Source organism: Tiliqua scincoides, chromosome 11, assembly GCF_035046505.1.
Source record: "Tiliqua scincoides isolate rTilSci1 chromosome 11, rTilSci1.hap2, whole genome shotgun sequence".
In the NCBI taxonomy this organism is placed as follows: domain Eukaryota; kingdom Metazoa; phylum Chordata; class Lepidosauria; order Squamata; family Scincidae; genus Tiliqua; species Tiliqua scincoides.
In genome coordinates, this window is record NC_089831.1 from 1,194,346 (window position 1) to 1,264,419 (window position 70,074).

Genomic DNA, 70,074 nt, shown 5'->3' on the forward strand with positions numbered 1-70,074 from the left:
AATTTGTCATGCACTTGAGGGCAGCAGCCAAATAGTTGGCAGGGAGCCACCTATGGAGGCAAGCCTGCCTCCCGCCCTCACCTCTGCACCTCCTGTCCACAGCCTTGCCTGGTCATTCTGACTGCAGAATCTTCTGGATGCTCCCGGGAGCTGTGAGTCCTGCTTCCCAAGGCACAGGCTCTCTGTGCAATTTCCTGTGAGGAAAGTTGGATGGCACGTTTGTCCAAGTGTTGGCAGCTGAACGGAATGGCTGCCTGATCCCTGACGAGGGTAGTCATTGTGGTGGGTTCTGGGAAAGTGAGAGGGCATTTTCCACTCAAGTTAAGATGGTGTTGACATATGCGAGGCACATCAAAAGGACCATTTCTTCTTCCATAAACTGTGGCCAGCTGAAAGGCCTTTTTCACATACCCTGCACATGCCTGATCCTGTCTGATCTCAGAAGCTAAGCAGGGTCAGGCCTGGTTAGTACTTGGATGGGAGACCGCCTGGGAATACCATGTGCTGTAGGCTTATACCATGATCTTGGAAGCTAAGCAGGGTCAGGCCTGGCCAGTACTTGGATGGGAGACAGCCTGGGAATACCGGGTGCTGTAGGCTTAGACCATGATCTTGGAAGCTAAGCAGGGTCAGGCCTGGTCAGTACTTGGATGGGAGACAGCCTGGGAATACCGGGTGCTGTAGGCTTAGACCATGATCTTGGAAGCTAAGCAGGGTCAGGCCTGGTTAGTACTTGGATGGGAGACCGCCTGGGAATACCATGTGCTGTAGGCTTATACCATAGTCTTTCGAGACTGAAGGTTGCCAACCACCACCATCTGATGCGAGTCAGAGGAGACAGGATGAGAAGAGTCTTTCTCTAGTCTTGCACTTAGTTTGCGGAACTCCCTGCCCCAGGAGATCTCTCTGCTTGCCTCCCCAATGATGTTTTGCCATCAGTTCATTCTGGCAGGGTTTGGCCTGATCAACACCTGCACTTATCAGACGGGCTCTTCTCATGCAGTTCTGTATTTTTTTTTGACATTAAAAAAGGATTGTCCTTCATTTGTGATGTCAGCTTGGTGGCCACTAAGTGATTCGATGTAAAGCAATAGCTTTAATCAAAATATCAGTAAGGTGATCACAAGGGGGAGCGCCCCTGTAAAGCTCAGGAAGTGAGATGCAGGGGGAGGGCAAATGGGAGCAGGGGAGGGGCAGGGAATGAGGGCTCTCAGGTGATGCAGGAGCAGCAGCCCAATTAAGGCTGAGTCAAAATATCACCTGTCCAATATTTGACTTGGCAGACCAGTCAGACCACATTCTGCCTTGCAACTAGTATTGGGATAGGAAAAGTAAGTAAACTCTGGGTTCTGCCATGATCCTGCCTCTCTCACCCATTCACCCTACTAGGAGGGCAGGTAGTTTTGGAAGCCAGAGCTGGTGCTCAGTGAAATATTAGGAAGTAGGACTGCAGGTGTGCTGGGGGAAGGGGTCTACTTGGAGACATCCACAAGGCCATAGAGCATCAGCATCTGGGATGGGAGAGGCCTGGAGACGGACCCCTGAGCAGCCAGGAAGGAGGTGCAGAGTATGGCTCTGTTCCAGCCTTTGGGGTATCCCTGGAGAAGAGGGAGGGCAGATCAGTCTCAAGGACTTTCACAGCATGGAGGCAACATGGCCTTCTCACACACCTGGCACCCATTCAGCAGGCAGGTATAAGAGCTCGGACTCACCTGTGCTTCATTTCCTGCCCTGGAGTTGTGAGGAAAACCTGATCCCCATTTGGACCACCTCTGCTCCCTGATTGTGAAATATGATAGTAACACCCTGCAAAGTGGCCATAAACCGACATCATCACAGCTGTGCAACTGACTTCCGGAGCACCTTTCGCCAGAAGGCTTCAAAACACCTGGCTGATTCAAAGCAGCTGCTGACTTCTTCCTCATCTGTGCCCGGAAAAAGCGACTGAACCTTTCAACTTGAGACGGAACTTCTCTTTTTTTCTCTTTGTGCCTGTGTGTCCTATTAGTGATGCATCAGAATGAACTAGGGCCTTTTCCTTATTCTTGTCATTTTACTGGAGTATAGAGTGCCTCTGAACATGGACAAAGAGCCTGTCTTCTCATTACTCAGGAATAACAGAGAGATAGAGAATAAGAGAAACAGAATGAGATAACAAGGTTACCAAGATGGCTGATGCTGGCTTACTTGCTAGGAAGAGTGGCGGTCGGTGGCAAACTTCCTGTTCTGCAAATCAAACATTTGTCCCAAGAAAGACTGCACACAGATTGAGAACAAGAAGGGTTGTCCAGTCACAGTCAGGGCTTTGTGACTTCTGTAGAAGCCCAGCAAAAATACAGAACGGGGTCTTGGCTGGTACAAAATCCAGATTCCTGAGAGTCTCAACTTGATTTGTTTTATGTTTACAGTTCTCATGATCACAGAAATGTGCTTGAAAGTGTATAGGAATGTATCTCAAGATGCATATTGATGCTTCTCGTCATACATACACCAAATACAAATACACCAAATACTGGTTAGACACCCCAGTGTTGATGTGCAGGCTGGCTGTGCAGACCAGGGGTTATGTATTCTGTGTCTGTGTGAAAGGTGTCCCGTGTGCATAAAGCTGTACAAATACATGGAGGGCTCCTCCGTGCCATCTGGAATCAGTGGAGAAGTCCGTTGTGTGTTTAGCTGAAGGTGCATTGAGCCCCATAAATGTGACTGCTGGGGTAGGTGTGCAGCCTGTGGGCTTGCTAGTGTTCAGCATGGAGCTAGCAGTTGCAGACTCACTTTTCCACAAAGCTTCAGAGTCCAAGGGACTCCCCCCCCACCTAGTAAGGAGTCACAACAAATCCTGACATAGTTGTGTGCATACCACTGTGGCTCACATGTCCTCATTTATGGCTCCTAAGTGAGGCTGCTGCATGCCCCTCTGAGCCTGTGGAGGAAGATGTGATGTCAACTATGGAGAAAGATGCTGGAACGATTCCAAAGGCTGGCCAAGGGATGCAGAAAACGTGGGTCTGAGATTAGGAAGCGAGGCACAGCCTGGAAGAATCTGACAAGAGCACAACCATTGCATTCAGCAAAGGAAGACGGAACGAAGGCAGAATCCAGTGGGTTGTAGGAGAAGGTTTTGTGGTGGGGGTGATGGAAGGATCAAGTGTAGGGAGGCTCTTGAGAACCCAACATGGGCTGCCTGCCAAGACCTGGTTTCAGTGATAAGGCCAGTAAAATACTGGTTGGTTGGCAACTGGAAGTCACGTAGACCTGATGTGGGTCTGGCCATGGGCCCAGCTCTGTCATAGCTCTGGACTGACAGCTGTGGCAGGAGATGGACAAGGCAGCACCTGCAGGATGGGCCAGTGCTCTGCACTCCAGAGAAGGTCACTTCATTGTTCCTGTTGCCGCTCACAGCAAGGAGAACTGAAAGGGAAAATGATTTATTGACTCATTAGCCTGAATATGAGGGAGGGAGGGAGAGAGGGGAGCTGTTGAACAGAAAGCAAGGGTGGAGAACCTTGTGATTGCCACACACGTGCAGAGCGAAAGACGGCTAACAATGTGCTCTCCCACCTTCAGGGCTTTCCTTTTGCAGTGTGCATTGTCCCCAAACATTTGGGGCTTTCTTTCATTTAAGGGGACCCCCTCCCCCTGACCAGATGTTGAGGGTCAGAGACACGTCACCCAAAGGCTGCAGACCTCAGCTCTAGCCATTGAGCACAGTACGTCTACTTCAATGCCAACCATCTTCCGGTGGATGTCTCTACAACGAAGGTCGAGCCCCTGGCAGAAGCGTCCAAATTCCGGCCGCTCCACAAATGACAGAGGGAGGGCACACTTGATGACAAGTTCGTGGACAGCAGACCTCAGGATTATCTTCTGCTTTGGGCAGTCTGATTCTGGCTGTCAGCACCCTCCGCTGCCCTATTTTGCCTCCTGTTTTGCCTGCCCCCATTGCCCTCTGTCCCCTTTGGGAAGGGGTCCTAAAGAAACTTTGTACCCCCTGATAAAATTCCTCTCAGAGGCCCTGGCTGGAAGACTATGACTGTGCAAGTCCAGAACATCTAAACTCCTCCCTGTCACGCCTCCCCCGCCCTCTTTCTGCCCCTGCCAGCCTCCCCCCTCCCTGGGTACGCCTCCTCCCTGCCCCCTCCCTGCCCCCGCTTACCATGGGGCAGACTGCGGGGCGGTGGAGGCTGGGAGCCCGCTGTGTGCTAGCCTGGCACTAGCCTAGCACCGGCCAGCGCTGGGCTAGCATGGGCGGTGGTCCGGCGGTGAGGCTCGCAAACGTGCTACGTTTGCAACAGTGCACAGTGGCACGAAGCTGCAGCACTGAGCCCAGGATTGGGCTCTTAGTTACTGGGTTATGATCTGAAAAAGTTTTTGCTAGAATTTCTGTTTTAGAGGTTTTAGCTGCTACATCCTTTGTCACCCAAAACATCAATTCTTGAGAATGATCTTTGTCTCTCTGAGCAATAAATGAAATCCTTTGCATTCCCATTCATCTGTCACCTGAAGTCCACCACACCTAAAACCTCTACCAAGCCAAAAAATGTTTTTGGCAATCTCCCTTGATTAGTCTTTATCTCTTTCTCAGATTTTTTTTATCCCTTTGTGCAGAGACCACTGCATTCCAATCCCCCATCAAACAGTAACTTACATATGAGTAATTTAAAAGTATGACCAGTAATTGCCTAAAGAACACTCCCCTCTCTTGATTTGGAGCATACAGACCCAAAAATAAAGTTCTTACTCCTGATTTTGTAACTTTCACAGCCAACCACCTTCTAAAAACACTAATTTTGGTTTTAAATGATCTTTAACATACATAACCACCCCATCTTTCTTCTTTGAGTTCGCTGAAAAAAAAAAAAAATTCTTGCCCTAAATTTTTCTGAATTAAATATTTTGTCTTGCTGGTTTTTATATGTCTCTTGTAGGAAGATCATATCTTTTTTTTTTTTAACTTCTTCAAATAATGAAATAGTTTTTGTCTCTTATTTGGAGCATTTGCTCTATTAATATTCCAAGATAAAAACCTCATACTCCAAAACTAATGTTTTGAACTGATGTTTGCAATGTTCATATGAACTTGTTGCATATTCTCTTGTTTCTCCACTTTTCTTCCTCCTTCCTCAAATCTCTTCATGAATTCTTTTACTTTCTGGACCGTATTCAATCTGTAGGTTTTTTGATGAAATTTGAAAATACCACCTTGTAGTTGGCCCCATCTGAAAGTCATCTTCTGTTTTAAGGTATCCAACAAAAAGCCATAATCCTTCCATAGGATTCTAAGTGGGACCTCTTTCAGCATGATGATCTGTACTCCTTCTACTGTAAGCCATGTTTTCGCATGTTGCTGTAAAACCATATCTCTTTTTTCCCCCCCTACAAAATGCACTAGTACGTCCCTGGAGAGGACACTCTGTTCCAGAACCACCATTCAGAGCGTGACACCATAGTCTTCGGAGACTGAAGGATGCCCACAACAATCCTCATATTTACTTGATAAATCAGCGATTTTCAACCTTATTCGTGGCACACTGACAAGGTACTAAAATTGTCAATGTACACCATCAGGCTTTTGACAATTGACAAGGCACACCATGCTGCCAGTGGGGGGCTCACATCCCATTGGCCCTGCCAATAAATGATCTTCCCCCAAATTCCTGTGGCACACCTGTGGACCACTCGCAGCACACTAGTGTGCCATGGCACAGTGGTTGAAAATGGCTTCGATAAACACTATCAAGATCAAAATCGAGATAATCAGAATCTATTTGAGGAAAATTTGCTAGAAGCTTGCACCCTGGTTCTTATCTCTTCTCCCTTCTGCTCTGGTATTGCTCTAAATCTTAAAATATTTTCCTTTTGCGCCTGTTCCATCAGTGCAAGAATGTCTTGATTCTTGTTCTCCCTGGCTTCCATATCCTTGAATTTTGTCTCATGAACTTTCATTCTGTTTATCCCTTTTATCTCTGTTTCTTTCCATGTTGCATCCAAACGTGACATGTCTATTTACATCTATGATTTCATCCCTTGAAGTTCTTGATAAAATGTTTCAAATTTCCCTTCTCCAATCTATTCTCTATCTTCTCCAATAATTCTTGAATACTTTTCAAATTCAGTTTTCTCCCTGGAGATTTAGGGGGAGATTTCAGCCACAAATACATTTGCTTTGGTATAACTTTTATCGACCACAGCTGCGATACAAGGACATCTGCAAGAGGGATCTGAAGGCCTTAGGAGTGGACCTCAACAGGTGGGAAACCCTGGCCTCTGAGCGGCCCGCTTGGAGGCAGGCTGTGCAGCATGGCCTTTCCCAGTTTGAAGAGACACTTTGCCAGCAGTCTGAGGCAAAGAGGCAAAGAAGGAAGGCCCATAGCCAGGGAGACAGACCAGGGACAGACTGCACTTGCTCCTGGCGTGGAAGGGATTGTCACTCCCAAATTGGCCTTTTCAGCCACACTAGTCGCTGTTCCAGAACCACCATCCAGAGTGCGATACCAGAGTCTTTCGAGACTGAAGGTTGCCAACAATAACTTTTATCACATCTGGAACTTGATCTATGTCATTTTTTACATAGATACCAGTACCGTATGTAACTGCAACCAGAGAATACCTGGGAGCTTACATCTATTCTCAAGCTGAATTTCATCAGCGCAATGGGTTTCTTGTAATAGGACAACATCCACTGAATAATCTTTCCTTAGCCAGAGTAAATAGTCAGCTTTAGACCTGCTCATATCTTCCACAGTAAGCTGTACAATTTTCAGGACCTCTCCTGTGTCCTTTGTTAGTTGGCTCTGAGAAGAGCCATTGTTTTTATTTCTGGTGTTCATGCTGCTGCTTCTTGCTGGGAGGTCCTTATAGGTCCAGCAGCCAATGTGTGTAGACCAGTGATTCTCAGACATTTAGCACTGGGACCCACTTTTTAGAATGAGAGTCTGTCAAGACCCACCAGAAGTGATGTCATGACCAGAAGTGACATCATCAAGCAGGAACATTTTTAACAATCCTGGGCTGCTATCTTATCCACATTGACCCAGGAGTAAATCCCATTTACTCTCATTGTTAAAAGCACATACAGGTGCAACCTATTTATCCATGGATTTTTTATCTGCAGATTTGTCTCAACTCCAGTGGGGTGGGGGAACTGAAAGTCACACACACCTTTGCCTCCTTTGCCCTGCACTGGCTTCTAGCCCAAAACACTGCAAAAAGGCTCCACCTCGACCAGGCAGGGAAATAGCCCTGGAGCCCTGGAAGAGGTTCCCTTTGCGAAGGAACAGTAACACTCTTGGAGCCCCTGAGCCTGCAAAGAGGCTGAGGAGGGGAAGGGGGGTGGAAAACCTCTTTGGCCAGAGCACGTGCAGCAAGGTGGAGCTCTCTCTCTCACACACACTCACACACACACACACAGGGGTAGGTGTGGTAGCAACAGAGGGGATTGCTTTAAAAAACCCAGGGAGTGTTTGCCCAATTCCCCCCCCCCATGGTGCAGGCTCTCCAGCCTATGGAAACAAAACAGTCCAGCAAGCAAGCCTTCCCAGCAAGCCAAAGCAGAAGATTTAGGCTACAATCCTCTCCACACTTTCCTGGGAGTAAGCCCCATTGACTAGAATGGGACTTACTTCTGAGTAGAAATGCATAGGACTGGACTCTTAAAAGCTCAGCATCCCACCTATGAAAGGGGGAGGCGAAGGAGCAGAGGGAAAGGGATTGATAACAGCTGCCTTAGTTTCCTTCCATCCGGAAGTGTCAGGCTGCAGTGTATTTGCATAACTCTATAGAATTTTTGTTAATTGCACCTGGTCACGGACAGGAACTAACACAGATAAATAGGCTCCACCTGTACATAGGAGCCTGATAATTGTAACATTTCCCCAAATGCAGTCACATGCCATGGTAGCATCAAGTCTAATATATAAAAAATAAAATATTGAAATGAATGGGGACCCACCTAAAATTGGCTCGTGACCCACATAGTGCATCCCAACCCACAGTTTGAGAAACATCGAGCTAAGCTATTATGTTTAATCTAAGCAATTGTATTTTATTGTATCGCTAAGCTATTGTATGGTATAGTATGGTATTGTATAGTAGGCTATTGTATTGTGCTGTATTGCATTGTATATCTAAGCTATTGAATTGTATTGTATGGGCATTTAATGTATAGCTAAGCTATTGTATTACTTTGTACTGTATTGTATAGCAAATCTATTGTACTTGGCTAAGCTACTGTGGGTGCAATCCTTACCCACTTTCCATCACTGACATAAGGGCAATGCAGCTCCAAGGTAAGGGAACAAACATTCTCTTACTTTGAGGAGGCCTCTATGAGTACCACCCAACTACAGGATGCAGCACACATCTGTTTGGCACAGCTATGTCACTGCTGGAAAGTTGGGCCTGTATTGTATTTAAGCTAAGCTTCTATACTGTATTGTATTGTATGCCTAAACTATTGTATTGCACTGTATACTTAAGCTATCACATTGTATTGTATGGGTATTTTATTGTATATTTAAGCCAGCATTTCTCAAACTGTGGGTTGGGACCCACTAGGTGGGTCACAAGCCAATTTCAGATGGGTCCCCATGCATTTCAATGCTTTATTTTGTATATGCTCCCATGGTATGTGACTGCATTTGGGGAAATGTTACAGACCTGTGCTTTGTACAAGCTACTCTGTATATTCTTTTAACAATGATAGTAAATGGGACTTACTCCTGGGTAAGTGTATAGGATTGCAGCCGAGGATTGTTAAAAATGTTCCTGCTTGATGATGTCACTTCCAGTCATGACATCACTTCTGGTGGGTCCTGCTCAGCTTTGCTCTGTTAAGCTTAACTATGCTCGGTGAAGCTTTGATTGGTACTGCTAAGCTCTGCTCTGCCTGGATCTGGCAAGCTATTTTAGGCCTGGCTCTGCGGTGCTCTGCTAAGCTTTACTGGAGCGCAGTGCAGCTCAGCTAAGCCGGAGCAGGGCTGGGAGTGAAAACCGAGTTGTGGAAGGAGCGCATTGTGAGTTGCAGGGGCTGTGGGGCCTTGGGGTGTGCCCCTGGATGTGCAGCTAACCTGGAGCAGGGCTGGGGACAAGAGCTGGGGCATGGAAGGGGCGCATCGTGGGTTGCGTGTGGCTAGATGCGCAGAGAAATTGGAATTGAGAGCCATAGGGCCTGACAAAATATGGTTGAGCTGAGATGAATTGACAGAGTGCCTTTGTAACATTTTGGCAGAAGTCACACATAAGAAGCAATCAACTTTATTTCCATCAAGACACCTTTCGGTAGTGTTAGGGCTTTTAGAGTAGTTAAGGAGAATGGAAACAGCAAGGTCTCCAGGAATAGAGGGAGGGTCCAAATCGTGGAAGATGGATGTAGCTCGAGGAAGTTAGATAAGTTTATGGAAGGCTCCATACTTCCAAAAAATGTGTATTGTTGTTTATTGTCTGCTGTAAATGAGTGTCTGTGAAAGTTTAAGTGAAATCAGCAAATTGCATCCATTCCAATATTGCATTCCCTGAATTGTTATTCTAACAATGTCTAAGGCTGCAATCCTAACCACACTTTCCTGAGAGTAAGCCCCATTGAACAAGATAGGACTTACTTCTGAGTAGACCTGGTTAGGATTTTGCCCGTAAGCTTCCTGTTTGGTGGATTGTTACCTCTCATATTTGTTCAAAACTAAAGCAGCTAAAAAAGCCAGAAGTATTAGGTAGTATCTGAACACCTGATGGCAACATCTTGAGAAATGGGCTGCTCTGTGCCTTGTCAAGTCAGTTACGCTCTAAGCAAGGCTGTTTCCTCCACAGTTTAGATTGCCAAGTTTGGTTAAGACAAAGGAGGGTGAGAAAATGAGGAAAGGACCTGAACATCTAAGATCATAAGTTGACTGAGAAGTTTTGGTAGCAAGCATTAAAGATAACTTTAACCTTTGATTTATTCCAGGTGATAACAGCTGTGCTGTTTGTGTTTAGCTCTTTGAATATAGGATCACAGCCTAACGAAATAAGCCTCTGTCACCAATCTGTTGTGTTCAGACAGACTAACATTATGCAGCAGGCCTACTTAAGGTCAAAAAAGAAGGCAAATGAATTAACAAAAATCATATCTTTGCAGCTGTGCAGTTTGTGTTTCCAAACTACAGGATGAGTGTACACATCAGTTCCAAAGTAATGAGTGAGCTAAAAAACAAATTGCTCAACAATGCCTGCTAAGAGAGGATCCTCCTGAGCAACCCTGCAAAGATGTTGATCTATAAAGGATCAAGAGATGTGGCTGATTGTGAGGAAACAGCCCAGGCAATAGAAAGTCATTCAGACAACAACAGCAATTTCTGTGCCAGTGAAACCACCAGTACCAGACATGACCTGAAGGGCTATGATCATAACAAAGGAGAACTATCAGCAGGAAAATTCCACAGGAAGGGGCTGTAACTGCATGACACACTTTCCTTGTGCAGCTTGGCTCCATGGAGTTGTCAATGCCGAAAGCCCTCGATTCAGACCTGCACTCCTGATTGTACCTGCCTGAAGTGAAGTGCTGTGTGCTGATGCAACTAGTGCTGACACCTCTTTCCAAAAACAATGGCTATTGCTGGACTTTGGAATTGGTCTGCTCAAAAATGAAGTGACTTGTGGCCCATGCCAATTTAGCACTGAAATGTGCTTGCTTTTAAGTGCTCACTAAAACCAATAAACAAGCAAAACTAAGACTGACTGACCTCCCCTCCCCAGGAGAGCTCAATGGAAAGTAGTTGTTCAGGGAGTGGTTGGCCCAGCTTTTCCCAATTCTCTGACCAGGAGAGTCATCCAATAGGCCAACATGCAAGGGACTTCCCTGTTTCTACTTTGACTGCACCCCTGCAACCACCCTGATACTCACTGTGTATCTCACTATGTATCTCACTATCTCACTGGCTACATCCTGTTATGGAAAAGGTTTCAGGAGTCAACCTTGAGGCAAAATCTGGAGCTGGAGTCCCTAAGGCAGTTCATAGTTGAACACAGTCACGTTCTGGCAACTCCTGCGATGCCGCTGGAACCAATCGTATTGGCCTCTGGTTTCCATTGGACCATTTTAGCAACGTGGAGAGGGGGGATTTGCTGCATGGGAAACAGTCTATTCTCCATATCTACTTTACCCAGGCTTCACGCACTGGAGAGGACACTCCTTTCCAGAACCACTATTCAAAGCACGATACCATAGTCTTCCAAGACTGAAGGATGCCAACAAAAAAATCTCACTGTGTATCTGTCATACTTCAACTACTCTGCTGTGGGTACCTATTTCGTTTATGTAATAAAAATTGGTTTTCTGTATAACAACAGTGGTCAAGTAAGGAAGACCTAAAGAAAAAGATGCTGTGGTGGTCTTCCATAAGGTCACTGAGGACCACATCAATTGGTGAATTGATGACCTGGGTTAAGAGTATGCTAGGTATGCTAATTGATTGTTGCTGCTTTTATCTGTGTGTACCTTTAGGCCAAAACTGCATACTGTACCTTGCCTGTCCCAGAGAATGATGACCCTCACAGAAAATTACCAACTTGCAGACCTGAACCATGAGTTAGCCAAATAGTATGAGAAAACTTAATAGAGATACTTTGAGTATTCTCAAAGGAGGGAGTTGATGCTATGAGCCAAGAGCTCTCACTAAGCTCTAGCCAAAGGAACACCATTTTAACATAAGAACAGCCCTGCTGGAACTGGCCACAGACCCACAGACTGGATCTAGTCCAGCTTCCTGTATCTCACAGCGGCCCACCAAATGCCTCAGGGAGCACACAAGACATCAAGAGACCTGCATCCTGGTGCCCTCCCTTGTATCTGGCATTCTGACGTAGCCTAAAATCAGGAGGTTGCACATACCCATTATGGCTTGTAACCCGTAATGAATTTTTCCTCCAGAAACTTGTCCAATCCCCTTTGTCCAATCTAGGCCAGATACCATCACTTTTTAAGGGCTTGGACAAATCCATGGAGGAAACATCCATCAATGGTTACAAGAACTAAATACACCTTCTGAGTGCTTGGGACGAAGAGAGATGATTCATACGTTGGCACACATAGTCCCCTTCTAGGGCCACCAGTCCTGGATGGCAGCAGCTCTATAGTCATACACTGCAAGAGTTGGAAGGTGTTTTAGAGGTCAACTAGTCCAACCCCCTGCTCAGTGCAGGCAACTACAGCATCCACTGTACAAGCCCTCCACTGTACAAGGAGTTATAGTGATGGGTAGCTGGTACAGCTGGTACATAGTTGGTACATCTCCTTCCCTGCAGTTTCAATTCAATGGGTCTAGCCAGGAGTCGCAGAGAGCAAGTCCTTCCCTTCTTCCGCAGGACAGCCCTTCAGATACTTGAAGATGGCTATTGCATCTCCAAGTCTTCTCCAGGCTAAACATACTGAGCTCTTTCTAACCAATTCGCATAGGACTTGGTTTTTTTAAAAAAAATTATTTCTTTTTTATTTCTGTTTTTCTGAATTTCTATTTGCTAATTTTTGTTTTAAACTAAACTAAAGAAAGGTCTTGGTTTCCAGACCCCCACTGTCATTGCTGCCCTCCTCTGAACCCCTGCTCCAGCTCCGCAAGATCATGATACCCCAAACTGGATACGGTTTTCCGCGTAGTGCAGAGTCAAGTGGAACTAGTGGCATAGCTAGAGATGCAAAGCACTAAGTTTTGCAGGGAGCCTCACTGCAGCATGCTAGTGGTCCCTTCCCCTTCCCTTCAGAGCATACGCTTCCATTGTGCACTACCTCCCAGAATGGCTCCAAAGGGGAGGGGCCACTTGGTGAGGCTCCCTGTGATTTACACCCCCTCTAGCTATGCCACTGAGTGGAACTCTTACGGCTCATGATCTGGTCTCTGTGCCACAGCCAGGCATTGGCTTGTTTTTGCAGTCACATCACTCACCAGCGCGTTTTGTCAGAGGCATAGCTATCCTCTGTTAGTCTGTGTAAGTATAAATGGATAAATACACATACATGCACACACATTTATTCATGGGTCAGGGGAGAAGTTTGTAACCAGTCGGGTTAGAAGACCAGGTAATGTAGCCCTGGGAATTTCGGCACAATTCTCATGGGATTGTTGATGCACAAAAGCATGGTGGGCTGGACTGCATCACACAATAACAGCAGCCAACAGCTGGTTGGATTGGAGCCTGCTGCAATTCTCACCCTGTTTCCTACTATGGCCCTGCTAATCATTTTGAAGGGAACATACAATTTGGGGAGAGATTTGGCCAGCGGCTACTGTTCAAGCAGTGAGTTCCCCCCTCACCTTGCTGCCCCTGGTGATAGAGGTGTCTTCCCCCCCCCCCCACACACACACCCTGGTTGTGGTGGCTTTCGGGGAGGACAATCCACAGATGGGATGGAGGCCCTGGGCCTGAGTCACCCCCTGCAAGGCCTGTTTGTGTGTCTTGAGCAATGAGGCATGACACTCGCCTTCAGAGATCCTCTCTTCGGTGTCGTATATACTGAGATGAGCAAGCCCCTGACATTCCTCATTGTCTAGCCTGGAATCCTGCTGGGTGATGGCTTAGGTTCCTATGAGGGCAAAGGCACTGGAGGCGGAGGCTGTCTGTGAAAGAAACCAGGAACCCCAAGCTGAGGCCTCAGCTGGCCAGTCCAGCCACAATTCCCAGGCAATTATTGGATACTGTTTTGTATGGAGAGCAGAGACACCCAGTTCCTGGAGCCAGGAATCCCTTTGTGTTTATTTGGTTTCTTTTGGGATTGATACCCTGCTTTTCGAGACATTAAAAGCAGTTTATTAAAAAGGTGCCAAAGAGCATAGCTATGGGGGTGCCAGCGCGCCAAGTGTAAGCGGTTCCTCCCACTCGCTTTTGGAGTCAATAACTATAAGCCCTGTGAAAATGAGGATCAGAAAAGCTTTTTCCCCAAAATTTACGGTGCTTTTATATGAATTTGGGGCATTGATCCCAAAAATGGCATCAGTTTTGTGCGATATCACGGCTAGTTTCAGCGATATGGCATAGCTTGGTTAGTGAATGGTTCAAGCAGCTTCCTCGTGAGGAAGCCATGGCATTGCCATATGCCAAATATCCAAAACTAGGTGTTCCATTTTTGGAATCAGCACCCCAAATATACCCAGGAATAGGTCAAACTTTTAAGACAGGAAAATGCGTGTTGGCCTGTGCCAGCAGTGGAATCCCAGACTGTCTATGTCCATCCCTCCACATCTCCTGAGCTTTAGGACAAAACGCCTGAGCAAGGTGTTTTGCATACAGGAAATGCATACAGCCTCATTTCTGGGAGGAGTGCCGACCCAACCTGCCCCTTCTGGAAGAACCTCTCATTGTCGTCCTCTTGGCAATTGTGCAATGCACATAGACAGCCTCTGCTGCAATGTGAAGCTTTGATAATGTGGGGGCCTTGTGGGCAGAGGTTTCCTGCAACTTCTTTTCAAGAAGCGAATGCATTGCTGGTCCAAGAACAGGTGCACATATCTGGAGCATATGCACAGCTCGAGATGTTCTGAGATTCTGCAGTGCTGACAAGGTGTGGGACTGGGGCACCTGCCCTACAAGGAAAGGCTGCAATATTTGGATGCTTTTAGTTTAGAAAAAAAGACAACTGGACTGGGGTACCGAGCGGAGGAGTACAAAATGATGTAGAGTGTGGCTAAAGGGCAGAGAGAGTTGATTCTGTCCTCTTCTATGACACTGGAGGCTGGGGGCAACCATTGGCAGAAGAGTCAAGAGGGCAGGTGAAGGCCAGTTTATGATTAAGGTCTGGGATTTGCTACCACCAGATCCAGGTGGCTTTCAAAGGGTGATGGACACATCAGTGGAGGACAAGTTCATCACTGGCTCAGTTTGTGCAGGGAGCAGTCATACACAGCATGCGCTCTATATCAGGTCTTCCATGCAAGACCCCTCACAAATACGGCATCTGTTGAGCTGGTACTCCTGGGTGTGGTGCCAGGAGGAAACAAGTCTGCACTTGCTGAAAGGGACTCTGCTGGGATTTGACATATTCCAGAGCTGTGTCTTGGCATCAAGAATTGGGACTGTGGGAAGAAGCCTTGGCTTAAAATGAAACTCTGCAGACTGCATTCTGCTGGACCTGCCGTGCAGACACAGACTCTTCCCGCCAGTCTCTCTTGGCACCCTGCGTTCTGCTTTCTTCCTTCACATTCATGTTCCTGATCGTGGTTGTTCGGGGGGCACAGGCAGGCTGACACTTGCCTCCTCATATGCTACCAGGCAAATGTTGTCTTTTCCTCCTGCTTCTCACCTGCGGACCCAGTGTGACCGGGTGCTGTGCCCCAAAGCTGAAAGCCAAGAGTTGCATTCTGATGTACACCTTGACTCAGTGCTCATTCAGCAGCCAAGAATCAAGCTGGTGATGGGGAGCTCTGTGGGATAAGGCCAGCCTCTTCTTTGGAATGTTCTGCCATACCTCCAGTCCTATGATGGTTCCAGCAGGACATCAAAGCAAACCTCAACTCAAACCCCAATTCAGAGTGTGAACCAGACCTGAATCCAAATGAAAACTTGTCTGATCAGCAGGGAGTCAATGATCCATCCAAATCCAGCCACTCGCTTCCCAGTCCCTGAACAGGAAGAGGAGAGGCAGAAGTGTAGCACAGAGATGGATGGTGGGTTAGAGCGCTTCTTCTCTTCCTCATCAATGGGGGGGGGGAGGCTGCATTTGGCCAGCTCAGGTAGCAGCAGTTGGCCCTTGCCCGAATTCAAGATTCTGTTGCAGTAATAGTTCAATGTCAATGACTTGATAATCAAGTCCTCTGGTGCAGGAGTATTTTGTTCTGTGCTGTATTTTGCATGTTAAAACTATTTTTTTAAAAAATCAGAGAAGTTAAGAGTTTAATATTTTATAGCCAAAGTTTTGGATGCAATTCCACATGAAATGATTTCACTCTGAACAGGCTGAAAGTGTCTGTAGTGACCAAATAACTTGTTTAAAATGAATGGCTGAGCTGGAATGGAACCAGGAAGAAAATGAACCTGAACCAAAGACAAAACCAACTGCTTAATGGTTTCGCTCCTCGTACACAAGAGCCAGCACTCTGCACACAAAGGAGTGGGCTGCTCGTATTTATCACCCCCAATACACTGATGCACTTGATGCTGCAAGTGGAAAAACGAGCGCAGTGGCACGTTATGTGCGCAGCCTGCTTCTTGCACGCCTCTCGAGATCAAGGCCTTGGGCAGTAAAACAGAATCCCCATCCTTCCCGTCGTTTCCTTTCAAACCCAGCCCAGCTGCTTGGAATTCAGCATCCGTTGCCACTCAGCAGCTGGCCCTGTTCCTTGCGAGCCTGCCAAGTTCTGAGCGTGGCCAAAGCACTGTGGCTCACAGTGAAAAATCAGCTGGCCTGCCAACGACAAAGCATTGTGGGCAAGCCTCACAGCTCTTCTTGGAACAAAACAAGCGGAGGGGGAAGCCCCATCAGCACAACAGATTTACGCAACCGAGTTTGCTAGCTACTAAGCACGCAACAGAACTAAGACACAATGCAAAATGTCTGTTGCACGGGAAGAAAAACTGCATCTTTTTTTCTTGCGGCAGCAATTTATGGCCCCAGCCTCATCCTAAGAGTGTGGCTCTACGTGATTCCCCCCTCCTCCAATTCAGCACAGCTTACCCTCCTTCAGCAGTCAGCAGACAGGTGTCCTGAAGGTTTAAAGCTGGTAATTTATGGCGACGCCTGATCCTGCATCACAGTCCTCCCTGAACCAACCGTGCGTAGAGCCCTGCTAGCTTGACCAAGTTGCGCCAATTGCATCCGGCAGCCCACTTCCCTAGAAGCTCCTGCAATGCACCTGCAAACAAGGCATGAAGACAACAGTCTCTGACCCTCCAGACAGTGTCTCAGTTTAGTGATCAGGGCCAAGGCTTGTGGCAAGAACTGCCTGTTGTATCAGTGTGACTTCAGCCTGATTCTGAAGCCCGCAGCACACAAATGCGTCCTTTGCTGCTGCTGCTCCCCAGCAGCTGGGATTTAGGGGAGCGTGGTCTCTGGCGGTTCTACAGACCCACACCCTGCTTCCCTGCAACACGATCCAAGTGGCAAGCTGAACACAACCTGGAGGTCCAACCGCATTGTAGTGCTTGGCCTGGCATGCTTGTTTGTTCATAGCTGTTGGGCCCAAGGGGATCTGCTTCTTTTCATGTCAGACACCAGCCAATGAAGGGTCATTTCATCCTCCGTCAAAAACCAAGAAACCTCTCTGGCTTTTGGCTCTGGTGACTTGCTGGGCAGGCCAGGCAGCTTTCCTATATGCCAGTGTGCCAACCGTTGGCTTGGGTGTCCCTTGGATTAAAAAAAAAATTCCATGGGCACGCCCTGGAAGTACATGGCAGTTTGCCTTGTTTACTGAGTTACAAGGACAGAGCAGCCAGCACGCCTGCCCGTTGGAGGGGAGCCAAGTATTTGACAGTGCCCTGCCCAACGTGCCCTCTTCAGAACAGGCCCCTTCCTTTGCAACTTAAGTCTGTTATTGAGGACAGCAGCTACGCAAGCACCCTGGCACCATGCAGGAAAGGAGGAAATGGCTCTTTCCAGGCATTTAGTGGCATATTGCTTGCTGACCATTTGAGGACACTGGCTGCCAGTTTGAGCAACTTCCCTGCTCACAAGGCACACAGCACATATCTACAATAGATTCGACTAACACCTTGAGGTCCTCCTAGGGACTCGGGGCTATACAACTCATTTTTTTCTTGCACTCTGCTTACAACAGTGGAACTAGCTGAAGTTACCTAGCAGACTTCATGCCTTAACCTGGTCATGCTGTTAGGAGTTCAAATACTGTTTCCTGGCCAGCTCCTCCTCTGGCTGGAAGGCTGTTTGCAAGGAGCACACCCTCTCCTGCTACATGGGCCTGCCCAGCCGTCTCATGGCTCTGGGTGGACAACTGGCTGGGTGGCGGGCCTCCTGTTACCAGCTCATTCTTCTGTCCATTACTACCAGTGTTTAGGAAGGCTAGGGCAGCTGCAAGCCCATTTGCCGCCAGGAATAGGGGGGCTTCTGTGTGCCAGTGTCATATTTTATGAACCAGGTCCACTTCCGTTTCACCAGTGTTAAGTGCTGCCAGAGTGTGCAACAGAACTCCTTGCCTCAAAAGCCATAATGGCACAAAATCTGCACACTGGTTTCTGGGAGGATTTAGGATTCTCTGGTTGCAGGAAATTCTTTTTTTCCTGTAAGATGGAGACCCTACTTTGAAATGCAGGAGTTATCTTTGAAGTCTTCCTATGACCTGAATACCTTCTTCTTATGAAAATGAGTAAGGACTTGCAGAAACACAAAAGAGAACACTTTAATAATGAAATAATTTATTCTCTAACAGTTGAACAATACAGAAGTATACATATACACAGAAAGGTCTTCTAAAACATGGACTTTCTAAAAATGCATGTGCCAACTGTAATAAAAAGCACCATTATATGGTCTTGACACAGGACTTCCTTTTACGATGTGGCATTTACATTAGGAACTGAACATCTGGAAACTGAATTCCTATTTCTCCCCCATCTGCTGCTCCCCTGTTTAGGCTGTGTCTGCATTTGAAAGACTCCAAAATCAAAAGCCAAGAGTTCAAAAAACAACAGGTGTTGCACTAAGAGCACCTATCTGAAGAAAGAGAAAGAGTTCCTGGGTCAGTAAGAAAGAACAGCACAAAAATAAAGCCAAACTAACTCCAGGCAGCTCAAATCTTTGGGTACTTTAGGGTCACAGCAATGTTTCAGCAAACAAGCATAGCCTGTGAGCAGATGGCAGCCAGGACAGGCTGGTTTTTAAGTCTTGGTCAACTCTACTATCATAGTCAAAGCAAAGAGGCTTGCTACAGACTTTGGAGCACAGAAGACAGTTTGTGGGAGTGGAATCTTCCTCTCCAAAACAAACGCAGCACTGACTGTTCAAAGAATTTTGGGTGGTCATAATGCCCAGGAACCAAACACTTGCATGAGCAGAGAGCAAAGAAGCAGCAACACTACACATGTAATCAGGGGAGCAGATGCATTGCTGGGTACAAAAAGCAGAATTCACCCCAATACAGTAAGTGTCAAAACCTGAAATTTGTTATGAACAGGGCAAAAGGAGGACTCCAAGAGTCCAAATATATTGCTAGACAGTACACCAGATGCCTCAGTTTACTCCAACAGGCAGTGAGCACTTAAAAAAACCCCTTCCCTCCCTCTCAGAGAACACTAGGCTTCCTCTTTACAACTGTGTTTACAAGCTCCACTGCAGAGACCCACAGTTCTGGGGGGGAAACCAGCCTGATTGGGGTGAGTGTGGACAGGGGCAGGAGAGAAGTGTCATACTAAGGAGAACAAAGTGCTAATACGGCAGATGGCAGAACACAGCCTGCTAATGCCCAGAGCTCTGGAATCTTGCAAGAGGGTAGAAGAGTCCAACTACCTGGACATCTCAAATGAATGTTCTGAAATTTGAATCCAAAACACGTATTCGCACCAACCCTGGAAAAAAGTTCACAAGATGTGACTATCAGCACCTTGAAAGCTCTGCTTTATCAAAACATAATGAAAAGGTCTGGGTGTTCAACACTCAGGAGAAAGGATCGTCAGGGAGAGGCAATAGTTTTACAATACTTCTGTCACCCTGGGACCCACACTGACTTCCGAGAAGAAAGAGCATAAGCTTTGGGTTGCCGGTTCCAATCACGTGCGGCCCAGATCTGCTGCCTGCTCAGAAAGCTACCAAGTGTAGCAGCATTTCACATGACCTTTTCGACACCCACACACACACTTTTGTATCTGCACACACGCACACATACACACGGCTCCCAGCTGCAAACTGGCACAGAAGCAGCCCCAGCTCCCCTTTTAAACAGTCTACAAAAATCTGCAGCTTATCAAGTAATAATGCTGGTGGATCAGTGAATTTGAGAAAAAGGCTGGCTGGACCAGGATGAGACACTTCTGTGGCACAATTTGCATGTGACCCAAGTGCTGTGGTTGGCACCACCTCTGCGGCTGCCCCTCTGCTGCCTTTGCAGAACATGACACCTCTGAAGTAGTGAGGGAGATCTGGGTGGTCTGCAAGCAGAACAGGGCTGCAGGATTTTTAGCTGCTTTTGCAGCAGGAGGGAGTACAAGTGTTGCTCAGGCTGTGCAGAAAAGCAGGCCCCTTCCTCCAGCCTTGAAAGGAACATAGCTGCCTGAGGGGATGGGCTGGGGGACTACCGAAGAGGGCCACAGAAGTCTGGAGCTGCCAAGGGCGGTTCGAGTCAAGATTTTTTTTTAAAGAGTGTCCCTGAAGCCCACAAGACAATTTGTTTTGTTTGCCTAGATGTTTTTGAAACATCACAACATGCCTCCTTCAGCTAATTTTCAACATTAGTGCATAATTTGCAAGGGATCAATATTTTGTGCCACCCAAATTTTGAAGAGAACCATATCCAGACAGTGTAAAGATCAATAACAGTTTCATAAGAGGGACCAAAAATTCAACACAATATTTTGACTTAAAAATAGAACAGAAAAAGACCAGGCACAACCCACTGAAAACGGCTGCCTCCAAATTTCCCCAAAATGAAAGCAGTTGTGTCCAAACAGGACATGTGCTTGTCTGCTGTTCATCATGGAGCATATTCCAGATACAGAAAGTGAGATGGGTGTGACTCAAGGTGTCAGGAGTGGATTGTGCCCATTTAACTCAAAAAAGGCACAATAATTAACACACAGTGGGTGGAATCCTTGAGGCTTGTTACTTCTAAAGAAAAGGGACACACATTTGTAATCAAATTTACCCCACCAAAACCTGTAAAGACTCAAACTTTAGGTGGCAGCTTGGGGAGTTGAATTTGTGAGGCAGTCATAAGCAACACATTGTAGAAGCTCAAGGATCTCAGGCAAGAGACAAGTTGGAGCAAAGGACCTCAAAGCACAGCTACTCAACTTCAAAAGTTCACAGTCTGGGAGTAACAGCTCTCTGAAGAAGGGTTTTCTGCTTAGACTCAAAGCCCACTTATAAATGCAAGGCAGCCTCCAGCAAGCAGGAGAGTTCAGTGCAAATCTGCTGGACGCCTGAAAATTCCAGCCTTTTTTATTTTATAAACAAGACAGCACACTCAAAAGAAATAACTTTGGAGATTTGTAGCAATCCACTAGCCCCACTTCCCATCTTGGAACATTTCATGTGTACTTTTTTTTTTTTTTAATTTGGGGACTCTGATAAGTATCCCTGCCGATTTTAACAGCTCAGGTCACAACCTACATGAATTGCTTTTTGAAGAGCCCTTTCAGACTGAAGATGTTTGATTCTCTTTCAGGTGCTCTCTGAACAGTGGGGGTAACTGGCTGCAGTTGGAGAATTGAGTAGTTACAATAAAAGCCGCAGAGAGTTGGAAAAGTGGGCATAATGTGAAGGTTGAAAAAAGAGAAGACAACTAAGGAAATCTGTTAGTAGACCTTGACGTACAAAGTTTTCTGAACATCTACAAAAGCACAAAATCATAAGAATGTTTTCCATTACGTCTGGTTTATATAAAAACGAATAAATATTATAGACCACGTTATGTACATTTGCATGTGCTCTATTTAGCTTAAATGGAGAGTGCTATTAAGGTGGGACACCAAAGAGAGTGAAAAGGGATCAGAAGGATTCGTGCTTCAAATTCAACAAACCAAAATCCACACACAGGCCACTTTCAGAGTGCTGCCAAATAAGTTAAACAGGGTGAGAAGTGCTAAGGTGGCTCTGTGGAATGACCGCCATGCATTCTCCTCAGGCCTTTGCTACTCAAAGCTAGCGCAGCTAACTTTGGTGCTCAGTTATTGCTGAATTCTTAAGTAAACAGACTGGACTAGAACCAAGTCTACAAATGAGGCATAATTCTTCTTTTGTGCTAAAGGGATCGAGATCAGCTTTGTTCATCTCTCTGAGGTAGAAAGATTGTCCCAGAGACAAGAAAGCAAGAATTAGCAGCTGGGGAAAAGCTACTCGGAAGGTGAATGTCGCTGTTAATGCAAAGGTGTAACAATCTACATTACACAGGAGGAGTAGCCGAAGTACCATTTAGTCCTCTGACAAAGATGCTGAGATGTCTGAAGAAAGGAATCCTACCAAGGGTACTGACTAGAAGCAGAGACATACCCTGACCCCCCACAGACCGCCTGCAGGCCAATTCTGTCTCAGCTCTCCTTTGCCAAGGTTAATTTTAGTCTGCCAGTTGCCAGTCTCAAACCCAGTCCTGGAAGGCTGCTTCTAGCTAGGAAAACCCAGCACAAGAGAGGTTTGATTTCACTAAGGAGCCAGGGTGGTGGCCATATCACAGCTATGACGACTTGGGAATAAACTTGGGAGGACTTCTGAATGAAACTTCTGAACAGTGGCCAGGAAATTTCACTGCATCAGTTCCCTAACTGAAACTGACAATGCTTTTGTAAGTTTGTTGTTGCAATTTCTAGTTTCAGAGGACAAGAAAGTTGAGCTCCCTCCAAAAAGGTAATGTCTGAGGCATAGCGGCTAGTGCTTCCAGACAGCTGTGTCGACATCCCCCCCAAACAAACGACAGCAAAAGGTTCATCTAGAACACTAAGCAATAGCAGCACAGGGAAAAAGTGTAATGTTGCTATTGCTGCAACAATATTTTTGAGCGCTCGAGAAAATTTGGTTGGAATGTTCAGTCTCATAGAGTTGAGTTTACCGACAGACAAGAGAAGCTAGTGGATGCCATCAGGTGTGCGCTCCAGAGAGTAGCTTGTACCCCACAACCCTATGCACTGTTTTCAGACTTAGGCAAAGCGGATTTTGGTAATGTCGGTGGTACAGGAAGTTTACGTGCAAGAGAATTGTGGGTCGGTCCAACATACTACCTAATAAGATCCAACAAGGAAACAGCAATGGATGGCAAGCAAGCGACTGGCTCCTTAGAGGCTGAGACAGGCCTTCAGATTGTTCTGCAGCTTTATTCTCTTAATGCCGGCACTCGAGTAGCCCTCGTCACTGCAGACGCTCTGCAGGCTGCCCCTCTCATCTGAATCACTGGGGCCGCTGCTGCTCCAGTCCAGGTCTCCCGTCAAGTAGTCTGTGCTCTCCACATCCACATCAATCTCTTCTGCAAACAGAAGTGAGAACTCAGTCAGCACTCAGATTGCTCAAGGTGGGAAGGCGGGTTCCAACACCTGAGGCTGCCACTCACCTCTGTCGGAATCTGAGCGCTCAGAAGAGACTGTCGACCCAATGCTGTCCATCCTGACCCGCTCAATGCCCAGCTTCTCCAGCTGCCTTTTCAGGTGTCGTTGCTCTCGCTGCAACTGATCTATTTGGTGTACAGCTTTTCTGTCATAATCTTCAAGCTTCTGTTGGGGGGAGAGGAGACAAAATTTGGTCAGTCAAACTAAATACTGAGCATGGTTCTACAGGACAACGAAATGGACTCAAGGAGTGATAACTAGGCGGGAGAAAATCGTGATAATGAAATAAAAACACTTAATGCCGCTTTCTGCGCTTCTCATTTTTGTAAAAATACAAACATCCTGAAATTTGGTTTCACCCTAAAAACATCTTATTTGGTTTTTATTTAATGGGGTGCCTGGGTAATGACTACGGCTGCATCTGCTGACACTATATTACAAATATAACCCACCAAGAACACTTTAAAAGCAATTATATTTTATATTAGAGTTATAAATTTTGAATAAAAACACATACCACTACTTCCTGCATTTCAAACTTTCAGAAAACACCAAAATCCGCAAAAAAATAAAACCATTTTCTCCCACCTCTATTGAAGGCTAGCTTAGTAACCTGCTCTCTAGCCATGATGTAACCTGATGTAGTAACCTGTTCTCTATCTCCTTCGTCCACCACTAAACAGAAAAGGCATTTAATGTCCTTTCCATTGTGTTTGAAGGTCTTCTTTCAAAGGTTTCTTGACATTCCCCTCTCCCCCACCCGGTAAAAAAATCCACTGCACCTAACCTCTACTAAAGAGTCAGTCAAAATTTAATGACTCAGCATATATTCTTCCAATGCGGCAGCTATGTTGACTGGCACATTACAACTAAATCACTTCCCCTTCCCCCAAAAGAGACATGGATGGTGAACTCAAACCTTGCACAACTTGTAAAATAATATTCTTTAGGAAATAGAAATGTGCTATTCCTCCTTTTCCTGTCCCAGACTTGAACATGAAAATGAAAAGGGCACACTTTATAAGTAATGAGCTTTAGAGGGGGCCCCAAGCAACTCAGTTTCAACTCACCTTTATGTGCAATTTCGCTTTTGTTAGTAAACTCAACGTAGTATGTCTGCTGGATTCTGGTCCAAGCGGCACCAGTCCTTTCAGCTTCTCTAGACACAATCGCAGATGGGCACGCCTGTTAACCCAGACAGACAGACATTAAGGCTGTGAGATCAATGATTTGAAAGGAAACTTTTGTCTTGGGTGTTGTCTGCATTACATTACTATGGAATCAGGAAGTTTAGAAGTAAGATCAGAAGATTTTGACTGAAGCAGACAGTCTTCTGAACAAACAGGAGCTGTTCTAAGTATATTCTGGCAGATTAACAGATGCCATCAGGCTACATACCAAAAACAAGGGCTTTAATACATCAGGCAACTGTAGTGCTATTATTTCACAACAACAGACAGTCTCATATTCAATTTAAATTGATTCTAGTTATCTCATTAATCACTTTCAGAGACAAGCACTATTGATGAGATGAACACCAACACTTATTGCTGGTTACTTTGTTGGGTCAAAAGTTGCTGAGAAATCTTTTGAATGTCTCCATCCTTTATAGGTCTGGTTTCAAATTCTGCAACCAGAGGCAAACAGCCTGTAAATTAGGTAGTTGCAGTACTCTTCCCACTATTTTCTACAGATACTACTGCAAAACATGCAAAAAGCCCATTGGTCTCTCTCTAGCCCGGGGGCCACCTGTGGCCCTCAGGGGCTCCAAATCTGGCCCGCGGGGTGCCCCCTGTCTCCAATGAGCCTCTGGCCCTCCAGAGACTTGCTGGAGCCTGTGCCAGCCCCACACAACTGCTCTCAGTGTGAGGATGACTGTTCAACCTCTCACCTGAGCTGTGGGACAAGGGCTCCCTCCACTACTTGCTGTTTCACGTCTGTGATGCAGCAGTGGCAGTAAAGGAAAGGCTGGCCTTGCTTTGTGCAAGGCCTTTTACAGGCCTTGAGCTACTTCAAGACCTTCATTCATATAAGTTCCATCTCTAATAAATTCATTTATGTTAATTTATTCAAATTTGAAATGTAAATTATTTTTTCCCCGGCCCCCGACACAGTGTCAGAGAGATGATGTGGCCCTCCTGCCAAAATGTTTGGACACCCCTGCTCTAGCCCACTATTGTCAACTGTGACCTCTTGGGCAGTTCTGTCTCTTGCTTCTACTACCCAATATCTTTTTAAAGTTGGAGGTAAGAGACTGAATCTGAGACTCATGAACTTGTTATGTTAAAGTACACTTCAAACCCTAAAGTTGAGTAAATAAGGTATTCTATTATGACTGGTTCATACATTGCCTGAACAACTTTCAACATACGGGCACATTACCAAAATCGCTGTGTAATGGCATCCTAAGCTTGCTAAAAGTCCCCAAAGTCAACCTGCTTACCTATAACACGAAAGCAGACAAGAATACTACACAAGAATACTGTCAAACTGCAATCACAGACAAGGTTCGATTTGGTCTCTTATCCTGACACCAGACCATACTAACTAATGCTTTAGTGTTTCACCACAAGTGTTGGATCTCACTTTGCCCTGGCATAATTCTATCCACAGTGGATGGTGGTAGAATTTCGACTCTGTTCGCATAAACCCAGCTCCTATGGCCACACAGCCATTTCTTTTAACAAATAGGCAATGGTAAGTCAATAGAACAAAAACATAATGATTATTTTTTAAAATTCCTAAATGCAAATGGAATACAACTTCAGTTATGTTGAGAAAGTTTACTATTTGCAGATGTGCCATAAACATATGCCATCATCAAGTTAAAGGTTAAGCACTCGACTCCCACTGAGAGTTAAGCATATCTTAGCTCTCACACTGAAATCAACTGGAATTAGCACATTTCAATAGTGTTTCCTGGGTGTTGCAATCTTGATGTTACAACCACCCTGCTGGTAAGATTACTATCCGTATCTGGAGATAAGGAAAGAAGAAGATGAGAGAGAGAGCAGCTTAACTAATGTCACCTGAGTTTATGGAAGAGGCAAGATTTGGACCAGGGAGATCCTGATTCACATCTCAGTCTCCTAGTCAGGATTCCACACCAGTTTATGGGCACTTAACTCTGGCTGGGTGAGCCCTATTCCACTATGAACTGGCCTTCTGAAGCATTTTATGAGATTTCCTTGCCTCGCTTTCTAATTCTTTGGTATGTTTTGGGAAGCAATTTTCCCATTATGGCTGAAAAACAGTTCTGTGTACAGACTGCTTTACAGTGTGTTTGGCTTGGAGCAAAGACAACCATTTCCCTACACTTGCTGGTGAATTTACCAGCAATGTCAAAACTACTCAAAAGGAAAGGATCCTGAAGGGTCAACCGCGGACCTTCCTTGAGGCATTTTCTTATTGAAATAAAATGCACTACTAGAAATGGATTAAAAGGTTGAATATGCCAAGCATAAAATATTTACTTGGACTCCCAGAATTAAGTAAACACAAATCATGGTAAGTGCAAACTACCCAGGTGAAGTTTGTCACCTTAAGAGTGCAATTCTAAGGATGCACGTGGCTGGCACAAGTCCCTTGTGCTGACCTGGGAGGGCCACAAATATGCTGTAAAGTGCAATTGCTCCTTAGGAGAAAGCCATGCCAGTGCACGGAGGTATGCCAGCCTGCGGAGGCCAGATCCAGTCTTTGTGGTGGCAAATGAAGATAACTTTGCCGGCATGGGGGTCTGTGGGTGTGTCGGGAGGGCAGGAAAGAGGCATTTCAGGGTGGGCAGCAGGCGGACCCAGGATCCGGCAGTTATGCCAGGTCCTAGCCCCTTTCCTGGGCAGCGCGGAGCAGCTCCAAGTTGCTAAGATCTGCGCCACCTCTTTAGGTGGCACAGATCCGAGTAGACCCATTGGGGCCACTGCGGCTCTTCCCGGGTAAGGGGAATTTTTCCCCTTGCCTTAGACTGAACCTCAGTCAGCTCAAAACTTGTGCTGGATACAGCACAGGCCCTCCAGCCTGCCTGTTCCAGTGCAAGTTAGGATTGTGCTGTAAGTGCTGTAGCAGAGACTGAAAGTGTAGACTGCAAGAAATAAAATTCTAAAAAGTTTAATGTTCTCCGGGTCTTGCTCCAACTTTTCCAAACTTGGGCCCTTGTTGCTACAACAGATATGTAGCCCTATTAAATGATTAACAAGTCTATTAAACAGCCTCAGAATAGGTCATGCCAACAGCCGTCTCTCCATAAATGCCTTCATTAACTGAACTCCGGCTTCAAGCGACACAACCAGAACAAAGGCATCTAGAAAAGGGCAAGGCAAGCCTGAGATGACAGTTCAATAGGAAGCTGTTCCATCATGTCCATCCAGCACCCCAAAAGGGATACCAACTAAGCTTTGGCAAGTGACACTGCAGGCACTTCCCAAATATGACTGCTGTACACCCAGCTAAGAGCTGTGTCTCTTTGGCAGCAATCCTGATGTTCGATCGGTATCCACTCAGTCAAGAGCAGCAGTCACATAAAGGAATGTCGAACAGAACTCAAAACAGTTTGCTGAGCATTTATCCCAGCCAAGCTCCAATTTTAATATGTTACTCTGAAGAATCCGGAGGCTGTTATGAACTGCTGCCGCCCACTAATGCATTTCACCTCAGCATGGTGACTTCTCCAGTGGCTGTCGCTGTTGTCTTTTCTGAATCTCTTTTCAGACTGTGAGCCCTTTGATTTATTTGGTTATATAAACCATCTTTCGAGACTGAAGGCTGCCAACAACATAAACCATTTTGTGAACTATTTTTTGTTGAAAAGCAAAACATTCTTAATGATGATCAGGTAAATATTCTTAATAAGCTCAGGCAGGGCTCCCCGCACACCCTGGAGGCTGCTGCAGGGACTGGTAAGTACATGCCAGTCCCTGCACCCCCGGTTAGCAATGCGATCCTGGGGATTGCGTCGCTGCCTCCCCCCCCGCCCCCGCCCCTTAAGGGGACAGAGTCCAGGGTGCTCTGACTAGGGTGTTGCGATGACACAGTTTGAGAAGCCCTGAATTAACTGCATCCTAGAAATCTGAAAGAAAATGCTGAAATACTTGTAGAACCTCTGCCAATCTTCTCTGAGAAATCCTGAAAGACAGGTGAGGTGCCACAAGATTTGGGATAGAATAAAAACGAGGCCGTGGAAAATTGCAGACCTATTAGTTCAACTTCAATACCAGGAAAAGACATTGGAACAAATTCTAAGAGCAACCAGTCTGTATGCCTCTAGACATCAACATAATAATTAGCAGAACCCAATATGGATTTGTAAAAAAAAAAAGTTGCAGGTCAATCTCATCACTTTTTGAATCCATTAATGTAGTGGAAGTATTTTATCTTGATTTCAATAAAGCATTCAGCAAAGGTCCCACAACATCATGATTAACAGTAAAATATAGGCTAGAACAGTGTTTCTCAAACTGTGGGTTGGGACCCACTAGGTGGGTCGCAAGCCAATTTCAGGTGGGTTTCCTTATTTAGGTGTTCAAGCAGAAGCATGACAGGCACCTTTAGGAGATACTCTAGAAAGTATTTTCTTGTTTCAAGCAGGGTCTTGAGGGGCCCTTTCAACTCCATAAACCTTTGATTTATTACGGCAGATATCACCCATCTAGCAGTTTGAAGTGACACTTGAAATTATCCAAACTTTCTAAGAGTACTCAAACACAGAAAGGTAGGAAGATTTCTAGACAGAACCAAGAATATTTTAATGGAGCTTTAATGGGACAATTCCAGTATTTCCTATTACATGAAAATTTGCTCATAGTACGATTTAGTGCTGCAATAGTGTGACATCTCTCTACCAAACCAATCTTGCAATACAAACATGAGCAGGTCTGTATACTGCAAGTCACCACCCAGAGAAACCAGCTTCCCTGAACTGGACACTTCAGCTAAAAACATGACTTGGATTCATCTCAAATAACCATAAAATTTAACATCAATTTTTTTTAATGAATTAATATCTACAGTGATTTTCTGAAGACTCACCTGTTCTTTTCCATTTCATTATGCGTCGATCTTAAACAGAGAAAGACAAAGACAGTTTAGTTAAAACCATTCATAGTTGGCAGCTAAAGAATAGAGACCTTGTAATAAAGACGAACAAAAATGGAAGAATAGAACTCTGTGGAACCCCAATTCTACAAGGCCTCAAATCAGCAACCACTGAGGTTTTATGAGCTGGACAAGAGTCACAACTGCTCTTCGCGCAGATATCACAAAGCGAGGCAAAGCTTCCGAATGTGTCCTTGTTTTGCAAGTAAGAATGAGAAAAGTGCAAGCCCAGCAAGCCTGAATTTGAATTCAAATTTAACACAAATTAGGCCAGTGGTTTCCTGAACTGGCCTGAAGCTCTAGTCAGAACTTCTTCCTACTATCTGTGCAAAACTTGGACTGCAAGGGGAGAAAGCCATTAAGTGGACTTTAAACTTATCATAATTCATACGATTACAACTGAAAAATAACCATTTAATTCACCTAAAGTGCGACATGTTACACAATAAGTGCTCTGAATGCTTCTGAAAAGCTTGTGAATGGGCAGATACCACCTCACCTTGAATTACAGACCCTCACAACCACCTGCATCAATTCCATTTAACACACAGGAGAAGAACATCTCCAGCCTGCCCTGCTTGTGACATACTTATGAAGGTATATACAACCAAACATGTACCCCCAAAATTATAAACTATGAATGAACAAACAGATATGGATGGTTAATGCTGTGTGTGCCACAACACTTCAAAGCTCCTTCTGTAGCTTTTACCAGGCAATAACTTGAAGCTAGCTGAAAGGTTATTTCCATCAAGTATCAAGGCTGCATATTTTCATATACTTTAAGTACAATTTGCTTATTATCAGCAGGGTCAAAGGAATTAATAAGAGTTGTCTCGTTTGCCACAGCCCAAGGTATCTTTTCACACAATTGTGAACTCAAGCAGTTGAACAGAACAGCATGATGGCTGTAAGAGTTAAGCTTTGCCTTGTTAAAAGCACACAAAAAAGGAATTTATTGAATTAATCCTTCCCACCATAACATGGGAGTAATGTGAACTGTGCCTTCTCCTCAAAGCTAATAAAATCATTTTTTGAAAATTTTAAAAAATGATTTTATTAGCTTTATCTAGAAAGACTTCAGAACCACACTTGAGCCTGTCATTTCACATGTCCAGGTATCAGCTTTCATGCAGATGCAATAAAAAAGATTATGCTTTCTTGAAAGAACTGCAGCTCAAATAATGTTCAAAATCTGAAAGTGTGGATGAAGGGTGGGGAGAACAGGAGAAGGGGGTGTTTACTTAAATTAAACACTGAAATTCCATCCCTCAAGTCCTATGCCTTTCTCCTAATGGCAGTACATCATGTACTTATCTCAAGACCACTAGCTACTGACATAACAGGGTGACTTAAGGACAAAGTTTTAACTGAGCACTTCCTGATTTCTTAGCCATGTCATGAAAGAGTCTGCCATTTTTGTGCTCAGACATATAGACATCTGAAAATAGTATTAGAAAGTCAATAATTAAATTTAACAAATTGCAGTTCAACAAAAGTCTGAAATTGCTTCTCAAATCTTCAAGTAAATTAATCTGGATAAATTAAATCCCAGAAACTATGTTCTCTTCCAAGAGACACTTGAAATTTGAGAGGGCAGTCATTTTGTGCACCACAGAATTAAGAAATGTCTGTGGGGAAGGGGAAGCTAATTGACATTAACACATACTGGTATTTGCAGGATCCCAGGCACGTTCATTCAGAAGCAAGTCCGATTTGCTTCAGTTGGGTTTACTCCAGAGGGTTGCATTCCAAGCTTGTTCAGTTGATTTCAATGAGACTTAGTCATCAGCAACTGAACTTACGATACAACTCATAGTCCATTCAGTTAGGACTGCAGTCTTAAGATACTTACAATCTCTCTAGCTTCAGAGAAGATCTGAAAACACCAGTTCTGCAAAATGCAAAAAAACCCCCAAACCTGGATTTCCTAGAAAATCTGGTTTCTAGAAATCAGAAATATTAAAATATATATAGACTGAGGCAAAGAGGCAAAGAAGGAAGGCCCACAACCAGGGAGACAGACCAGGGACACACTACACTTGCTCCCAGTGTGGAAGGGATTGTCATTCCCGAATCGGCCTTTTCAGCCACACTAGACGCTGTGCCAGAGCCACCATTCAGTACACGATACCAGTCTTCTGAGACTGAAGGTTGCCAAAAACAACTCAAATATTGAAATATACACTCAAAGGAACAATATAATTTTTTAAAAAATAAACCATATCCCCACCCCACTTTTTCTGTTGCAATGATTTCCCATTTTATGGAAGCCTCTCCAGGAGCTGTCTTAGCTAAAGAGCAGTGTACAAATGCTTTAAACCAGTATTTCTCAAACACTGGGTCAGGACCCACTAGGTCGGTCACGAGTCAATTTCAGTTGGGTCCCCATTCATTTCAATGTGTATTTTAATTTTAATGTATTTTTTAAACAAATCAGCAACTTCTTGGGAGGGTAAGGAGGATTCTTCTTTATTTTAAATAAATGTTTAAACTTATTGTAAATCTTTAATTTACTTAATTAGATTTGCTTTTGCTGTATGGAGATGTTAAAAATTTTCCTGCATGATGATGTCACTGCCAGCCATAGTGTTACTACCAGGCCAATGATATCACTTCGGGTGGGCCCTGACAGATTTGCATTCTAAGAAGTGGGTCCTGGTGCTAAAAAGTTGGAAAACCAGTGTTTTAAATAACCCGATTAAACAACATTCATGTGTCCCAACTAAACCTTACTCAATATGTCAGGAGGAAGTAAGAAAGTTGGGTTGTTTTGTCAGCCTCCCTTTAGGTCTCTACAGACATAGCAACTGCAAACTGCTTACATAGGCCACATACAACTGAGAGGAAACAAAAGTGAAACAGTAATACGTAAAGCACCTGATTTATCGCCACATGAAGACTTTGACACCACAGCATGATCTCTAGCTCAACTAACCTTTAATTAAGATAAATAACCTTGTGATTATTGTGTGTTCCACGTACTCATCGCGCTACTACTATAATTGCCCTGGAAGTGACTAAATTTTGCACACCTATGACTACAGGCAACAACAACACACACCCACTGTACATACCTGCTACTACTGCTGTTTTTCTTGGACTTGTTTCTTCGTTTTAAGGCATCTCTATCCTTGCTGCTATAGGGTAACATGGAAGCATAGCCATGCTCAGCTTCTGGAGAAAAAGAGCCAGAATTCATTCCATTAACGACTTTCAACAAAACAGACAAGCAGCACATATTTGCTGGCAATGGAAACTGGGAACGTTTCACCACAGAATGTCTCTTCACCTCCTAAGTAATCCCAGCCCACTGTACAATCATTATATCTATGCCTAATAAAGGTTTATTCATTCATTCATTCATTTATTCAATCATTATACCAACTATAGGAGGTAGTTCGCCACATTCCAAATTGCAACTCAGTCACAAACCTGCACATGGAAAACTCAATGTGCACAATACATGACATAGAGAATGCTTATGATAACCTTGTTAAGAACAGAAATAGGTCTACCAGCACGGCACACTCTGTGTCAAGACATGTTGGCATCCTTTAGTCTCGGAAGACTATGGTATCGCGCTCTGAATGGTGGCTCTGGAACAGTGTCCTCTCCAGTGCGCGAAGCCTGGGTAAAGTAGGTATGGAGGATAGGCTGTTACCCATGCAGCAAATCCCCCCTCTCCACGTCACTGAAATGGTCCAATGGAAAGGCAGAAGCCAATACGGTTGGTTCCAGCGGCGTCACAGGAGTTGCCAGAACGTGACTGTGTTCAGCCATGAACTGCCTCAGGGACTCCGGCTCCGGATTTTGCCTCGAGGTTGACTCCTGAAGCCTTTTCCTTAACTGGATGTAGCCACAAGGCAGTGGAGGTTTGGGATCAGAGTTTTCCTTCTCTCGGATGAGCTGCCTTCCCAGGCTAAGGAGTCCCATCTACCCGGTGGCTGTTTAGTCGCCTCTTACGACAAGTACAGCCAAACTGAGGGCCTATTCTTATCCCCAGCCCCCAGGGCTGTGTCAAAGCTGAATACATACACACCCCAAGGAAGGAATGATCTGATGTTTACACAGGAGAGAGGATCTGTTCCACACTGTGGATCAACCCACAGTTTAAGCTCTGAACTACTGGACTGCAAGGAAGTATAAGGAGGCACCCATTCTACTCCCTCTTGCTTTCAACACATGTGACTGCCAGATTTCAAGAATACTAAAGGGGTTGGGAATGAGGAAGCCAGGAGCCCCACTGGTTGGGAATGAGGAAGCCAGGAGCTTGTGGAAAAGGGAAGGTGTCACTAAGCATGATGATTCAAAGCCATCTCATGCTTCACACACACACACACACACACACACACACACGTTCCACACGCACGCATCAGCCCTGGCTCCAGAAGGAAAGGAGGAAATTGGAAAGAGCTGCTCCCGCTACCACCTGCCTCAGGACTGGCTCCCCAGAGGCACCTGGCTGGATTCTTCTGAAGCTCCCACCCCACCCTAGCCCCTTTAGGGCCTGCTGTACAGTATTCCAAAACTTATATACTGCCCTTCATCTCTGGTGCAGGTGCTCCTAGCATCTCACAAGCCACTGGCCCACCAATGACAGCGACCAAGAATATGTGGTAAGCAAGTGAGACAGACCCTCCCTACTGAAGGCCTTTGAAATGTGCCGCTGAGAAGACCATCAGGTCCTAGAGAAACAGGGATGTGAGGTGGGTGGGGAGGAAAGTAAGATAGGTGAGGCAGAGCCTCCCCACTGAGTCCTTTAAAAAGTGCTGCTGTGAGGACGATGAGGTCCTAGAACAGCAGGGATGTGTGGTGGGGGGGGGGGGCAGATGAGTCAGAGTGTCCCTACTGGAGTCTTGAAAAGTGCAGCCACAAGGACCATGAAAACTATGAAGACCACGAGGTCCTAGAGCAGCAGGGACGTGGGGAGGCAGGTGAGGCAAAACCTCCCTATCAGAGTCCTCTGAAAAGTGCTGCTGTGAGGACCACGGGGTCCTAGAGCAACAGGGATGTGGGGGGGGGGGAGGTAGGTAAGACAGGTGAGGTAGAGCCTCCCCCACAGGAGTCCTTGAAGAAGTGCTGCCTCGAGGACCATGAAAAGCAGGGATGTGCGGTGGGTGAGGAGGCAGGTGAGGCAGAGACTCCCGGGGGGAGGTCCTTCGAAAAGCGCCACCGTGGGAGGTGCTCAGGCACACTCGACACACGGCGGCAGCGCTTTTCGAAGGACCCCCCCCCGAGGCTCTGCCTCACCTGCCTCCCCACCCACCACACACCCCTGACAGCACCCCCCAAAGCCAAGCAGCACAGCCAGGCGTGAGCCCCACAGACAGCAGGGAGCCCCCCACTTCCCCCTGGGGGCACACAACGCCCCTCCTGTGGAAGCCCCCAGAGCCTCTGAGGGGAGGGGGGAGACCCAGTGGCAGGCCCTGCTGCGCCGCCTCCCCCTCCTCCTCCAGGCAAGCAGCCCTCACCACGCACGGGGGGCGGCCCCAGGTCCCTCCCAGTCAGGCGCGCCCCCCGAGGCCGCGGGGGGAGGGGGAGGGGAGGGGGCGGCCGGCGCCTACCTCGCTCGCGGCGCTCGAGGAACTCGGCGGCCTCCAGCAGCATCTGGATGTTCTCCTCACACACCTGGGCGGACGTCGCCATCTTGCCCGCCCGGGGCCTCCCGTCGTCGTCGCAGCGGCAGCAGCCCCTCCGGCTTCCCTTCTCGGCTCGCGCGAGCGCCTGTGTGTGTTTACCCCACCTCAGCCTGACAGGCTCGGCCGAGCCCCGCCCCCACCCACAGCCCATTGGGAGGCGCCGGCCCCGCACCGCCCCCGCCCCCTCCTCATTGGCTCACCCAAACCCACCGGCCCCGCCCCGCAGGCGCATCTCGCTTCCCGTTGGCCTCCTTTGTTCGTGAGCCCGCCTCGGGCCCTGCGCTCCCGGTTGGCTCCGCCCCGCCCCCGACCCATTCCGAGTGTTTCATTGGAAAGAGGCCCGCTTTCGGCCCCGCCCCTTTCACCCAAGGCACGCATGTGGTTGGCCCGGGTGTTCGTAGTCACGCCCACCGAAGCGCATTATAGGCCGCCCGGCTCTGTCCTTTAACACATAGTTTTGGATTGGTGCAGCCGCACCCAGGCCCCGCCCCTTTCCCAGGGCTTATTGTGTTGTTTTCGGACTCCCGCCCCGCCCCCGTCCACGCGTTCCTGCCAGTCTGGGCGCTCGCGAGTGGGAAGAGCCTCGGCCTGGGGAGGAAGCCCCGCCCTCAGCGCCTGGCAGGACCGACCACGTCACACGCTGCACAGCAGGGGCTGGAAATCTGTGCCCAGCCCTAGCAGAGCCCCCGCTGGAGCCCATAAGGGCTCAATAGCATTCATAGTGCCTGCCAAGGGCAGGGAGTGACGTCACTGAGCTGGGAGTGACGTCACTGAGCAGCGGCTGGCCAGGAACAGGCACTCGGTTCCAGTGGCGTAGCTGGAGGGGGGCAGAGCGCTCAGTCTGGCGGGGAGGCTCAGCGGGGCGGGTTTGTATAGTTTTGGATTGGTGCAGCCGCATAACATAAGTGGCCCCTCCCTTCGGAGCCTCTCCCCCCTGGCCTGAGCACTCTGCCCCTCTCCAGTTACACCACAGGTACTACACTGACACATTCTCATAGTATGATCCAATGTATGTTTACTCAGAAGTTAGCCCCATTAAGTGTGCTTGTTTACTCACAGTAAACAATGTTCAATAGGCTTCCTCTATACGAGTGTGCAGAGGATTGCAGCCAGCATGTCTCTTTCTGCAGCGATAGTTTTGCAGCACACCCTTTGTACTGATTTATTTTTAAGTGAAAGGAGATAAGAGATCATGACTGGCACCATTTAACCTTGCAAAACACAGACAAGCCAACTCTGTAACAGGTAGGAGGAAGACACAAAGGCGACAACCATTATCACCAATCCCTCTGTGATGAACAACATGGGTTGCTGCAATAAATGCCTTGCTGTCCTCCCTCCTACACATGACCGCTGTGTAAATCAGAAACAGTTTTAGAAATGTAGAGTTAAAACAGTCACTAATGCCTAGTAGGATACCACAGCCATACCTGTGGTAGAGCATTTCAAACTCACAGCTGCCTACCCAAGTTTTGTTTTAAAATGCTGTCTGTCGCTTTTCACTCGTTCTTCAGCTCCCACCATTTCAACATGCAATGTTTCTGTAGAACTGCAGTCTTAGACTCTTGGGGGCGGGGGACTATGTTTATCCCAAATGAAAACCTTCAGTTACTGCAGTTACTGCACTCATCTTAAATTCTGAGTGATATAATATTGCCCAAAGGAAAAGGGAAAACAAAATGCGATACTCAACTGAAGTTTGTATATTTACTCAATTCCCCATTTTTAGTTCAACTAGATAATATTTCAACAGGCTTCCAAATAAAACTTCATTTTTAAGCCAGGCCTTTGTGGCCTGTTCCAAGAATTGCTGTAGGTGATGGTCTGACAGGCTTGGTTGGTCTGGGATATGATCTCAGCCAAGTCACACCCGCCCAGCCTGCATGCATGCAGGCAACATCCTGTTAGCTTTAGAACTCTGTGTGTACTTGTGTGTAGGAGGAATAAATCCCATCGTCCTTCTAGGTCAGAGGAAGTGGAGCTTGTGATTTTAATCTGGATTGTGCCTCCATCAGATATGCTGTAGAAGAAAAACAATGCTCTTGGTGCTCAACAGCAGGTAAAAGCAGCACAAACACACACAGCTGTCAACCACCTATGCGGCTACATAAAGGTCAGTTCTACAAACGTAGGGCGCACTACATTTAAATAGGCCAATGAAATGTGTACAGGATGTAGCCTTAAAAAGGTATAAATTGTGCAGGCTGAGAATTGCAGAAATCCCCCCAAAACACAAAAATGCAAAATCCTTCTCACATCCACCTTTCTGCTAAGACCTTTCTGCAAGTAATCAAGCAAGTTAGATTTATCAGTGCTGATTAGCTACTAAAGTGAATGGTCCCTCCATGATCCGTTAATCATTGGTTACCAAACACCTGGAACTAACAAAAGATGGCAGCAACGGCCCAGCTTATGACATTCCCCATCACAAGACTTGCCGCTCTTAGAAAAAGATGGACCTTTGTGTCAACCCAGCAAAGCAAGTGTTATATTCATGACTGCCGCCTCCATTTACCCCTAAAATACTTTTAATGATTATCTTGCTGCTAAGTCTCAAGCAAAATTATGGCTGCATACTGTACACCAGCAATTGTCAACTGGTGGGCTGCAAATGGTCTGCAGGTGTGCAGGTGTGGGAGTCTGGAGCACAACAGTTGAAAATTGCTGATAAACTCTTCTGGACTCTGCAGCTCCATTTTTAGTGCAATTGTCTGTAGTCACAAACTGTCTGTCCTTCCTCCGCTGCCGGCTCTGCAGATAATTTGTGATTATAGACAGCTGCCCTAGAGAGAGAGCTGCAGAACCCAAAGAGCCTCCTGAAAGGCAGAAGTGACATCACAAGAGATGAAGATGAAGAGAAGGTCATAGAGGTCACTGTGCCATGAGAAGAAAAATGCTGAAAATCACCGCTTGATTTTCAAGAAGACTTATCCAAACAAGAACCACAAAAGTTAGTGTGCACATCAAACAGACAAAGCACAAGGGTTAATTTCCCTGGGAGAAACAGTATTAGGAGAAAACACTGCCAGCACTCAAAAGGCACCTGTACAGAGAAGCATTAACTTGTTCTGTTCGTTTTGTGACACCTGATATAGCTGCAGTGCCCTCTGCTGGATGGAAATGGAACAAGGCTGTCACGAAACAAAAGGAACTCTCAGTAGGACTGGTTGTAAGAATATAACAAGAGCCCTGTTGGATCAGGCCATGGTCCTGTATCTCACAGAGGCCCACCAAATGCCCCAGGGAGCACATAAGACACCTGCATCCTGGTGTCCTCCCTTGCACCTGGCATTCTGACATAACCCAATAAGTCACAAGGGAGCTCCTTGTGCTGCACATTGCTGTGCTGAAGGGAGTTTTTTCACCCCAGAATTATTCAGGGAAAATCCCCAACCAATTTTCAAAATCAAAGAACTCTGATCACCCCATAATCTCAAGAACCTTAATAAGACAAATACTGTACAAGGATTTTGTATTCTAGTTCTTAGGCTTTTATCCTCCTTCCATTACCTTCTTTGAGCTGGAAGTGTGCTCAAGGAGACAAGCCTGGTCTTTCCTTTTTAATTTAATTTATGGTATTAAGAACCTACAAAAAATGATACACACCAACACAAAAGGAAATAAACGTCACAGCCCCAAACACATTTTTGGGAGGCAGATACACGACTGTCTCACTCTGAGACAACATCACTTTCACAACTCTCTGTACAAGATCCCTACTTTGTGCGACATCATCTTAGTCACAGGTGCTCCAGTTAAGAAAATTAAGAACTGACGCAAACTTGTCCTCGTAACAAGACCAGGTATCAAGCAATAAAATCCAGGGGCCTGTTGAATCCACCTTTCCGATTCATGTACTGCCTGAAAGGAGAAACAGCAAAGAATAGCAAGAAATTAGAGTGAAACCCTAACTCCTGTACCCTGGAAGTTCTCTGTGGCCCCCCCCTCAAAGTTTTGCTGAAGCTCTACCAAGCACTGCACACATTTTCAAGCTGGTCCAGCCATCAGGGCCATCAAGGAAATCACTCTTGTTAAGAAAAAATGAAGGCCAGGACTCACAGGATCTCAATTTCTGTACCTGGTACCTATTTCTGTACTTGTGAAATGACCGCAGACATGCAAAACACAAACCTGATGTCTGTATGCTTCTTAGTTAGTATTTAGTTGAAACACAGTTAAGCTCCAACTGCAACAATATAGGAACTGATAGATCTGTCCCCTGAGTAACAGAGGCAGATGATGATGGCAGATGATGGCACGTTGATGGCAGACAGTTAGTTATGCAGGTTAATCCCAAAAGGGTGGGAGGCAGCAAGGACTCCTCTCAAGATGCTCTCCACTGTGCAAAACCTCAGCTGTTTTAGTGGCACTTGGGAACTTGAGCAGCAATCCTCACACAGCTGCTTGGGAGGAAGCCCCAAGCATGCATTGCTTCCAAGTAGACAAATAAGACTGGTCTGCTGGTTCATATTTAAGGAATGGCAAGCTTGAGTATCCTTGGTGTACATCAAGCTGATCACCCCAAAGGCAGGTACTTCCACAATGCCAGAGAGTGGAATCTGGACCCCTCAATTCTTTGGTTTCACATGCCCCCATTTTAAAAATTTAAAGCAGCAATATTGGGAGTTCTGACTCAAGTGATGCTGGGTGAACAAGCCACCCACTTCAGCATAGGAGGGAACTTGGAGTCATGTGTTCAAGACCAAGCTGAACAAATGGAGGGAGTGCCAACCTGTACTTCCTTTTCTGAGACACGTTGATAGCATAAGCGTTTACGGAGCCGTCCACTTTCTTGCCCTGCAAGACAAGAAGGAATCCAAAAGTCACTTTGCAGGCACTGTTAGGGATGCAGCCAAAGAGAAAGATCTTTTAAGAAAGTCACTCTGTAAAAGCCAACTGCATTTTGTACCCTGAGTCTGCACAGGACTTCCAGAAGAAGCTAGATCAGGGTTCATCCCCTCCCCCACTGCCCATAGCAAAGTCTGTTCACTGAGGAATCTGTATGTATTTACATTGGGAGGCTTTTATTATAGAAAATTCTGGAAGCGTGTTTAAGGATGCAAAGTCAATGTCCCAGACGCTCTGGTCAGGTCCACTGCACCTCAGTGTTGCCTTGTGTGAACCGATAGTGGGCTCTAGAACACTAAAAGGCAGAGTTCAGGTGTCTGAGATCTAATTTGTTGCTAGAATCCCAAGGCACACCTACTGTACAGGTAAGGAACACCAAGGCTGAAACAGAAGCAATAAGTGCAAGGCCAGTCATCGCAGAGAGTTGTTTTTTACTTGCCATTTTAAACAGCAGCTGGTTGTATTAGACCCTGAACCATAAAGTTCAATTTCACAGCTTAGCTACAGCCAAGCTCAGAGATCAGGTAGGAAGTACACAGAGAACTGCAGCTATTTTGTCACTTCAGTTAAACTCTTCAAAGTTAGAAACCCCTTTTGCTGTTCTACTGCCAATTATCCAGGGAACCACCTGTAGAGTCTTTTGCCTCCCCCTTTTGCCTCCCCCTCCTCCCGCTCTAGAACACCCCAATCTTCTCCTGCAACTACAAAGGGCAAACTGCATTTCTATGAAATCTGTCCACCATTCCTGGTCTTCTAATTGTGGAAAAGCTTTCAAGAAATCCCAGGTATCTTGGAAAACAGCCTGAAGACATTTATCTCTAGAGGGTTTTTTAGAAGTTCCTGTCACGAAATAAGTGAAACTCATTCACATGGTGACAGTGGCTTAAATGCTAAGAAAACCGACTCACCTTTGTCGTGTCAAAGGATCCAAATCCCATCGTTTTCATCATTTCAATTTCTTCTTCTGTCTTGCCCTCCAAATCTTCTTCTGAATAGGACAAACAGGCACAAGAGGGAGGTAAAAGGAAAGCGAAACAAATCTGGGGACACCCTTTGCACCTTAAGGTGCTGTGGGGGGTTTATCACTACTAATTATTAAATCCTGAAGCAACATGTACATGGTCTTTAACCAGACTGAAAAGCCAGATCCCTATCCTGAAGACTCACGATCTAAACCAGCAAGAGTGTTTAATTCTTAAAATCTACTTTAAGACTACCTTTTCATATGTTCCTGGAAATTGAAGTCATAAGTCTCCTACAAAAGCAAGAGGTTCGGCGATCCTGGACTATATAAAGCTGAGCCATTAATGTTACTAGTTAATCTGTTTTTCTTTTTGATGCAAAAAGTTTGGTAAACTAGACCATACTGAACTCCAACAGTTGAGAAAGAGCTTCTTTTCCATTCTGCCCTATGAAGAGCTCTGTGTAACTCACAAGGCTGCACAGTTCATCTGCAATAAGATGGCAACTGTCTTTTTATTCTCTGGGAGTGACAAAGCAAGAGTACCAAGGACACTGCTAATGGCTCTTGAAGGTTTTCATGACTGGACCGGAACATCTACGTATTTACTATCCAAAACCAAGACAAATCACATATGAACACAAGTTCTTATCTTGGCAGCAGCACCTCACCGATTCAAACTGAAATTCTCACCATAAGAACATGCCCCACTGGATCAGGCCATAGGCCCATCTAGTCCAACTTCCTGTATCTCATAGTGGCCCACCAAATGCCCCAGGGAGCACAACAGATCTGCATCCGGGTGCACCACAGTTCTGTGCTGCTGCCTACAGAGTCTGGGCAAGATGTTGTATAGAACCTTCTCATATTAGTGCCCCTCAACTGAGTGTTAAACAAAGATGGATCATGCCAAGATACTATCCTGCTTAGCTTGCCACACACCTGTGATCTGACGCTCTTTGCCTTTGGAATCTTCTTTCTTTTCATCATCTCTCCTTTCTTTCTGTCGAGAAGGGGATGAGGAGCTGGATCTATGCCGCCGGGGAGACCTGAAATATCAATACAGCACAGGTTTCACCTTAATGGTGAAGGAAATTATGGCATGAATGTGCCAGCATATGAAGAGTGCTGGCATATTCACAGTATCCCATTAGGGTACGGAAAAACCTCATAAACCAAATTCATGTTAAAAGCATAAGAATACATTCTGGAATCCTTCCCATCTGATCATCACTAAAATAATCACAATTTGGTTATCTTTCCTCTACACAAGTCAAGTCAAGTCAACCTTTATTAGGCATAAATCCTCTACACAAGAACCGCTTCTCCAAGAAGATGTTACTGTCAATGAACATGGCAAGGGACAGAAGGGACTGCATTTTGTACATGCAGATGTATAAGTGGGGCCTCGGTATCCGTGGGAAATTTGTTCTTGGACACCCTGCAGATACCGAAAACTGCAAATAATGAATTCCATGGTTTTGACCCCTTTAAGCCCGCAGATGTCCTTCCCTGGGCCTCAGAATACCTTATAAGGCAAAAAATATCAGTTCCTGTTTCCCTATGGAAACCGGAAGTTGCTGTTTTTTGTTTTTGACCAAAAAAACCCAAAAACAGCCATTCTGAAACTACAGAGGTTGATGGCAGACACGCGCAGCCTCTATGGGCCTCAGAAAGCCCTTTAAAGGTGACCAGAACACAGCTCTGGTTGCCTCCACAGGGCTCAGGCTGGATGAGGTCTGGCTTAATGCGGGTCTGGGGGACCTGTGTTGAGTCAGATCCGTGGAGAGAGAATCCATGGATACGAAGGCCCCACCTGCATGGATTCTTGTAAGGGCTTCATGGTAGCACATGGTGTGTTACCCAACAACCTCAGAGCCAGGTCAGACAGTTGGCAATTGCCCCAAAGCAATCAATGAGTGTCACAGCTAAACAGGGATATGAATCCAGGATTTGCTGATTCAAAGCAGACAAATATACTATCCGCTACATGGGGCTGCCACCAAGCATTTATTAACCAGTAGCACACTTGGTTCTGGAAAGAATGGCTCTGAACAGAATTCAGATGGAGTACTATCTGTGGCAGAAACTAGGTTCAGCACAACATGGAGAACCGGACAGAAGTTATCTCTATGAAAGGCAGAAGGCTACTTGCAAAACTATGCAGGATGCAGAATTTTTAAAGGTACCTAAAGAACAACCTCCCTCACACATGCAACAGTATGTTCTTCAAAGTCTTCTGGAGGGCCCTGAAGTCTGCACCAGGATTTTTATGTGCCCAGAACACACTTACCCCAACCCTAAACTCCAGCATACCTATTGTCGAACACCACAGCAAAGTCACTGCAAGATTATTTATTTATATGACATTAACAGTGCATAGAGCTTTACACACAGGGAGCGGATACAGGAGGGAAAGCAGTAAAGATGTTTAATGCTATCATGAGAAGGAAGTGACAGAAACAGTTTGACTGCCAATCTCAGATGCTGCCATCCCATCCCATCTGTAGGCTTGGATGGGGAAAAACCAGAGACTCTTGTCCATATTTTCCTCAAAAAAAACAACTATCAAACATCCCTGATCATTTCCTTAAGAAATAAGTCAACATTTCCTATGGCAGGCAGTACTTCCTGTTTGATGAACGTGCCTAAACACACTACCACCTGCTGCTCCCCCCTCACCTAGATCGCCGTCTGTGTGGGGAACGAGAACGACTCCTCCTCCTGTCCCTCTCTCGGGACCTTGACCGCTCCCGGCGCCTCCTCTCTCTCTCGCGGGAAGCTGATCTGGAACGCCGACGCTCTTTTTAAGAAGCACAAAAACAATTATTCGGAAATGTAACAGCACAAGGCAGCACAAAAGTCAGACACAGACACACCGGTCTCACTGTGTTCTTGGGCAAGGTTGAGGAAGGCCACTTTTGGGAGGCTGCCTTCTACCAAGCCAGACTTTTGGTCCATCTTACTCAGTATTGTCCGCACTGACTGGCAGTGGCTTCCCAGGGTTTCAGACTCAGGAGGCTTCACCCTTCTATCTGAAGATGCTGCCAGGGACCAAACTTGGGCCCTTCGGCCTGCAAAGTAACCCTGGCTCTGCTGCACAGCTGGGACCCCCTTTGCTGTTTTACTCTCTCTGGTGGTTGCTTTATTTTATCATATTTTTTTATATCACCCTTCCTCCAAGGAACTCATGGTCATGTAAATGGTACCTTCCCTCCTCTTGTCCTCATGACAAACAACCCTGTGAGGTAGGCAAGGCTGAGAGAGAGAATGACTGGCCCAAGGTCACCCAGGAAACTTTGTGGCTGAGTGGGGATTTAAACTTGGATCTTACAGGTCTAAGTACAACTCCTGAGTTCTTCAGATTCCAACCAAGAAGGCTGGTTCAGACACAGATACCTGTCCCAGGTCATCTGCAGTCAAGAATCTTCATTGAGGACCAATGCAAAGAATTCATTCCACTTCTAATCTCCATAAAACTTCAGCCTGCAAAGTCTTGAAAACCAGAAAAAGGCCCTTGAGGGCAAGTTCCCTCAGAGAACTGTTACTAATGGCTCAAAGGGAGACCTTATGAACGTGGAGAGTACTAAATTGGGGTCCCATGAAGGAAATCTACAGACCTGCAGCAGAATTACCATAGCAAGGCTATCCCTTTTTAAAAGTTGCCTTCTGATGATTTGGCTTGTTTATTCGAAGTTCCCCTAAGTGCTACCAACGATCCTGACACTCAGACACCTGCACCTTCCTACACAGGGGCACAAAAATTATTTTTCGCATTTTTCTGCCGTCCTCCCACCAAGGAGCTCAGGGTGGCAGACATGGTTCCTCCTCTCCTTTGGTCCTCACAACAGCCCTGCAAGGTAGGTGAGGTTGAGAGAGAATGACTGGCTCCCAGGAACGTCACCCAGGAAGCTTTGTGGCTGAGCAGGTATTTGAATCTGGATCTTCCAGATCTGTCCAACTCTCAAATCACGACACCATCCTGGCTAGATGAGAATCTTGCATTGTGCAGCGATGCCTGCGAGCATCTCCTGCTTCAGAACAAGGAGCCCCTGTACCTTTGCCAGACACTGCTGTTCTCAGGGGATGCAGAGTACAGCAGTGGTCTCCAGGCTGGCAGAAAAGGGCCCTGCAGGTCCAGCCTTTGACTCCCAGGGACTTCCCCACTCCTAGAGCTTTAAGGCTTTGATCTGGAGAGTCAGTGAGGTGTAGTGCAGAGGCCTGCAGACTTATTTATACCACCCTCCCTCCATGGAGCTCGGGGTGGCAGACATGGCTCCTCCCCTCGGTTGCTCCTCAACAACCCTGCGAGGTAGGTGAGGCTGAGAAAGAGTGACTGGTCTAAGGCCACCCAGGAAGCCTAATGACTCCTCCCCTCCTTTGGTCCTCACAACAGCCCTGCGAGGTAGGCGAGGCAGAGTGACTGGCCCAAGGCCACCCAGGAAGCCTCTTGGCTCCTCCCCGCCCCTAGTGCTCACAACAGCCCTGCGAGGTAGGCGAGGCTGCGAGAGGGTGACTGCCCAGGGCCACCAGGAAGGGGGGCTGGCCGGGGAGGCCGAGGCAGGAGGGAGGCGCCCCAGAGAAGGCGGGGCGGGAGGACTCAGCCATCCCCCTCGAAGACCGGCGGGGCTGCGGCCTCGGAGGCAGAGGGGCCCCGCCCGGCCCTCGCGGGGCTGCCCGGCCACTCACCCCTGCGCGGCGGGGAGCGGGAGCGACTCCTGCCCATCCTCTCGGCCCGCGGCCACTTCCGCCGCCCGGCGTCACCACAGCGGAAGCAGGTCCGTCGAGCTCTCCGGGCCCCCGCGCACCCGCAGCCTTTGGTTCCGCCCGGATTGCGCAGAGGGACGGACCGGCGCCGGCCAACGGAGGCGGGACTTCTGGATTCAAAGGGACGGCTGCTGATTGGCTATCCTCAGCGGGGGGCGGGGCAGAGCCGCGATTGGACAGTGGCGAGCGGCGGCCTCGCCCGCAGGGGGTGGTGCGTGCGGTGGAGCCCCGCCCCTCCTGCCTGGGAATCCTGCAGCTCAGGGGAGGCCCTCAAGGGAGGGGGAGACGTGGTTGCCCAAGGCCCCCCACCCCAGGTGCTGCCCCCTCCCTCTGGGGCCCCAGCCTCTCTCCCCCCCACACACTTCCTCCTCCATGCCTGGATGGGAGGAGGGCAGCACTGGGGGGAGGAAGAAGAGGGAGCAGGCAGGTGGAGATGCCCCCAGGCTGGTGCCTGAGGCAGCTGCCTCAGTTGGCCTCCTGCATGGGCCGGCCCTGGTCCAGCCTGTGCCCTTCTCCCTCCTGCAGGAGTGGGGGGGACTGGGGAGCAGTGCCCTTCTCCCTCCCGCCCAGAGAGCCCAGCTCGGGGGCTTCCCTCAGGAGAGATGCCAGGTGAACCGGGTGCCCCAGGCCAGAGAGCCGCAGGCCTGGCCGCTCCTGGTCACTGGCATTCCGGGGGGGGGGGGATGGCCCCTCGCCTTCAGAGCCAGTCGCTGTAGTGGAAGTGTGGCTGAAGCATGAAAAGCGTGAAAGTGTGACTTTCACGACTGCCTCTGACGGTGTTGACGGGACAGACTCCATCTTGACCCCTAGATAAACACAGTACGGCAACATTTTCAATTCTGCCCAGAAACAAGCTCTGTGTGTGAACTGGCTAAACTGGGAGAAACGCCCACCAGAGGGTAGTCACTGAAATTATGTTGCAAAATAATAATAATAATAATACAGGTATTTATATACCGCCTTTCTTGGTTGTCAGATTTCTCAGACTTTATTCAAGGCGGTTTACATGGGCAGGCTGTTCTAAATCCCCGTTGGGATTTTTACAATTGAAAGGTTCCCTCTTTCAAGAACCACAACATCTCAGATGGATCTTTCTGATCTGGTATCACATTCTGGCCTCCAGTTTCCTCCCACACAAGCTGACAAGCAACTCCTTCATCTCTCACATGGAGGGCAGCCAAGACGCTTCTTCGCTCACACCAAAGAGCAGGTGGAATAACTCCGCTCAGCTTGTCAGCTGCTTCAGGGTCTCACCATTTACGGTGCCAGTGGCCTCGAACTGGCGACCTGCGGATGTTATCTTCAGGCAAACAGAGGCTCTACCCTCTAGACCAGACCTCCTGCCCATACGACTATATCATGAAAATTATATACGACTATATAACTCGGTGCAATCCTAACCCCTTATGTCAGTGCTTTCCAGCACTGACATAAGGGCAATGCAGCTCCAAAGTAAGGGAACAAACATTCCCTTACTTTGAGGAGGCCTCTGTGAATGACACCCAACTGCAGGATGCAGCACATGTCCCATTGGCACCGCTATGCCAGTACGGGAAAGCACTGACAGAAGGGGTTAGGATTGCGTCCTCAGTGATTTTCAGCCTTTTACATTTCTGGGCACACTGACAAGCTACTAAAATGGTCAAGGCACACCGCCAGGTTTTTGGCAATTGACAAGGTACACCATGCTGCCAGTGGGGGCTTACATCTCCCATTAGCCCTATTAATAAATGACCTCCCCCAAATTCCTGTGGCACACCTGTGGACTACTCATGGCACACCAGTGTGCCATGGCACAGTGGTTGAAAATGGCTGATATAACTGGTTTTGCATTCTGAGTTCCCTCACTCTGTTGAGGGGGGAGGGCTACCTTTGATCAAAGAATGCAGCTTTCCTTGCCAAATCCACCTTTCAACTCAGCCTTCTTTGTTTCCACACATCACTTGAGAATGTGGGCTCAGAAATCGGGGGCTTCCCTCTTCCTGCTGCAAAGGTGAGGAGGAAGGGCCGCTTTTCACTGGCATTCAGGAGATTGCAAAATGTAGCATTCCCCCCCCCCCCTCCGGACACCAGTACTCCTGGTTGCTCTGCATTTATCAAAGACTTTGTGACATGGACTGTCAGCAAGTTGTAAAGCTTACAAATACTGTTTACTAAAAGAGGGAAGGCAGGTGGTTGGCCTTGGGCACCATGGCAGCTACCTGGATTGGTTCCTAACTATCCTTACATACTTGTGTGTTGCAGGTCTGGAGGGGTTGTGTGTGTCAGGTTTAGATCCTGACAGCAATGTGCAGCTAATGGCAAGTGCTGGAACAAGATGCACAGTGGTGCTAGTAGCCCCAGGCCATGTGAGGGAAGAACAAGGGTTAAGGCCCCAGAACCAAATCTGGAGTCCAGAGACCAAAGGCAAAATGGCTTTGCTCCATTAATTGGCCATGCTTTTGCAAAATATAGGAACATTGACCAACAAAGGGAGCGGAAGGGGCCCTTAGGAGATTTCTCAATCTCAATAACCACTTAAAGGTTTAGCAAAGTGAGTGGTGGGGAATTTTTGGAGAAGAACTATCTGCAGAAAACCTCATTTTACTGGTCTGCTAATTCTTGTTGGCATCCTTCAGTCTCGGAAGACTGTGGTGTCACGCTCTGAATGGTGGTTCTGAAACAGAGTGTCCTCTCCAGTGCGCGAAGCCTGGGTAAAGTAGGTATGGAGGATAGGCTGTAACCCATGCAGCAAATCCCCCCTCTCCACGTCGCTGAAATGGTCCAATGGAAAGGCAGAGGCCAATACGGTTGGTTCCAGCGGCGTCGCAGGAGTTGCCAGAACGTGACTGTGTTCAGCCATGAACTGCCTCAGGGACTCCGGCTCCGGATTTTGCCTCGAGGTTGACTCCTGAAGCCTTTCCCATAACTGGATGTAGCCACAAGGCAGGGGAGGTTTGGGATCAGAGTTTTCCTTCTCTCAGATGAGCTGCCTTCCCAGGCTGATGAGTCCCATCTACCCGGTGGCTGTTTAGTCGCCTCTTATGACAAGTACAGCCAAACTGAGGGCCTATTCTTATCCCAGCCCCCAGGGTCTGCTAATAGACTGATGCTAATAAGGTTAATACACTCCTCATTTGTTATTTTTTCTTTCATGCCTTCCTACTTTTTGAGTACCGATTACTCAAAAAGTAGTAATATCTTACTACTATTTCCTATATCTTACTACTATTTCTTACTACTATTACTATAAGTAGTAATATCTTACTATTACTACTATTACACATTGGTCATGTAATATCCACCAATGTGTAGCAAACTGAGAAGCCTCACAAAATGCCATGCATCTTCCTCTGTGTTGCTGCTGGCCATTACCCTTGACAAGTAGCAAGTCTCCCTGTGTTACTTTGGAAGTAAAGGCCTCTCACAGAGTGTTCTTCAGTAAATTTGAGTCAGAGCAATCTCTGTGGAGTTTTCCTCCACATCCGTGAGACCAGAAAAGCTGCCCTGCTGGTAGAAACCAAGAGTCAGTTGAGTCTACAGAAACAACTTTCCACACTGACTAGCCAGATTCTTCTCTGGGAAGTTCACCTGAGGGTAACAGGTAACTTCTCCATTTGTTCCCAACATCCAAGCAGCAGTGGCATGACCCAGAATGCTGCCCTGGTCTGCCTCCTCTACACACTGTAAAAAAGAGCAGCTGCTCACGGTGCTCTTCACAATTGTTTCTTCAGTTTCCACATTCCATGCAAAAGGACCATGTGAATGTATTTGCATCATTCCCAGAGTAAGTCAAACCAGAAGTCCTGCACTTTGGTGCTTAAAGAAACCATGTGAGGAGCACAGTGAGATGATGATTCATTTTTCACATGCTCTTGGGCAGAAAGTGGATCAGTGCAGGTGGCATCTGTGGTGGGCTGGAGGGACGCAGTGGCAGATGTGGGGCAAAGCTGCTGCTGATGCAGCTTTATCACCTTTCCTGAGGGATGGGCCGCCCTGACTCAGAAATATGCTGCTGCTGACTGTGGCACTTCTGTTCAGTTACCATGACCAACACGTGGACTTTTCCTTCACGTGTTTGTGAAATCCCACCCGAGGAAGATTTTCCAAGGCCTGGAGCCCTGTCGGTTCTGAAGAAGGGAGGCAAAGGGATCTGAATCCATTGCTCCACTGATGTGTTCCTAGTGACTGCATCCAAACAGTCAAGATCTTTGTGGTTGTGATGGTGAGACTATGGATAATTTGTGCTGGCCCTTATTAAAAACAAAGACTGGCAATGATGTTGGTGTTCTGGTGAAAGTTTATTTGTTGAGAGCACTCAAAGGAGACAAAAGCTTTTAAGGAAGTCTCAGATCCTGACATTGAGCAGTGTCTTCCTTAGCCTAGAGACCTTTGCAACCCAGTGACAGCCAATGCGTCCCTGCTGGCGGAGTGCAGCTGCTTTCCCACCACAACATCCACTAGGTTAAGAAGACGAGCGTCACAAGCACCGGCACATAGGACCATGCGGCGTGAGCAGGACTGCAAAGCGATGCTGTTTGGAAGGGTGCAGCTACTGACTCATACATTTCTCTGCAGCACAGCAAGTATCCAAAGATTCAAAAACCAAAGTACGATACAAAAAAGGAAGATAGAAAATTGCAAAGGAAAACAAAACTGTCACGTTGGCTGTCATTGTCTCAGTCATTTAAAAAGTGGAAATGCACAGGAAGAGAGAAAAAAGGCTTTTGTGTAGTAATGCACAGAGAAAGAAGACTTCAGTGGCAAGAGAGTGATTACTTGCATCAAACCCCAAATGTGAGCTTCACAATATCAGCCAAAGGCCAAATAGGAAGGGGGGTGTTATTTACAGGGGGCAACATTAAATAGCACTTTGAAGCAACGATTGTCAGACACAGACATTTCACAATGAGCAGTCCGGCTGATATACAGAGCGTTTTATTATCTTGATGGACTTGGCTAGGATGACTTCTCTTTCTGGCTGGTCTTGGCCAGGGCTGTCTGTAGTCTGGGAAGCACCTGGCAAGAGGCCTGCCGCATAGTCTGACCGGAGGCAAGAACACGCAGCTGATTTCTGTCTGCAGCCCCTCAGCTACCTTTTCCAGTGAAAGAACAGTAGGGGAATTCTGCTGGGAATTGCACTAAAACTTGAACCCGACCTGGTGGGCCCTTCACACAGACTGGGCAAGACTCAAGAAGTAGAACTGTGCAGTTCCAGGGTGTGAACTGGCTGCCTCCAGGAAAGACAAAGCTTTACCAGTCAATCAGAAAGACGGATCTGATGTCATTTGGTATCTCCAGTCATCCCTTTTCTCCATTTACCATTTCTGATTTGCTCCTCTCCCAGAAACCTGGTGCTTTCCCAACATGACTTCAAACCAAAATGGGCAGCTTTGTCCATCGTCAGCTGTGCACATTATTCTGCAGTTCTGCCATTGTGCTTTGCAACTGGGAAACGGGCTCTGGGCACAGGATCCTGACCAGGGCGGAGGAAATCACGCCATTCCTCTGCCCTCTTCAGTGGCTCCTTGCTGGGCCCAATTCCAAGTGCTGGTCGCTGGTCTCATCCTGACCTGTGCCCTGAAAGCCTCCCTCCCTCCACTCCCCGCCCCTCTGACAGGTACGCAGAGCTAGCAACTTCCACCACCACTCCAAGCTCAGACAATGAGAACGCGCATGGAGATTTCTGTTTCTGCCACAGCCTCACCAAGGACAGCGACTGTTGCTCCTCAGGGAGTGAATATCCATCAATCCGAGGCAGAAGTACAGATATAATCACAGGGTTGTTTTTGAAATAATTACACACTTGCTTATGCCTGGCTGATTATATGGGGTGTCCCTTGGAACAGATGTAAACATATAGATGAATAACTACTAAGTCAATAGTGTGTAATTACAGGGGGAGGACGGGGGTCTTTGTTCTCAACTAATGAAAGAGACACTCTCTCTCCAACACAGTACGTCAAAAACAAGGAGAACGACTTGGAGGCTCTTGGATGATCAGGAGCTTGTCATTAGTGCATGAATGGGGGCAGGGTCTGCTGGGCACATATTCAAGGCAAGCCCCATTAACTAGAAGGAAACACTGTTGCTGCCTGGTGGATGGCGCCGTGGTTGGGATTCTTAAAGCTTCTAAGTAGCAGAAGCTGATTTTCCTGGCCAAATTCTCGGCCTCAAGGACTTTCCCAGGAACTAGGATTGCATGCGTGCCTGGACAAGCAGCATGAAGAGATGGACATTTTCTTGGGCTGCACGAGGACAATGGACATTCGGGCCAAAGGAAGCCCTGCTGCTGCTCTGTGTCGACAGCTGAGACCTTCCTCGTGAAAAATGAAGCAAAACTAGAGTCTGCAGCAGCAAGGATATTCCTAGCCAGGTAGGGTGAGATCAGCAAAGGTTCAAGGTTTGGAGCTGGAGGCCATTACAGTATGCTGTCTATGAGGCACACAGTCATTTAATCAGCACGCGCGCACATGGCTGAACCAAGACCCTGGAGGCTGAGCTAGAGAATCCACCTATTTGCCTGCAAAGTTACACGGAGCTCATGCCACAGCAAGTGTTCCCTGTGTGCAGGGACCAATTTGACCAAGGACTCATCATAAGCGGCAGATTGTGCACTTGCCTGAGTCTGAAGGATCACGTCCAGGCAGGCCGGTGCCAAGCTGATGGAAGAGATGCTGCCTGGACCCAGTGTGCGCTTGTGGAGCGTGAAAAGCACGCATGTTCTGCCTGGTCCATGAGCCAGGGCCAGCCTTAGGAAACTTTGAGCAATTTGGTCAAATTGTATCCCACACCTCAAAGGCCCTCTGCTGAGGCAGCGAGCAGAGCGCCCACAGCTGGCACCTCACTCTGCGGTTGATGCTCTGGCATGGAATCTTCCATGCTGAGGTGTCGCAAGGAGGGCACGGCTTGTGGAACTGCTGCTGGAGAGGCCTCCTGCCAACCTCTGGATCTGGCTCCTACTTCTGGGTGCCCCACTGGCAATAAGCCCTGGGCCCATCACTGTTGCTCGTTCTGATGAGTACAGGGGCCTGCATTGTGTCCACACCTCTTAAGGCTGGCCCTGCCTGTGCATGCCCTGTTAAAACAAATGGAAAAGGGCCCAGTGCAGCATGCCCAGGAGCACAGGCTGCTAGACTATGCCACAGGGGTCAGATCTACCACCCTGAACCTGTCACACCTGCTGGCTCTTACCCTTCAAGCCTACAAAGCATGGGCCAAGGATGCCTTAAAGACCTTCTGCCACAAGAATCCACCTAGCATTAAAATCTTCAGGAGTAACTGAACTCCGTTTGTCACTGTAAAGCAAGGCTTGATTGACGTGGTTTTCCCTGTGGCAGCCCCCTCCCAGATGTGGAAGTCCCTCCCTCAGGGCGTCTGGGAGAACTCCTCTGTCTATGCCACCAGGCTTTGGGGTGGGGAAGTTGAGCTGCTCTGCTGTTGCTGGTCTGCTGTGTTTTGGTCAGTCTGTGATTGCTTTTTAAGCTATTGAACTGGTATTCTTTGCAAACTGCTATTTAACTAATTTTTTTACTCTTGTGAAGCTGCCTTGGGACCACCTAGTGGGGAAAAAATGAACAAAATAATATGCATCCAGCCATCCAAAGTTGATCTCATGCGATGCAGCACTTCTGCTAGTAGTGGCCAGACAAGATGTGACATACAGGTGCCTTAGAGACAGGACCCCAGCAGCCCCTTTCCAATAGACCAAGGAATGGTTCGGTGCAGAGAAGGAGCAGTGGGGGCTCACTCTTTCCTGCTCATGCAAATCCAGGGGTGTCCCTGGAGGGGGGCAATATCAAAGCACATGCCAGGGTGGGGCCTACAGTCCTGATGGTGCCCCTCAGTTCCCTACCAGGAATCTGCCAAAAATCTAGCACTGGACAGAGTTAAGGAAAGCCTGAATTGCTGCACAAGCCTGACTGTTCAGCCAGGCTCACACTGGCTGGCCAGAGGCAGCAGAAGAGGAGAAATGGCCTATGCCAGTCTGGAGGAGGCTGTTCATTCCCCCTCTCCCCCCCAACCATCAGGTTGCTCTCCACAGGCTCTGGAGAGCAAGCCAACTGGCCATGGGGGGGGGGGAACAGAGGAGGAAAAACTGCCTATACAAGATTTGCGTGAACAGTTAGTCCTCTCCCACTCTCCAACTGGCTTTCTCCAATGCCTGCCCACTTCTCACCTCATGAAATGAGGTGTTCCACATTTCCTTCTCATGAAATGCCAAATGCACACAGAGAAGCCACTGCGGGGGGAGGGGGGAAGCGACCGGGGGAGGGAGAGAGGAAAGCACTAAGTACTTCTTCCCCCCAAGCCCCTGCTATTCCATGAATCCCAAAGCACCAGTCTTCATTTAAAAGGAGCTGCCAAAGTGCCACGTGACACACAAGTGAGCATCATGTCCAAACTGGCTGTGAGGCAAAGGGAAGCCAGAGTCGATGCCACTCCTGTCTTTGAAGGTTTCATGCCATTTTCGCAGACCTCCACAGTGGGTCCTTTCCAGCCCCCAGCACCTGCCCCACTTGCCAACCCCATGACCTGGCAACACCAACAGACCTGATGTCAGTTGGGAATCCATGGCCAGGCAAAGAATGTGATATTTGCACATGAGATGCTAAGATCACTTTAGGTTTCCATACATCAATGCAACAGAGGGAGCAGAGGCAGTGTCCAGTCTGACAGGGGACAAACCTCCCTAGTGCAGGGGCTCTTGAAGGTCATTCAGAGAGGCAGGGGCTTTTCTAACGGCTTGTGAAATCACCTTACACGCGACAATATTGGATTATAGTGCAAGAAGCGAGCAGCGATTCCCCTCCCCCAAGCTTTGCTCGATTTACAATGAGGATTATTCACGGCTATTATACAAGTGATACTGGCAGTGTGTGTTTCCTTAACGACGAGTAACGAAGTAGCACTTAGTGACGGAAGTGGAGTTGCATTTTAAAGGTGACACAGGTGATAATCTTTCCCCTTCCTGCACTCTTATTATGTGGCTGGATGGGGATTTCCTTTTAAAGGGGCCCACAACATTTTCTCAGCAGCTGGATGAGAAGCACCACTAGACTCAACAGGGATCTGCAGCAAAAAGGGCAAGAACTGATGCTGCCAATTGAAAGGGAGAATTGGGGTATCCAGCCCAGTCCTTCCTACTTGGAATCAGCAAGGCAGGGGTCTTCCTGCTTCCATGTGCTTGCCCTGGGAGCTTCCACATAGGGTCTAACACTGAGCAGGCAGGAAGGGCAGGTGAATGTGTTTGTGCATGTAGAATACAGCACAAGATTCTAAGCATGCATTTCTTTCAGAGGGTAGAGCAGAATCAATACAGGATTCTCAAAGAAAGGAGGATAATTCCACTGCCTGGTCTGGTTCATGCAGGAGACGGGAAAACCAAGGCCAGGTCAGGACACTTCTGTGCCAAGGTGGTATCCCCACTGCTGTTTAACACAGAGCACAACCCCCCTTAAAGCTATCCTGTGCAAGCACCCTTTGAATAAATGGGCAATGCCCAAAGACATGATCATGCTCTGTCATAGCTCCTATACATTTCATGGGTCTTCTGCCGACGAACCTCCTGGTAGAGAGATGTGACTCTTGGGGCACAATCCATTTTCCACTCTGCCACCCAATACCTGCCATTGGATGGGGGTGGCAAGGTTGCTGTGCTGAAAACTGCACTTTTAAGAGGTGCCACTCAGGGCGCTGTCTGATGGTGCAACCTCCAGTTCTCAAAAGACATTTGATGCCTTTGAATAGAAAAAAGCTTCAGCTGGTCCCCAGATCAGGTTCTTGCTGCAGAAATTCCCCAGGGCTCCATCCCAGGCTTTCTCTTGCCCTGCAGCAAAAATGGATTTACCCTGTTCAAGGATAAACATTGGCGATGGATCAAGCATCCAAAACAACCTGGCTCCTTCTTCTCCAGACCCCATGCTTCAGTAAAGGACAGTGTGAGTGTGAGAGTGAGTGTAAGTGCGAATGAGTGAGAGAGAGAGAGAGAGAAAAATCAGCACACATCCCATCATACAAAATTATTTCCAACAGTGACCAGAAGTGTACCATAAACAAGCCCATGGGGGAAAAAGCTGACCCATGAGACTTACATGGCTTGGAGCATTAGCACTGCAAGAAAGGCTTGCTTGAAGCATGTGACACGGAGTCACAGGCCCCCTTCCTGCCCCGACAAGGAACGCAAAAATCCCAGCCTCGCATTCTTCAGCTTGGTTGTATCCTCAGATTGGGAGTGGATGGGAATAGTGGCAAGTGAGGGGCGAGGCTGTCCTACAAGTTCCCAGGACACTCTCCTCTTCCCCCCAGAACATCTGGGCCACACAAGTGAGTCCCAAAAGGAGAGCCATCCCAGGGCCCTCGAGTGCCTCTGCTGGATGTTGTCCAAAGGGAAACTATGGCAGGAGCAGCTTAACCTGTTGCTCCTGTGACTGGCTGGCTGTGAAGGGACTTGTGGAAAGCAGCAGGAAAACAGGTGGGGAGGACCTGGAAGGGCACCTCAAGACTCCGCCTTCTCTTTCTTTTTGCTCTTTTTCAGGAAGGAGGGGGCCCGGAATTTCTTCTTCTTCTTGGAAGGAGACTTGGAGGGCGAGCCTTCCGGAGACACGGGCCCGCTAGTGACTGACTCGGTTTTGTCCTTAGGGATGTCAGCGTCAGCATTGGTGGTCATCTGGCTGATGCCTTTGCTCAGGACGTCCTCGATGTTCTGGTCATCGTCCTTCCCGTTCACAATCACCGTCCCGGGCTCAGTCTTCTCGTCGGTGGCAGCAGAGTCAGCAGGAGCCTGGACACCGTCCGGCTTCTTCTCACCTTTCCAGAAGAGAAAAACAGAGCAAGATGTAAATGTGGATCAGTGCCGAGTCTCCAGTTTCACTGGGAGCAACATCGTTGCAGAGCCGGGGAAATGGAGAGGTCAGTGAGCCAGAAAGAGGGGAAGCCTGCTTAGCCCTGATCCCTCTGGGAGAGCTTGGGCTAGCGGTGACTTCTCAGCCTCACCTTCCTCCCCAGGGTTGTTGAGAGTCATGGGAGCCTTCCTGAGCCCTGGAGGAATAAGACATTCTCCTTCCTCACTGAGCCAAGAGGCAGCTTCAGGGTTTACTGCATAAAAACCGCTGAAACCCTCTCTCTGTTGAAAAGTGGTATATAAATAACCTAAAAATCATACTAACAAGTAAATAACTTGTGGGTAATAAAAGGGCATCATTCCAGAGAACAACCAAGGAAAATGACCAGCATTTGGTAAAATGAACACCAATAAATTGTCGTACTTACCATTTAACTTGACCTTTGAAGTATTCAAAATGCTAGATATTTTTATTGGTAATTCTGACAATAACCCTGTAAAGTGGGTCAGTGCTATATTAGAGATGGGAGTGGGGAGTTATTAGGCTGGAGCGCTGGAACTCGCGTAAGACCATCTAGTACGTCTTCAGCCAATGCAAGTTTCTGAACAGAGCCAATCTAAATGCCACTGGAAATGCACTTCATGGTCTAACATTGTGGCTAACTAGCTGCTGAGGGGTTCCCAATCTAGAAGGAGACTGCAGCATGGGGGGGGAGGGGGATGGCACCCTTTCCCCCATGCTAGTCCAGATCTGGATTGGGGCCCTTGCAGCTGCTTAAAAAGCACCATCACCAGCAGGACCCAACAATCTGTTTCAAGTCTCCTCTGACCCTTCCCTTGAGTTATGCAAGTCCTATTAGCAGCAACCAAAAAAGACGTCTTCCATCCTGAAAGGATGACTTCTGGCTGGCTCCAAGCGTCCCTCCCGCCCGTCCCGGGGGGGAAGCTGAAAAATGGAGAAAAACGGCCCCTCCGTACTTACTAAAGTGACAAGTATTCAGAATCAGAGGTAACTCCTTGGATGAAAGCAACACATGGAAAGAGAAAGGAAGACACATTGTGGAGACAAACACAATGAGGCACAATGAGACAGTGAAAGGAGCAGAGAGGAGAGCAAACACACGCTCTCTTTCACACACACACACACACCACCACACCCTGCTGCGAGGCCTCAGTGGCTGCCTGGCCTGTGGAACGCCTCGCAGGTTGGTTTTCTATTCTATGCTGCAGCTACAGTATGGACAGCTGCCTGGATGGCTCACCACTGGTGCCCTGGCCCCTCCTGGTGGGGTAGCTCCCCCTCCTCACTCGCCCACCTGAGACTCTGCATACACCAGCCCCTGTGTTGGAGGGGCTGCATCTCTGCTGGGCAAGCAAGGGCCTGGAGTCTGGGCGTGCAGGGGATGGTTGCAGGGCTCAAGGCACAAACCACTGGCAGCAGAAGGGCTAAACACTATCTCCCCTGCTGCAGTCAGGTCTCCCCCTCCTCAAGATGCTTTGCAGGGGGAGAAGGGGCTACATGATACATAGCTGCAGAATAACAGGCCCTTGTTACATGTGAGGGGGCTTTTCATTATGCCCCCCCCAAGTGGGTTAGTTCCTGTAGTTTTCACTACCTCCAAATTCTTTTGCTTTTTATGTTTGGGGCAGTTCCTCTAGACTAGCATTTCATTTCCTTGTCTTATGTCTGGACAGGAATCTGGTCACACGTTCTTCCAGATGCTGTGTCTTCCTGTGGCCTGGCTAATGTCTTGGGCATCCCCATTACCACAGATGTCCTGGCTGGCCTGTGGAGGTTCAGGCCAGAAGGGCCCATGCAGTCCAGCACTGCACAAGCGGGCAGGCTGGAGAGTCCTGGACCTGATCATCCAAGCAGGTCTTCAGACTCCAGTCTCTGAACACTGAAGTTTAACCTGGCCAGTCAGGCATACACCTCAAGGTCTTAACATTCTCCAAGTCTTTTCCCAATCCTCTCAAAGCCATCCAAAGCAGGCAGCCGTGATCTCCTCTTGTGGCAGCGAGTTCCCTATGCCAACGACGCCCGGTGTGAAGATGCAGATACACTGGCCCCTTGGAGGTTTGCAGTATTGTGCCTTACCTTCTGAAGACTTGGAGGGTGACGTCAGTGCAGGCTTCGTGGGGCTCTGTGCCGTGGGGGTCTCAGCAGGTTCTGCAGGGGAAGTCACCTCCTCCTCCAGGCCACCATCTTTCTCAGCTGGGAGGAGATGGGATGAGAGAAAGAACTGAGGTCAAATGGGTGGGGGTACAAGTAGGACCCAATCTTGCAGAGCTGCGTCAATCCAAAGAGTGCTACAGACACATGCTTGGACTCCTCCAGGACTGATCCTAAGATCCAGCATGCCCAACGTGGACTGCTCAGCCTGAGGAGAGACAATCCCCCTCCCCAGTAGTGAAGGTGGTGCTTGACCCTGTCTCCTGTGCTCGGGCCTTGTGCAAGCAGCAGCAGGGCCCAGATTTCCTGTCTCCCCTCCCTCCTGTGCTCACCACTTCGGCAAAAAGGGCTGAACAGGAGGAGGTGGGAGTGGAGGAGTCTCACCTACTCGCCCTGTTCCAAAGTGGTCGGGGACAGAGGAAGTGCAGGTGGTGATGGCAAGGGGGCACTGCTGCCATTCTCTCCCAAGTGGCAGCCCCCTCCCCCCTTGCTGTAGTCTTGGGTAGCAGCATTAGAAGAGGAGTTGGAGACACCACTGCCCCAATCCTTTTTCCCAGGAGGGCCATCAAGGCAAGGATTAGAGCAGCAGCAGCAGGTGCAATGGACAGGCCAATGGAGGTGGTGGCAAGTGTGGCCCTGCCAGTTTGCCTTCCCCAGCTGATGCTCAAAGACTGTCTCACCTGACCTGGTGGGTAGGCTGGCCCTGCCCAAGTTAAGCTGGCCTTAAGCCTTTGGGAATGGTGCAAACCCCGGGCCAGATGAGGCCCTTAATTTAAAAATAAATAAATAAAAATGTGAAAAGCAGTGAGATGTGCCAGTCACACAAGAGAACCATATTTTAGACCAGAAGCCATTCCAATATTTGGAGTCTCCCACTTTGCATAGTTGCACCAGCTGCTAACAGAGAACCGAGTTTTTGCAGGATTCCAGTTTCTAGTCTCAGTTGCTGGCCAGCCATATGCAGTTGCCCCAGGATATTTACCATCAAGGCCCAGTTTCTTTCTCTCCACCTCTTTCTTGTATTCCTCCAGTTCCTGGTCTGTGAGCTGGCTGAAGGGGTTTGGCGGCTCTGGTTCAGAGGGAACCTCCTCACGGGATTCATCTTTCATTTCACCATCTGCCAAGTTACTCTCTGTAGACTGCAGTGCAAAAACAGGGCAAATATGATCAGATGGCTGCACCCAAAAGAATATTCAGCAGAAGAGACCAAGCAAAACTATCAGCGAGTGGAATCCTCAGACCCCTTTCAATCTGCCGCTGATGCAGTCCCACATCAGGTGGCTGCACGGAGGGGCCTGTGTCGGATTCTTACACCTAGAACAACAAGTACCGGGCTTCTGCTTTTCTCTGCTATCACACTGGCGAGCAGCTGGGACTGGGGTCCTGCAGATTTCACGTCTTGTCTGTTTTGCTCTCGAATCTGTGGGCAGAAACAAAAGAAAACAGAACATATCAGTCTACAGGCATTGGGTGAGGAACGCACTCCTTCCCCTCTGACTTGGGCAAAGGGGCTTTCCAGTCTCTGGAGAAGGAAGGCTGGCCTGACAACTCCAGCAACTTGCTTTGGGTGGCAAAATGTGCAATGATGGCCATGTGTGCTCTGAGGCATGTACCCTATTTTGATGGGGCACAACCGAAGAATCACACACAGTGCAAGGAATCCTGGGGCTTGCATCTCAAAGTGTGTAGTGCAGCCATTTGGTGTGGAAAAACCCTTTGTATCTGCCTTGTCAAGAGTGGTAGACTTGGGGGCACTGCTATCCTATAGCACAGCACTTCCCAAACTTACCTGCCTGGTGATGCACTTCCACAGTGTGCCCTCCCAGAAGTGTATGGCGGTGACACGTTTCACATCACATGACGATGTCACCGGCCACACTTCCAGTTCAGCGACCAGAAGCAAGCCTAAAAATAGCAGTAAGCAGGCCAGTGGGTGGGAGGGCTTTTTCAAGTGAGTGGTTTTTGCAGCAGCTCTACTTTCTGCACTGAAACTCCTGCCTGTTTTTAGGCACTATTTTTAGGTTTGTGCTGCTGGGCGGCGAGTCTCCTGCAATGCCCCAGGAAGTGCCTTGCAAAGCCCTAGGCAGTGTTGCACAGATTGGGAAGCACGGCTATAGCATTTACCTGGTTCAGTAGTGATTCTCTCTCCCCAGGGAAACTTGACATGCCCATACGGAGGGCACTTGTGACCTTGCAATTTGGACAACTGAATGGGTGAGCCAGATGGGACCGTACCTTGTTCCTCATTTCCAGAACTTCTTGTGGGTCTGTGTAGAGAGGCACAAATTGGTTTGGGTTTTCAATTCGGATTGGCATCCCACTACTGGACTTCTCCACCTCATCTGCTTTCATCCACTGGACAACATGAAAGGAAAATAATCAATAATAATCAGAGCGAAGGACAGATTTGTGCCAGGGTGGCTGTCAGGCAGAAGATGCACTTTGACTTCTTCATTCAGTGATGTTCAGTTGGCTTTTGCTTCATCTCTGAGAAAGGGCCCAGAAACACACACACAGAACAAACCCAGATTCCAGAACTCCGCTCAATTGCCAGGAGTGAGTGCTTTTCAGATCTACCCATGGTAGATGAGAACCTGGGCATGTGAAATTACAAGCGACATGGCCATGCGACTAGTCCTCATGGACTGTTGACTGTTATCACTCACCATCGTGGAAATCAAACAAGATAGAAGGGAGAAACCTATCACTGATTTCCTGATGGCTATCACCGAAGTAGAATCAAGTGTGCTCTGCTTTACTGAAGAGCTGAAAGCAGGTGTCTTCTTGAGACAAGTCAGTTGGATACACTTAGTTAGAAGAACTCTTTCCACGCCTTCTTCTTCAGTATACTTTTTCCTGGTCCACCCAGTATTCTGTTTGTATCTGTTGCCGAACCTCTGTGTATCACCTTCATAATTCCTCCATATTGCAAAGGATTTTGGGGAGCATTATACATCTCTCGCCCAGTTCACCTGCTAGCCAGCTTTCTGTGAAATGAGAGCTTCCCCTTCCTCCAGAAGGCACTTTAATGCTTTCTTGCAGTTACACACTGCAGAGGAAGGTTCCAAAGCTGTGAGCTACGTGCCTTTCAGAGGACCTGTGGCTGCCCACTGTTGACTCCCACTGTTGACTTTCTCTTTGGGGAGTTCCTGATCAGCTCCTGAGGAGCTACAGGGATTCCCAGGAAACTGTTAACATTCTTTTCCCTTTAATTTTTGCAATTTTATCCAAGTGCGTTGGTACAACCAACAACATTAATACTCAGCCACGAGAGTGATTGTGACATTACACTCAACTTCAACCCTCAGAGGAAGCAGTCCTGATCCAATCCCCAGGCAAGATAGCAGGGTTGGGCAAGATGAGCACAAAGACCGATTTGTCAATGACTAAAATCCTGAAATGAACCCAGTCAAAGCAGACAGGCGCAAAGCTTGCTGGTTTTATCTGCTGACGCAAGGAAGAGAAACCATTGATCCCGAAAAGCGTCTGGCAATGCAATCCTATGTACAGTTACTCTGAAGTAAGTCTCACCAACTAATGGCACAATCCTACTGTGGCTCTGTGCTGGTGGAGCTCTGCTGGAGCAGACTGTCGCAGAACCGCACTGATAGGTCGTGCAGGAGGAAAGACCTGCACCATCCTGCTGGTGCCAGTGCAGGACCCAGCATGTGCCAGAGCAGGTAAGGGTTTCTCTGAGCAGTGCAGGAGTGGGAGGAAGGTGGGGGAAGGTGGGAGGGTGGACTGGGCCCAGGAGGGGGTGGGGTCAGCAGCAGTAGCGTGTGCCCTTTCCCAGGCCTGATCTGTCAACACAGATCCACTCAGACTCGCACCAGTGGTTTTGCTGGGGCTTTTCCTTGGGCAAGGGGATAAATGTCCCCTTGAGGAGACCTCCAGAAGGCAAAATCCCCCCTCAGGATGCAGTGCAAGGTGCACTGGCCCTGCTGCCGTCGGTGCAAAACATCTCAGCTAAATCCTCAACAATCTCAATCTCAGCTAAATCCACAGTCTCAGCAGAGAGCACTGGTTGCATATCAGAGACCCTTTAGGGCGCGCAGCCTGATTTCCTGGGCAGTGCCCCTCCCTTCCCACCACTTCCCTCGTCACCAGCATTTTGCAAGGTCTCTCCGAGGGGCAGTGCTCTGTGTCCCCCTTACCGTGGTCTTGGTTCTCTGGCTCCCCGCGCTGCCTTGGCTTTCCTCGGCAACGTTCACTCGCAGGTAGGTGTTGGGCGTGTTCAGCCAACGAGTCTTCTCTTTCTGCTGTTTCTGGGCATGTTGCCGGAGGGTGGAGATGGGGGCCACTTCCTCCTCAAAGATGAATGCCGTGACGGTAGCTGGGATCTCCACATCACTCTTATGCTTGGCTTTCTCCTGGACAAATGGGTATCGGTACGCATAGCCAGTTCGGTAGCCCTGTCATAGGCAAAGAACACTTCTTGAATATACACAGCTATCCCACTGGGATTCCCTCGATGCAAGAGTTCAGGCCTGACTTTTCCACAATTAGCTGGAAGTGGAATTTAAACGGAGGTTCTGTATTTTATTTATTTTTCACATTTTTAAACCACTCTTCCTCCAAGGAGTTTCAGAGCAGTGTACATTTCCCCCCTTTTGTTCTCACAACAACCCTGTAAGGTAGATGAGGATGAGAGAAAGTGAGTGACTGGCTCAAGGTCTCCCAGGAAGCTTCATGCCTGAGCAGCGATTTGAACCTGGATCTTCCAGGTTTAAGTCCAAATCCTAAACTACCACACTATCCTGACTCTCTATACAACACTAACATAAGACAGGCATGTTTTTTCTCATGGTCAAGATCCTCCTATAACGTCTACTCAGAAGAAAGGTCTATTCAGTCAAAGGCACTTCTTTCTTTCAAACTTAGAATTCTCATTCTGCTTTTTAAGCACTGCAAAAGGACAAACATTTCCCCACAACGAATTTCTGCTGACCTCAGTCTCACAAAATAATAAACAAAGGCGCCACATCATTTGATGAGTGTGCCTTATTTTGCCAAAACAACAGAGATTCTCTCATCTACTGCCTGTATTCCACTACCTAACACTTCATACTGCCAGGAAGTTCTTCTTAACCTTTAGCTGAAATCTCCCTTGTTGTCCTGGTCCTACCCTCTGCAGCAACCAAGAACAGTATCTGAAGGACTATCTCTCTTCTATGACAGCCTCTCAGATATTTAAAGATATCATCCCTTAACGGTCTCCCCTCCAAACTAAACATGTCCAACTTTTCTTCAACGGACATGGTCTCCAGCCCCATCACCCTCCTAGTTGCCCTCCTATGGACCTGCTCTGGATTGTCACTTTCCCTCTTAAACTGTGGCACCCAGAACTGGACACAATATTCAGTTGTCCTCCAAAAGGCACACTACAAATGTAGGAAAATCTACATGAAAACACCACAGCATGTGGCATAGGAAAGTGGTACACTGATGGCTTCTCTGCTTGCAAACCCACCAAGTTGTCCAGCATCCTCATGAGAGCCTCAAACTCGTGCTCTCCCAACCGGCTCTTCTGCATGGGTCCAAAAGTGCTGCCGGCCCACCGGACAGAGCCAACATCATGAGGCCTGTGCTTCTCTCGCTCCAGCACGATCAGATTCTCTGCTCCACCAGCGCTAGACAAGGCTGAGACCTGGGAGGACACAGATCACAGGAGGGGTTGGAGAGAGAAACAGACAAACACCCTTACTCTTTTTATCTGCCTTTCTGGAGCTGAAGTGAAGTGACTGAGAAATGAGGACAGCTTGACAGTCTAGACCAGTGTTTCTCAAACTGTGGGTCGGGTCCCACCAGGTGGGTTGCGAGCCAATTTTAAGCGGGTCCCCATTCATTTCAATATTTTATTTTTCATATATTAGACTTTATGCTACCAAGATATGTGACTGCATTTGGGGAAATGTTACACACCTGTACTTTGAACAGGCTATTATGTATATGCTTTAAATAATGATAGTAAATGGAACTTACTTCTGGGTAAGTGTGGGTAGGATTGCAGCCTAGGATTGTTAAAAATTATCCTGCTTGATTATGTCACTTCCAGTTATGACATCACTTCCAGTTGGTCCTAACAGATTCTCATTCTAAAAAGTGGGTCCCGGTGCTAAAAGTTTGAGAACCACTGGTCAAACGTACCATGGTCATGGCACCCTTCTTACATGGTAGCCTCTTCTTCTCATCTCTCCCAGGTGCCACCAGCTTGGATTCTTGTGTGGGTCAAGATGGGGGTGCCTAGGAGAGCAGGGAAGGTGGGTGCCACCATCATGCTTTATGCAATTTCGCAAGATCTCACATGATCCAAGATGGTAAAGTCTGGGACAGCTGGGAAGAAGAGGCCTCTGGGGACATCCTGCAGTGCTCCTGTGAGTTTGTCATGGTGCCCTCAGGCACTGCGGGCACACAGTTTGGGAACCACTGGTCTAGACACTCATCCTGCTATCATCTCTGATCAGGCAGGTGTGGCAGCTTTTTGCAGTGCTTCAACAACCGACAAACCCTGTTGGATCAGTGATGACATGCTACAAATGTTGCCCTTGGTATACATCCCAACTATTATCAAGACCAGGGGTGCTCACACTTTTTTGGCTCGAGAGCTACTTTGAAACCCAGCAAGGCCCGGAGATCTACCAGAGTTTTTTTTTTACAATGTTCACGCCATCATAACATATAACATTTATGTGTACAATGTATGTTGGTGTACCTTGAGCCCCACTGAGTATAACAGGACTTACTCCTGAGTAGACATGCCTAGGATTAGGCTGTGAGGCTGCAATCCTAGCCACACTTACCTGGGAGTAAGCCCCATTGAGTACAATGGGCCTTACTCCCGGTGTTTCCTCCCAGAGGCACCTGAAGGGGGGGGTCGGCACTCCGCGATCTACTCATTTTGCCTCGCGATCTACCGGTAGATCGCAATCCACCTATTGAGCATCCCTGATCAAGACAAAGGACACGAGGATTTATACAACCGTCAATACTGAAAGCTATTGTAAAGATAAACTTATGTGAGATTCATCTTTCAAGAGAAATTACTAAACCAGACACTTTCCATGACATACGGTGTCCTTCTAATTTTTCACTTAACAGAAATTCAAAGATTTCAACCCTGCAGATTCTTCTGGAATGACTTGCTGGGTTATTTGGCTCTCTCAGGCCACCCATAAGGATTTGGTTAGCATAGTTGTATTTCATCAGTGTGTAAGTAGGTATGTAAATCAGCCCCCTTCGTAATTACTGCATGTAGTTGATAATCTCTCATTGGAATTACGCAAGTAAAAATTCTGAATGAAACTTCAGGTCATCTACCAAATGAAGTCAGGTTCTGAATGTCAGCTATCAAATATCAGGTACTATTGCAGTGTAACCATTAAACTGACAAATGGAAAATACTGTGCATGTCAGCAAACCTTTGACAAATATCCGCATAAATGTCCACGCATAAGGGGAGTATTTGACATCAGCATTTGGAGGGAATGATTTTGGGGAGTCAGTTTGCTGCCGCTCCAGCAACAGCCCAGGTGCCAAAAGAGGAGCAGCCTTTGAACTCCAAGAGAGGGGGCACGGAGCTCATGTATTGCCACCCTTTTACCTGCAGGTGGCTCACATGACACACTGGGCCGCGGCACGTGGCTGACCTAGTTTTTTCCAGCTGAAGAAGTAGGATGATGCTCAGAGGGGCAGACAATAGCATTGAGAATCAAAGACAGTAATTGCAGCCTGGTTGCCTCACCAGCGTGACGAAACCTGCCACTTTGCTGCAGAGTTTACTTGTTATTGCCAAATAAGGGGAGCAGAACTACAAGAGACAGGCTGGGGGATCCCTACTGTGTCTTGCCGACAATGCTTTTTGCTAGTGTTTTTACAGAGCCCCAGAAGAGACAGCAGCAGATCACGGACAGGGCTTTTGGAAGTCTCCAGCATTTTTGGTAATACTTAAGAACGAGATCTGTTCTCTAAGAACCAGGCTGGAGAAAGAGTGAAATACAGACACATAGACCCCTAGAAGATCTGTGCTGCAATGGCAGATGTGGGGGCAATTAGCAGCTTTGTCAGGGAGGGACCAATCCTAGCAGAAAATGGGGCAGGCAGAAGGAATCAGATGCCCCTCCCTGCCTGCCATGGTCCCTTTCTTCCCAACCACTGCTATTTCCCAAGAATAAAAGCTGAGCATGGGAGAGATGATTTCCTGTTTACCATCTCATCTAATGTGACCTGTTAAGTCCCATTCTAATGGGACCCTTACAATTAAGTCCCATTCTAGGAAAGCTTATAGATTTTTTCATAAAATAAGAAAGACATGCAGCTGCAAAAGGGGCTTGTGGGCAATCAGGCTCTACCACGCTTGACTTCCTTCCTTGCATTTGGCGTGAATGGCCTGGGGTTGCTTTCCTTTGTTTGCTCTGTTTTGATGGAGAGTTCAGAGGACATCATGAGCAGGCCAAAGGTCACCTGTGCTTTCCAAGTAACCCTTCAATACTTTTTCAGACCTCATTTAATGCAACTTTTTTTTCAGCAGCAATTAAATTAATGACACCAAAGCAGAAGCAATGGTGGCTACATCCAGTGTGGACGGTCCAAGTGCTGTGGACCTCCGTTGGTGCTCTGGATGAGCAGAGTGAGGAGGAAGGGACCACAGAGTGGGCTTCAGGAAAGGAACCAATTCTGCCACGATCCAATTTGCACAAGACTCAGCAAGTGCAAAGAGGACAGGGGATACCTCATCCAGCTTGCACTGGTCACCCAGCAGCATTAAATACTGCTCCTTTGGCTCTCTACAAGTTGTTGCTGTGAGAAGCCACAAGTGGGATGCAGAGACCAGGGAGTAATGTGCAAATCACAAGTGTGCAGTGACTATGCACTTACTTCCCCCCAAAAGTGGCTAGCAGCCAAATGTCAGGCTCTGAAGAAGAGCAGGAAGTGTGTGCATGGGAGAGTGATGCCTTCCTCAGCCTGGCAGCCTCTCCATGCAAAGAAGAGGCTCTCAACCTGGTGCATCCCAGGGAGGCAGAACAGCAGAGCTAAAGCATGTGGACACACCCTGCAGCCCAGCTCCATCAGCAGGACACACTGGACACACACTGACAAGGCCCCAGCAGAGGGCAGTAGTGGTTGACCAACATGGCCCACTTCCTGCCCCCTCACCCAAGGCTTCTTCACGCTCTCTGCTTGGGCTCCAGCCTGTTTCCTGGGTGACATTTCCAAGTGTGCAAACCAGACGCTTCTGCTTGGCAGCAAATTTTGAAATGACAAAAGTGCTCGGAAGCTTCTGGGAGCTTCGCTGTAGCTGAGCGAGGACCTCTGTGTGGGGGAGCAAAGTCAGAACAACCCATTCTGGGTCTTCATAGCGCTTCACACGTGCTGCTTCGGAAATGACTGCAAGGAAGTGGGCCAGCAGTGACTCCATCCTGCGAGTAGGAGGTTGACATGGAGTCAGGACACCTCGCCAAGGCTTCTTCAGGGCAGAGGTGCGCTTTGCATGGAGGACTTTGCAGATCAGACCCTGAACCATTTTCCTGGAGGCCCTGGGGCAGAGCCCAGCACCAAAACCTCACATTCCCATCTGGGATGGTGCACTGGGGGCTGCTGCTGCACCAATACAGAGGGGTCAAGGTTCAACTCAGCCCTGGTGGACCCTCTGATGGGCAAGGGTCCTTGGCCAGTGTCCTACCTGGCTAACCCCTGACTCATCCCTGATTTCCCCAGCTCTCATTTTGTAACACTATTCTGGAACATATTCTACCCCTTCTAGAGAGAAGAATAACAAACATCCTTTCCTAGGCTGTGTCTGATCATCACATAGTTATTGCTAGGAACATGGATTCACTTTCAAAATGAATGGGAACCAAGCCAAATGGGGTCAATGTGGGGAAGTTTCCTCTTGTACCAAAATGAACATGCTGGGAACTAAGTGGCAGAAAATTGGGCTATGTCAAAATGCCAGATGCAAGGGAGGGCACCAGGATGCAGGTCTCTTGTTATCTGGTTTGCTTCCTGGGGCACGTGGTGGGCCACTGCGAGATACAGGAAGCTGAACTAGATACACCAATGGCCTGATCCAGTGGGGTTGTTCTTATGTTCCAAAAGGGGTGCTTTTTACAGAAAATCCATTTGTGCTAATTCCAATCTTGTAGAGCAAGTAGGGAAACACACCAGACAAAGTCACAACCTGGGCAGATTTCATTCCTACATGCTACAGGATAGGGGTGGGAAGAGGGACACACCATGACCTGGGGGTTTGTCTCATAGCATGTACTCCTGCCCTTAGGATCATTTTGCTATGATTGTATCTGTGACGCCATGTACTGTGACAAAAAGGAAGACCCCTGTGGGAGTGTGTGCGTGCACTTCCTTGTTCTGTTCTCACCTGGACTTCACAGGCAGCCTGCAAGTGGAAGATCTTGTAGAAGGCTTCTTCCACAGTGTCTCCCAGAGCCACCATGCCATGATTCCGCAGCACTAAGACCTGCCAAGAGAAGCATCCAAGAGAGAATGCAATCAGTAAGCACAAACCAGACAAGGGCAGGTGCATCGAAGCGGCATCGGAAGACATTCTTCTCAGTTAGACTCATGCTGCATCAAGCACACAGTTCAGCATCACTGCAGGGGTCCAGATCAGTGATTTTCAACCTTTTTCATCTCACAGACAAGGTGCTAAAATTTTCAGGGCACACCTTCAGTTTTTTTGACAATGACAAGGCACACTGTGCTGCTGGGAGAGGGCTCACATCCTCAGTGGCCCTACTAATAAACTACCTGGACCCAAACTCCTGTGGCACACCTGTGGACCATTGGCAGAACATCAATGTGTCATGACACACTGGCTGAAAATGGCTGGTCTGGGACTGCTAGGTTGGCACCAGGCATTTTATACAGGATGCACTCCAAAAGGACATCAAAACCCTGTTGCATCTTGCAACCCTCACCTTGCAGGTGGGTCCAAGACACTTCTGCAATTCAATCCTGTCAGCTTCTTCTTCCATCTCACCATTGAAGTCAAAGTACACCATGTCCCCCACCAGTAGTGCATTATGTGATATTGGGAGGAGCCCATATTTCATTGCTGACACCTAAGAAGAGAGAGGGAGCGAGAGGGAGAGGAGATGAAGGAGCAGAAGTCAGTGCATTCATCCCTCCAATTTGCCTTTGATGGTCCAGTTAGGTGACTCACTGGGGGGGTGTGGCTGTGAACTGAGCCACTGAGAAGGATGCTGGAAGAGCACCTGTTCTACCAGGCTACACAGAGCTCTGCACTTGACAAGTGGAAGAGATACTAAAGCAAAGCAGTCAGACCAACATACATTTGAGGGTATCTTAGCATGAATAAAGGAAACAGCATTCATTTTTCTGGGTGGCTTATTTGGGAGTCTGCGCATATTTCAGTTACTCTTTCAGGATGGATCCAGACCTCTGGCTACCTGACAGTCAGGTCTTTGGAAGATTTGGGTGGGTGGCAACTTTGTGCAAAGGGCATTTTGCTTTTCTATGAGAAACAGAAATTGCTGGGAAGGATTTGATCTTCACATGCCAAGATTATCTCCATACAAATGGGTTAAGCAAGCATTGTTTGAATTCATGTTCCACGCAAACAGAACTGGAGTTCCTGGGT

General features: G+C 47.7%; 3 protein-coding genes and 1 pseudogene across 5 annotated transcripts in view; 1 reads left to right on the forward strand and 3 right to left on the reverse strand.

The window, feature by feature from the left end:
- The first annotated feature begins 396 nt into the window (after positions 1-396).
- Positions 397-513, forward strand: LOC136662925 (5S ribosomal RNA; annotated as a pseudogene).
- A 17,833-nt stretch (positions 514-18,346) lies between these two features.
- Positions 18,347-34,958, reverse strand: MXD1 (MAX dimerization protein 1). The gene is made up of 6 exons (XM_066639718.1): positions 34,812-34,958; positions 32,322-32,421; positions 29,179-29,208; positions 24,228-24,342; positions 23,163-23,322; positions 18,347-23,078 (listed from the first exon to the last, which is right to left on the reverse strand). The coding sequence occupies exons 1-6, from the start codon at positions 34,891-34,893 to the stop codon at positions 22,891-22,893; spliced, it is 675 nt and encodes a 224-aa protein (XP_066495815.1). The 5' UTR covers positions 34,894-34,958; the 3' UTR covers positions 18,347-22,890.
- Positions 34,959-36,574: 1,616 nt separating this feature from the next.
- On the reverse strand, positions 36,575-45,500 carry SNRNP27 (small nuclear ribonucleoprotein U4/U6.U5 subunit 27). Of its 2 annotated transcripts, XM_066639549.1 has the most exons (7): positions 45,385-45,500; positions 43,378-43,498; positions 41,638-41,744; positions 40,643-40,722; positions 39,619-39,683; positions 38,663-38,747; positions 36,575-36,906 (listed from the first exon to the last, which is right to left on the reverse strand). In XM_066639549.1, the coding sequence occupies exons 1-6, from the start codon at positions 45,419-45,421 to the stop codon at positions 38,693-38,695; spliced, it is 465 nt and encodes a 154-aa protein (XP_066495646.1). In that variant the 5' UTR covers positions 45,422-45,500; the 3' UTR covers positions 36,575-36,906; positions 38,663-38,692. The 2 variants fall into 2 exon arrangements, with proteins under 2 accessions (XP_066495646.1, XP_066495645.1); XM_066639548.1 differs by lacking the exon at positions 36,575-36,906 and having other exon boundaries at positions 38,436-38,747; positions 45,385-45,499.
- Positions 45,501-55,435: 9,935 nt separating this feature from the next.
- ADD2 (adducin 2) overlaps positions 55,436-70,074 on the reverse strand; it is a 20,894-nt gene continuing 6,255 nt past the window's right edge. Inside the window, exons 6-14 of one of the 2 annotated variants that reach the window (XM_066639221.1) lie at positions 69,392-69,535; positions 68,833-68,931; positions 63,928-64,104; positions 62,612-62,869; positions 60,693-60,812; positions 59,788-59,877; positions 59,440-59,596; positions 58,414-58,499; positions 55,436-56,239 (exon numbers count right to left, since the gene is read on the reverse strand). In XM_066639221.1, the coding sequence (XP_066495318.1) occupies positions 55,940-56,239; positions 58,414-58,499; positions 59,440-59,596; positions 59,788-59,877; positions 60,693-60,812; positions 62,612-62,869; positions 63,928-64,104; positions 68,833-68,931; positions 69,392-69,535 (1,431 nt within the window). In that variant the 3' untranslated portion in view covers positions 55,436-55,939. Of the gene's footprint in view, positions 56,251-58,382; positions 58,500-59,439; positions 59,597-59,787; positions 59,878-60,692; positions 60,813-62,611; positions 62,870-63,927; positions 64,105-68,832; positions 68,932-69,391; positions 69,536-70,074 lie in introns of both variants that reach the window. The other variant, XM_066639220.1, reaches the window with a different exon arrangement.

Excerpts from the sequence above, each read along its gene's own strand:
- SNRNP27 (XM_066639549.1), bottom strand. The coding sequence starts at position 45,421 with ATGGGCAGGAGTCGCTCCCGCTCCCCGCCGCGCAGGG. Across the intron at positions 40,723-41,637 it reads CAAAGAGCGTCAGATCACAG|AAGAAGATTTGGAGGGCAAG; the intron begins GTGTGTGGCAAG and ends TGTCCTATTCAG. Across the intron at positions 39,684-40,642 it reads GATCCTTTGACACGACAAAG|GGCAAGAAAGTGGACGGCTC; the intron begins GTGAGTCGGTTT and ends CTTGTCTTGCAG.
- MXD1 (XM_066639718.1), bottom strand. The coding sequence starts at position 34,893 with ATGGCGACGTCCGCCCAGGTGTGTGAGGAGAACATCCAGATGCTGCTG. Across the intron at positions 29,209-32,321 it reads AAAAACAGCAGTAGTAGCAG|ATCGACGCATAATGAAATGG; the intron begins GTATGTACAGTG and ends TCTCTGTTTAAG. Across the intron at positions 23,079-23,162 it reads GCGCTCAGATTCCGACAGAG|AAGAGATTGATGTGGATGTG; the intron begins GTGAGTGGCAGC and ends TTCTGTTTGCAG.